The sequence below is a fragment of the Chiroxiphia lanceolata genome, chromosome 2 (assembly GCF_009829145.1).
Source record: "Chiroxiphia lanceolata isolate bChiLan1 chromosome 2, bChiLan1.pri, whole genome shotgun sequence".
In the NCBI taxonomy this organism is placed as follows: domain Eukaryota; kingdom Metazoa; phylum Chordata; class Aves; order Passeriformes; family Pipridae; genus Chiroxiphia; species Chiroxiphia lanceolata.
Window position 1 is genome coordinate 65,388,188 of NC_045638.1, and position 72,089 is coordinate 65,460,276.

The window sequence follows — 72,089 nt, forward strand, 5'->3', positions numbered from 1 at the left end:
CTGAAAACTTCTCTTCCGTGTTGAGGTAAACTGTGGGGGGAGCTTGGAGATTGGATTTTCGGGGTCAAACCCCCACATCTGGATATTGGATTCCTTGCCAGGAACTCAGAATATTATTGTGATAGCTCCTCACTTGCATGTAATAGATATCCTTTCTTAATCTAGTTTGCTTGCAATGGACCTCATACTTACAGGAGCAAATAAAAAACATGACTCCATTAGGCCCACTAAAACCTGAAGAGAAAATTTTGGTTCCAGTAAAGGCTACCTTCTCATATGGATGACAAAAAAAAATCAAGTCAATAAAAATAAAAGTAAATGAAAGCAAATTCCATCACTGTATTTACAAGTACTTTTCAAATCACAATTCAATATTTAAACTAACAAAATTTGTTGCAGCAGCATCTGACACTACACAATTGCTAAGTCCTATGACATTTATTTCCCTCTAATAATTAGATTGAAAGATCACATTGTCTTGAAGTAGTAGAAAGAGCCCTTCTTATAGTAGAAATATTTTAGTGGTTTTTTTTTCCTACCAAAGATTCACTGAAGATCACAACTGGTATTTGTGACACTCTTCCACCTTCCTTTAAAATCATTCATTTCAATGACTTGGATTCATTTTCCTTGTTTACTCTTTGTCTTTATTGTGATCAATGATTCTTACTTTGTCTTTAAGATAAACAGTATAGGAAATTATGTTAGGATGTATATTTCCCATTCTATCTACTTTGATAGCACATATTTTCTGCTAATGATGTCAAATAGGACAATGTGGATGACGGTCTGACTGCACTGAATTGCTGAATTTAGTGTAGGCAGCATAGAATACTACCAGAATAAATCTATGACCATTAGTCCAATTGCTCTGTAGTGATAACATTTCAGGCAAGGAACTGGATGGGTCTGCAATCTGAATTAGATGAACTCCACAGTCTATAGAACACAAGGCAGTACAAGTGAGTATACTTTAAATATGAGATTTTGCTGATATGTCCACACTTACATATGAAGACTGGAAATAACATTTGAAGTTTTTTTGCTTGTTTTTTTTCCTCCCAGTCACTATATTGTCATGTCATTTTCCATATTATTTCAATTCCTGCAGACAGATTCTTAATGAGAATAGGAACCGAACAAAGGAGGAAAGGTTGTGTATGCTAATTGATGAAAAAAGTGAACAAGCTAAAGACTTACATCTGTATTGGAAGCATAAAGGCTTGCAAAGTCTGTGTGTATGTATATGTGTGTATATATATGTATATATATACAGTTTTTATATTATATATACACAGTTTTTATATTATATATACATGTCTAATACTCCTTTTTGTGTAACTGAATTGAAAAAAAAGAATTTAGCTCCGGTAATATATTGTGAAATATTTGACCTCCTAAATGGGTTCAAGTGTAACTTACTGTTTCCCATCACAAGGTCACTGCTGTATCTGAGAGCCTTGAGAAAAAAGATAATTGATTGAGCTGATCTATGTGCCTTGCTCATCTCACTAGGCCTATTTCTCATCTGCCCTGGGTTAATCACCAAGTCCACAGCCTGCTGATGTCCTCCATTACATCATAATTAGAATAAGCGGGCAGAGATGGGGAAAGCTGGTGAAATTATTCATATTTTCTTCTGAGGAGCCAGATGTTGCTGGATAGATTTCATTTAATTCTATGACAGTTACAATAATAGTCTCCATGTGCAGAGAGCTGATAGTGACATCGATAACAGGGTAAGGAAAGTGAAGTGAGGCGTGCTTCTTAGTCAGTTAATTATGATTATTCATTTTTGTGGATCATCTCATCTTATTTGACAATTATAGTAGATTGGGGAAGGATTTAACACATGCAAATAAAAACTACTTAAAATATAATTCCACAAAAGTTGCACTATATTCTCTGATGTAAAGGCTCTGCCGTGTGCTTCTTACGGATAGTTAACAGATTTGATTATTTTTAGGACATAAAGTCTCCTCTGATGAATATGAAGATATCAAGAGGAAAATCACATTTTCAAAAATGCATTTGCATTTCACATAAACAAAAGTCAGTAGTTAACTTTCAGGAATAATGACATAAATATAAGAAAACATGTAATGACTAAAAAAAAATTTATTTCTGGGAGTGGTGAAGCAGACAAAAAATCTATCTTGAATTTGAATCTAGTTCTGATATTGTTGTTAATTTGAAACATATATTTTAAAATATTTTTGATGATTTAATTCTAACAAAATGTTTCCATAATATTCATATCTTGCAAAAAGTGTTACTTTAAAACTGAAATACTAACAGTAAAATAAAAAGAAACATCCAATAAAATATCCTTTTCCTGTAAAAATTAATACATCTTATCAAATATTTAATTCAGAGGTTTTGGAAATATGAGTAGCTGTCTTGAATTGTTATATATTTTATCATTTATGCCTTAGAAACTAACTACATGTGCATATATAAATATATATACACACACATACACATATTCACATATATAAAATGTGATGGCACAAACATTCATACAGGTTGAAAGGCAAACATTTGTGAAATATTTTCTCTCTAAAATTATTGGAAGTTACCAAAAAATTTTAGTTGATAACACTGATCACACTGGGTTTGTCTGTATAAATCAGATTATAATTATTCCTGAGTTCAGCCTCAAAACATATTTTGTTCTGATTGCACTCTATCTATGCAATAGATACAATAGAAAAAGAAAATTGAATACCACAGTCATATAAAAGACTAAAAATACACAAAAATAAGCGGTTTTTTAAAATTGAAGGGGGGGGTATTAACATATTTTTTGTTGTTATTTTGCTGTTATTGTTGTTTTGTTATTATTTTCATGGGTTTTTTTCCTTACCACTGGTTAAAGAAGAAGCCTATGCTGACTTTGTGGTCAATGGCTCTATGTCCAGGTGAAGGCCAGTGATGAGCAGTGTACCTCAGGGCTCTGTGGTGGGACTGGTGCTCTTCAATATCTTCATCAATGACACAGACAGTGGGATTGAGTGCACCCTCAGCAAGTTTGCAGACAACACAAGTTGACACAACAGAAGGATGGGATGCCATCCAGGGAGAACTGGACAAACTTGGGCTGGAAAACTGGGGATTGGAACTTGATGGTCTTTAACGTCCCTTCCAACCCAAGGTGTTCTATGATTCTACTGAAGATTTCTGACATTTCTCTCTTCCCAGTTGTTTACTGTAGTTAATACTAATTTCAAGTGCACACGCCACTAATAAAATTGCTGAATTATTTATTATATGACAACATTAAGAATAGGCATAGTTACCATTGAATAAACTTTCTAATGGTAGTGACAAAGAAAGACAGAAAACTGGTGATAAATGTGATCATTTGAGTGCAGAAACTTACAAACAAACAAACTTGTTTTGAAAGGACCATATTGTCACAAGGATTTTTACCTTAACTTTGCTCCAGAATTATCTTTATTTCCCTATCTTGAAAACTGCAGTGTTGTGACAGATTTTTCTCACTTTATCATGAGATAAAATCTAATTCAAATGAATCCCAGAAACAGAGCATTCTATAATCAACCTGATCTAAAGTAATACAGATAGATACTTCATCTTAAGTTTCATACTTCATATGTGCAGCCATTCTATGATGATGGGAAGCTGCCAATTAATGACTATCGAATTTTTGTTTTGTGAAACTACAAAACTGAATGGGACAAACATATCCTAGCTTTGATCCATCTCATTAAATATAGTAAATAAATATCTCATTTTTCAATTATTCATATGGTAAAACTATCAAATTATGTAGGCTTTTGTGCATGTAGACCTATGGAGATATAGTCTGGTTTTCTTAAAAACTTAGCAGTACATCTAATGTGTTAAATACTACATTCACCTTATATATCTTAACACAGATGAAAATATAGCTTTATTTTGTCTACTACTTATAGTTTGACATATTTCTGTATACACTTTGTCATGTACTGTTTGACACACATGCCAAGAAGAAGAAAGGTAAACAAATCTAGCCTGTCAGATATCTGGGTCACCATATTGTTACAGATAAACAAGCTGTTGCAGCTACCATATCTCTTTATGAACTTTTGAAAGTTAATTTCATAATGACATAATTTGTGTAGGGCACAGATGTTCACCTCTAATCACTCTTAACAAGAACATAAATATAAAATATTTGTTGGAAAACTCTACAACAGTCTGTATATAAATCAAATCCAGACACTAAATACAAAATTAACTGCAGGGAGAACTCTTCAGCAGGCTATGATAAATTTGGGGTTGAAATATGCTCTTGACTATGTAGGTTGTAGTTCCACTGACCTTAAAGGCCATTTCCCAATCATCATTCTGCTTTATTGACTTTCATCAAGAGACTTCTTGATCCCTACCTGAAAAAATTTTTCATAAGGCTTATTCACATGAAGCACCTCTTATTTATCAATGTCTTACAGAGCAGATATTATTTTTATAATCTGTAGATAGTTTTTATTTTTATATCATAAAATATATGTCAAAATGTTTCTTAGGGCTAGAACTTTGGATTAGTCAGTAGATAATAAAATAGTGGTGCAGAAGGAGACTTACATATCCAGAAATACAAAGTTAAGGCTGTATTTAAAAAAGATACAAAAGTAACCAGATAGAGGAACGAACAGGTCAAGCACATTAGAAAAACCTTATCTAATTAGAGAAAAGTTATCTGAAGGCATCTGTTTATGGGTTAAATACAGGACAATAGAGTAAACACATGATAAATACAAGTTATAGTAAAAAGAATCTGCTTTCTCTCTATGCTGACCAGTTACAGAACCTGAGGGAATGGCCTGAAGCTGTGTCAGGGGAGGTTTAATTTGGATATTAGAGAGAGCTTCTCTACTTAGAGGGTGGTTGGGTACTGAAACAGGCTCCCAAGGGAAATGATCACAGCACCAGGTCTGACAGAGTTCAAGAGGTGTTTGGATGACACTCTCAAGCACATAGCGTGACTCTTGGGGATGGTCCTGTGCGGGGCCAGGAGCAGGACTTTGATGATCCTTGCAGGCCCCTTCCAAATTGGCATATTCTGTGATTCTGCGAAGTCACTGGCCAAATTTTTTGGGGAGTCTGTCATTTTACTACAAGGTGTATTTGTGGGAAAAGTACACTCTGACCAACACTTTATTTTGAGACTGACTGACTGATTTTAAAAGTCTTGTTAATTCATTAACGGATTTATTTTTACATACTCAAAAATAATTTACACGTTGAAAGAGAAGGTTTATCATTTGTAGAAATAAATGCTAGCTATGAGATGAGACAAAGACAGAGAGGGTATTATACATTAAAAATGTAATTTGCTGAAAAATGAAAATCATGTTTAATTATGGATTATAGCCAGTGAATCCATTTATATCAATTACATAAATGATCTAAAAAAATGATCTAATGATCCTACTTTTATGCATTTTATCCATTTGTTCCAAATTCATCAATATATTAATTGTATAATTGCTAATAAAGAGGATATTATCATAATTCCTAGAGAAACTTTCCACAGAAAGTATAGCATTACATCAGTTTATAAAGTTTTACAGATTTTATTTTAAAAAGACTGAAGACCTATCCTGAGACTAAAAAGTGTTTCAAGCAGGGAATTTCAATCAATTTAATTAATTTTCCATTAGCAAACTTTTGGTTTCCAATTCTGAAAAAAAAAAAAGAATCAAATAAACAAATATGTAGGAAAAACACCTTTCCTCTCTACTTCCTTGTGTCCAGTTCCCCAGCCCATGTTATATCTGATCCTTTTGGTAAGGTGAGAGGCAGTGCAGGAGTTGAGTTCTGTGCACTGCAGGTTCTAATCTATTGCTGTAATGTGGGTTCCTCCATCAGCTGCAGTCCCTTTGCAGTTGTGTTTCCTCCTCAGCCTCCTAACTGTCTGTTCTGGGGTGGCTGCTTTCCTTCCTGCCTTGCTCTGAGTAGCTATTTTGCTTTTCTTCAGTGTTTTTTCTTCTCTGGTGTCCCTCCTGCCCTGACATCTCTCTTGTATCTCTGCCTGCGTGTCTCCTTCTGCATAATTGTGCCTTTGTTTCTTGAAGAATCAAATCTGAATAAATATTATCTTATTTGGTAAATGATTTTTAAATTATAAATGAGAATGGAGCCTCATAGAACACCTGTGCATCTGTCCAAACATACATAACTTTAACTGCATATGGAAATTATCCCAAACCAAGGGAATTCCATGTCCTAAACCATTTGAAAGGTTATTGTGGCCAAGTGTCATGAATTGGCACAGGAATAAGGAGAAGAGCATGGACAGCCTCCAAGCAGGAATGCTGATGAGGGAAGAGAATAGAAATCAGCCTGGAGGACAAATGTCATGACATTTATGAAAAGAACATTGTACCACAATGATGTGCCTAAAATTGTATGTTTTATGAATATGAAAGAAGAACACAAGGTTAAGAAGTGTAAATAAGAAAACAGTAAGCTGATTATAAATAAATCTTCTTTAAAACAGTTAGTCAGGATGCAAGCATTTTCTTTATATTTACCTTATCTATCTATTTGCCTTACCTTTTCAGCTCTGAATAGTGACTTTCAAAGTTCTGGTTTCAGTGGCCCCAAAGTAAGATGCCAGAGAGATGGTCAGATGCAAAGAGTAATATTCACTGACTAGTGAATACTGCTTTGAAATCTGAGACTGCTCAAAGTGTCTTGAATAGAAGTTTCTTTCTGTTTTAATTTAACATACCTACCTTCTTGTAATTAGGAATGCTAAGCATACCTTTATTTTCATATTCTGTTTGAGAATGGAAATATTGAGACTTTAAAGTTAGTAATAGGTCAATTATTTTGCCTCTTGCTGTAGTCTGTATTGTCGCTACTATTGCAATCCTATGCTTTAAATGAAGCAGATCTCACAGAAAACTAAAAAAGAATGACTTTTAATTGAAGATTTAAGAAAAAATAAGTACTTAATTCAAAAATTACCAGAAGTTTTAAACAGAATTTTTTAGGACTTTTTTGCCCTCCAAAATTGCTTTTTCAGCCTCCTTTTTAAATTGAATTCTCTGCAATCTTCTAGGAGACTGTAGGTCATGTCAGAAAGACATTTTCCAGTTGTTTAACATCCAGTAACATCCAGTCATAAAGTTCGCTTTCTTCAAGAAGAGTTAAATAGAAAAGCTGACCAATTACTATTTTTCTAAATTCAAGTTGCTAAAAATAACAGATTTTCCTGAAGTTTTGCCACATGTCTAATTGCACTAATACAAGTGATTTATATGTGGATGCACACGGAAAGAGTTTTTTCACTGGGTTTAACAGCCTATTGGCTCAAAATAGCAAGAAAAAACTCCATCATTAATTTAATGGATTGAAATTTTTCCTGAAATAACAGACGTCATGAAATTTTGTCTTTTAATTTTATTTTGACAAAGTAGATGAAGACAAACAAGTTGCTCCTAGCTCAAGATTTGCAGTAACAGCCCAGAAAAATGTTGTATGTAGTTAAACTGATATTTTTCTCAACATAAATATGTTTACACATACATTTAATTTGAGTTTTGTTTTGTCACAGCATGTGTAGAAAATACTTTTTGCACAGATTAAAGATACAACATATACAGTCCTATCGAGCCATGAGTACAGGAGAGAACTTCCTAGCAGCAATTGCCTCAAGTGAAGTGCTGTCACAAACTCCAAGGCTTTGATGTGCTCAGAAAGGGTGGAAAGCATAAGGCAAAAAGTGAGGGGTGGGAATGGAAACGAGCAACTCAATCCCATACTTGTTTCTATGTTAGCCAGAAGATCAGAGTATGACAGGGTATTAGGGGAATGCATTCTATAACCTTTCAAATGGAGTCATAGCAATTGTTTTCACATATGTTCTTCAGCTTCCCTGAGGATTTATTCATTGCCTTGATGTGGAATGCTTACTATTATCTCCCAGCATAGGCACTACTCGTTAAAGCCAGGCTAGACTTCAGAGGAAAGAGAGCAGGAAAAGAAGAATAGTACTCCTTTCTAAAGTGTCTTCTTTGTTGTAGGCACTCCAAGTCTTTCTCCATAACTACCAGTAACATGCTTAGAGCATAACATAGATCTTACACAGAGTCCCTGATGTAATTGATAGGTTTAATCTGTAAAAAGCTGCTTTTTTTCCTGCTGTGCTTGAAGTTCTCAGACTACATAAACTGCTTCAACCTACCTCACATGAGAATAAAAGATTCCCTGTAAGTCATTCAGTCACAGATGGGTGGATAGGCTAAGAAGCAACATGACACACCATGTGATACAGAAAGTTCAGATTAAAATTGAGATCTTATTCAAATATTTCCTACTGACACTAGCAGGACCTGTTTTAATATGATGTGCATGCCCTTCCACTTCTTTTAGTATTATATTTCCTTTAGAGTTATGTCTTACTAGCCACTGCTGGAGTATCATTCCAATCACCTTGAAGAACAGGAGAAGAGTCACAGAGAAATAAGGTGTACATCTCTGGAAACTGTCCATGCCAGAGTTTTCTTGATTCAAAATTAGTTCAAAACATGTGATTCTACCAATATTTAGTAGTGTGATCCATAATGCATAGAAAGTGTGGGGGTTCCTGGAGGTTGCTACCTTGGGATAATATTCTGGCACTCAGAAAAAGCAGTTTTGTCCAGAAGCAAATACAGGTCACACCTAAGCTTTTAGTACCTGCCAAGGTATGTGCCTGATTGTTATAACTTGAAAGTGTGTAAGTTAATCATGTGCCTCATGTGAACTATATGGCTTCTTCATGGAAGACACACTGGCTCTCAAGCTGTCTAGACGCATGACCTTTTCATGTTGCAGCATTTAGATGTTTGGTATTTGGGGAATCCTATTTTCTGTGTCTACTGACATAACACCTGGTGTCTCTCAGCTGTCTCTGATTCAAGTCATTGTTAGATGTAAAACTGTAAAACCGTAAAATTGCAGTGTGACCTTCGTTTAGGTTACTGAGAAAATTGCTGAATGGCTGATCAAGTACCAGGTTGGTTTCATAATTGCTGTTAGACAACAGTTTGGAATAGCTTAAGATATTAAGGCCTGGGCTATGATTATTTGTGTAACTTCCCAGATATTTATTTACATCAAATGAACTTGCACTATTTGAGTTTTCTGGAAAAAATAACACAAAAAGAGAATGTTCCTTCATTTCTCAGAGGTTCTTTTCCTCATTTGATTTTTAGTTTGTGAAGAAAAGGTTCACTGTTTTAGAAGAATATTAATAAGATCCTATCTATTTCTGTCATCTGAGAAATTATTAAAATTATTACAGGTGTTCGTCGTACTAGGTCTGCTCTAAAAGAAATCATGGATTACTTACAAATAGAAATGATCCTTTTGACAGGAAAATAATAAAAAAAAGTATTTTATAGAAAATTCAGGAAGGTGTCCAATATTTTTAGTCATGTGTACAATCTTATTTGAAGTCTGAGCTAGAGTGACATATAAATTGCCTGTGACTTAGGTTTTTTTAAGACCTGAAGTAGGATGCTTTCTAGAAAAGAAAGTGTCTGGTCATTACCCTATACATAGTTATTAATCAAAGTTCCATCTCACCTTTGCGCATACAGGGTAGTTATTCTTAAAAAAAATAAATCTTCAAACTTGTGCTAACAAAAGGTTTTAGACATCAAGCATTTTCATAAGTCGAATGTCATGAGTGCATTCAGATTTCTCTAAAACTTTCACTGGCCACTTGGAATTTGCATTTAGGTTGAATTATGGTATTCTGTAACCTTGAATTTTTGAACATTTACTCATCTGCTTAGAGGATATTTAGAGTTTCCAAACATCCAGAAATCCTGGACATACAAAGGTCAGCTCCACTGAGCATATGGAAAGAGTCTGATGCAGATGCAGTGTAATAAGTTTACTGTGAAAACGCCCTATACATGTCCAGTAAATAAGATACAAATATTTATTTGTTAAGTTTATTGTTTATGTGCAAGCATTTTAAGTATTGGGATATACAGGAGATATACAGGAGATACACAAATCTGTACAAATCCTGGAACACAGTGAGTTTGCTATCCATGAGTTCTATGGGATATTTTATTTCAGAACTGACAGAAATGTATTCTCTGTGAATAGAGCTTAAAAAGTGATTCTGAAGGCCATGAAAATGTTGTGTGTTATTATGTTTAAAACATTGAAATGCCCCAATCTTTTGCTAGTGAAATTTGCAAAAACAAACAACTTCTCTCTTCCCACTGAAAAAAAACCCTCTAAAAACTGTGCAGGCTCTTACAGATGAAAAACAAACCACAGTTCATATTAAATAAAAGAACGTTGAGAAGAAAATCCATATCGTCCAGATTCCACAGGTTGCAAACGCAAATATTTTATTTTTATGAATTCTATCATGTATCTCACATTTTTACAGTTATTCTTCCTAAACTTGTATATTTCTCTGAATTTTGCAAGTTAATCACTTTTGTGTTGCCACCCTTCTTCAACCACTTGCTGATGAAAATCAAGTTACTTTTTTTTTTTTTGAGTGAGTAGTTATAACAAAGTAGAGCCATAAAAAATAGGTTTTATGCTTGGAATAAGAACTTTTTATTGTATTACTTTAATGTGCGTGGCAAAAAAAAAAAGGATTTTACTTCTTGATTATGATGGCTCAGGGGAGTAAGCGAACCTTGATTTGCTTGAAATCCAATATGTTTAAGCTGTAAAAATTTGTAATTAAAAATGTATGCATACAAACTTTTTAAAATTTGCTTTGTGTCTCTGGGAAATTATCTACAATGCAAACCAGTCCATTACATATTTTATCCCATTTACACTCCAGTTACTTATAGGTGTTTGGGGTATCTATGATGGGCACCATGGGGAAAGAATCTGAATAAAAGTCTGTGTTCCCTGAAGCAAATTTCTGGTGTAGATGAACCATTTCTCAGCAAGTTAATGCTACAGATATACTCTATTAGTTCCCTTACTCCTCTGGGCAAAGTTATACTGAGTATTCGCACCAATGGGGAAAAAAACAGGAACATCTGTTTGAGTCTTAAGACACTTGTTGATGGAGCTAGTAAGACAAAAGTATTTAGTTTGTCTCAATACAGAAAAGTTGTAGCAATAGAGGCTAGAAATTACATCTGCAATGCATTTTTTCTACCCCACTTATACCATTGGGTTTGAAATCTTTTTTTATAGTTTATAGGTTTATAGTAAAATTTTATTTAGACTTTTTGTGTGCATTGTGGGCATAACCACTTCCTCTACATTCTTTTAAATTGAATGCAATTTATCTTCTTTTTTATCTTTATAAGCTTACTTTTTTTCCATATTACACGCTCTCCGTCAAAGTAAACTTCAACTTCCTCATGATTTAGGCACTTTTAAATGCTCCTTCACCATGAAATCCATTATTATTCCTCTATTCTCATAAACAGTGTTGTTATTCAGTATGTAAAAGCACAAAGACGTGAAAATTAAGTTTATTTATTTTTCACATGTAGCTCAATAATTTATATTTACAGAAGCTTTCCGTATTAAGCTGTACTTATATCAGAAAAGTAAAGAAGAGATAATTTTAAAGACATCTAGCTGTTTTCTGTCAGAGTATATGTAAAATCAAATGGAACAAAGAGGTACCAATGGGTACCAAATAAATCTACTTCTTGACTTATGTGATTGATGAAAGAAATACCGGTTTCTTGAACAAAATTTACTCTAACGAAGACAGTTTGTATATATATATGCTTGAAAACAAATTCTTGTGTCATAAAGAAAGTTTGCTTCCAAATAGCAACAACCTTCTACTATATTTATGGTTAATGGGATTTTATCTCTAATACTTTGAAAAATATTAAACAGTAATGTGGCTCCCTTTTTTTCCCTTTCTTATTTAAATACAAATGGTACATTGATGGCAGCAAAAAGATTCCAAATAATTTTTCAAAAACTCTTTGTAAATAATTACAGTTGTGTTCTTATATTGAATTCTAATTCTTCATGTAGGAAATTAAATTAAACATTATATGTACCTTTACAGCATCTTTGTTTTGTTCTACATTTTTGGCACTTAACAAGTGTTCAGAATATACAGCCAAAATATATTTTATTGGGCAGGAGAGAAGAAACATCAATCACATATATATATGATATACGTATACAATATTTATCTCGTATTTCTCTGTGTTCATGTACAAAAAGTTTATATGTCCTGCATGAGGGTCAGAGCAATCCAAAACACAAATATTATGTGGGCAGAAAATGGACTGAGAGCAGCTTTGAGGTGAAAGACTTGGGTGTGCTGGTGAAAAAACAGCTCAACGTAAGCTGCAGCCCATAAAACCAACCACATCCTGGCTACATCAAAAGTCTGGTCAAGGGAGGTGATTTTCCACCTGTACTCTGCCCTCACAGATCCTATCTGGGGTACTGTCTCCAGGTCTGAGACTGGGTATAAGAAGGACACAAACTTCTTGGAGCAAGTCCAGAGGAGGGCCACAACGAGGATCAGAAGGCTGAAGATCTTCTATAAAGACAGGTTGACATGTTGTTCAGCCTAGAGGAAAAAAGTCTCCAGGGAGACTTTATAGCAGTCTTGTAGTACCTAAAGCGGGCTTTGAGTAATGTGGTCCAGTGGAAGGAATCCCTGCTCAAGGCAGGGAATTTGGAACAAGACAATATTTAAGGTCCTTTCCAACACAAACCTTTCTATGATTTTTTGAATCTATGAAACACAAAGAAATATGAATGAAACACATTTTGGACAATAGTATAAGTTAGATGAGTCTCCATGATGCAATCCTCTTTAGCCTTTGCTCTCCAGTGTGAAGACAGTAGTAGGATAAATGAATCAAATGATGCATTTTTACCACCCTTCACACTGAGGAAAAACACATTAATCAGTAACATTTTAAAGTAGCAGTCATTCAGATCAAGAAGTCTACTATGCTTCTGGTGACTGAAAATTTTTTTGCAATCTGTTAAAAATGTCCACTAATCAATCAGTTAGATTTATCTGTAAAACTTCCTTTACACGGTGCCAACCTAAGTTGAATCCTGTTCTATAATCATCGATTCTGCATTCCTGGTCCACCGACGTTTCACACCAGACTCTTGTTATGGATTCCCATTATATAGATGTCCCTTCTCTGTGGAACAGAAATTTTAGTTTCTAAAATAGGGTTTCTATTGAGCATAAAGTGTATTTCCAAACTGAAACTAGCAATTCACATATATTAGACTTTGAGACTGTTCAGGGATGGTTTTTCTACTCTCTTACAGGGAAGATGAAACTCAAATCTTCCAATACTTTAATTGGACTGTCTTAAAACGTGTTTCTACTTCTTGTTTTCTTGTTTGTTTGCTTGTTTGTTCATTTCTCCAATGCTCCATAAAGAGTAAATGAATACACAAGAGGAAACCTCAATTAGAAGACAAAAGGATTCCTGAATGCTTGGCAACAAATGTGAAAAAACCTACTTGAAATATAAAGTAAGAGTAATAATTCTGAATGACATTTGATGATTGAATGCTTTTATAGTACTGTCAAAACACTCTCATTTAGAATGCAAGATTCCTATTGATGCCGTTTGAAAGAAAATCTGCCATTGACAAATTCTTGCAAATAATAAGTATAATAGAGACAGGATTGGTGTGAGTTTGGCTACAGAACAGGAGAAAAATGCATCAAGGTTTTGGATAACATGAAATAAATTATTTAACTGGAGTAAAAATTAAGCTATAGCATGTGGGACTGACCCAATATAGTTGTAGAAGTAGAAGTGTTCTATAAAACATGAATTTATTTACACTGAAGTACTATATTGCTGTACTCATGACATTGGAAAACAGAATTCAAGTTTAAAGTTTAAAGAGTTTTAAAAAGTGTACAGTAAAAGAAGTTTGTTACAGAAGAAGGAAAGATTTTTCTCATATTATATTTTCTCCCTACAGGATACTCATATTGCTTACACAGACTAATCTGCAGCATCTGTAATTTAATGACTGATCCTAAGTTTCCTGACTTCTATTTTTCTATCTCAATTTCCTAATAGTTTGGTCAACTCTATGTCTGAAGAAAAAGCATTGCAGTACATACTGCAATAGGACCATCTCCAAAGACTGATATCAGACTGTTGCTTAGGGACTGAGACACACATTTTTTATATGTTTAGCACAATTCGTGAGACCTAATCTGCATGTTTTCTTACAAATATTTATTCTACAAAAGAGTGAGATTGTTGTGAGAAAAGCTGCCCGCAGTAATTTTTATGTGAAATCTTAAATTACATGTTAGTAGAATAAGACATAAGAGGAGGAGTTCATATTTCAATCCTTTAAATCCTAATATATGAGTGTGATGAATCATACAACAGAACAGGAGAGAAGCAAAATTACAGATACACAAAAAATGTACTGACTTTGTCAATCTTCCTATTTGCATCTTTAAATGTAAAAGACTTGCTGTTTTTCAAGACGGTAAGGAAAAATAAAATAACAGAGCTAAATTGTGTCAATGATAAGATCTACAGTAATTCTTTGAATATAAATCAGTATCTCATTGTGTCCATATATTTGTTTCATTAGTTCTGTCAACATTTTTAGCCTTTGAATCTCAAAACATATTTTAGAATAATCACAGTACTACGTATTGTGTTATATTTTGTGTTAAATTCACAAATTCAAAAATTAACTCACAAGAGGTTATGAATTTGAGTTTACCTGTCAGTTAAGACTTTTCAATGGATTAAGTATGGAGTTGGCCACTGCATAAGAATAAGCATCAGATAAATACTGAGATGTTTAGTTCAGTCTGAAATGGTGACAGAGCAAAATCACTGTCAAAGCCTCTGCTCTTCAAAACCATGCACTTCAGAAGAAAAGTATGGATTTTTGGATCACCTTCTTAGGTGTTTATGTATGCAAACATTAATGTGTGAATACATTCAAAAAAACATTTTAAGTGTGCAATTTTTGTCCCTGAAGGCCTATGCATGAACTAAGCCCTGGACTGCTGTGCCTGTTTTGGTTGTGACCTTAAAGAGAGTAGCCCAGATTATCACACATCATTTGTGTCAGTACAAAACATAAATGACTCTCTTAAAGCCTATACAGGAATTAAAAAAAAAAAAATAAAAAGAAATTAAAATATCACGTGGAACATTTTCCATATAATGTATAAAGAGTGTTGTATAACTCCGTCATACTCAAAGTTAATTGTTCGATACTATGTACATGCCAAAAAGTGTCAGTCAGCATCAGGTGCCACACTTCGATGTAAAAGTATGGTTTTGAAGTCAAGATAAAAGGAGATTCATAGCACCACCATGTTTAACATTTTTCTTTCTTAAGAATGTTTGCAGTCTGCAAAGTCAATATTAGCTGCAGTAGCAAAAGCAAGATCTTTGAAAGCATTTATATTTAATGCAGAGATAACATTTAGTGTCATCTCAGTTTCACTGTTGGTTTGCTTTCTTTGTTTTGAAAGCAATTCAGTGAGAATATTCGGTATTCTACAGCATTTTCCCTACCTCAGTTTAATTGCATTAAAATGAGTGCAGGATCTCAACTGTGGAATAGGCGCTGTGAATATTGGGTTTCATTATACTAGAAATCTTAATTTAAGCTCAGTTTCATTGTTGGTTTACCTTATCAAAATGCTCTCCAGCAAGCTGAGCTGACGAGATAATGCGGAACAGGATATTAGTTATCACCCACCAAGTACATAAACACAGAACAAAAGTAAATAACTGTCATCCCAAAATTATATGCTCTTCCCTAAAGAACTGCTGTTCATAAACATTGAATTAATTCAATAAAGGTATGACTGGGTATATTCAGTAGAGGAGACTGCTTGGTTATTTTGTCCTCTTATGGAGAAAGATGTGAAGGGGAAGCAATTGCAGTGGTAGAACTTCTGAAAATTATTTAAATTAGTGCCTTGAAATTATTAGAATTTTAGATTTTATATATTTAATTTTTTTAATATATAAAACCTAAATCTATTAATACAGTTTCCACTCGATGTGTGTTTTCTCAGTATTTCAGTATGTTACATTTTACATGTTATTAACATGATGAATAAGGCAACTGTTAAACTGGTAATGGTATGTCATTCTTTTAAATCTCTACATAATTTTGCATCTTTATCTTCCTTGACTAGCCCAAGGAGTCATTCAAGTGATTGCTTATTTAGCCAGGGCACAGCATCTTTTCATGCGCATTTTGTGCACAATCCATTCTTTCAGACCTTTCTAGAAATAGGTCATAGTGCTTCAAGGTTCTTGGATGGTGTTTGTTCCTCCCCTGCAGTTTATACCCACTTCTCAGCCTCATTCCTGCACTTGCACTGTACTGTGTCATGCTTACCTCCAGTAATTAAAACAAAGATATTTGTCCAGGAAAAGTGCTGCCCTACCTCCGCCTGGTCCTCATTTCCATTCACATCTTGTTCTTTCTCACAGTGCATTATTACCAACAATCCTGGGTTGGCTCCACAGCCATTGTGCATGTTTGAGCCATACGCATTAGCACCTTATCTTCTGGGACTTTACAGCTACCGCTGCCTCTGATGGATTCTTTTGGGCAGTGGTGGATCTGACTTAGAGCTGGCTGAAACTGGTTCTATCACACATAGGAGAGGCTTCTACCATCTTCTCACAGAAGACACTCATGATATCCCACTACCAAAACCTTGTAAAAAAACCCCAATACATTTGCTCATTAACAGAATTGATTAAGAAGTATCTGATGGAAATTTGTTTTCTTTTTCTGAACAGAAAATACATCTCCAAATAATAAATGTTTTGTACTGAAGTAAACTGAGAGCTTGTTAATAACATATTTGGTTTGATTTTGTATTAATCCAAAATTGTTTTTAAATAAGACATTGTCTGGTCACAATAAATCCTGATTTTTAATTATGTGTCAATTTAATATCAATACCAATACTATGTCAGCTGAAAGGTATGCATTCACATATTTATTGTACCTATTCTAAATAATCTTACTGGTCAGGATACATCTTCTATTATAATTTTTTCATATGCATCTTTCAAATCAGGTAGCCATGACACATTACATGAAAAGCCATCCATTTTGGAATCCAAATTTGAAAATAGGAAGTGATGACAAGCAAACAATTCCCATAAGCTGTTCCAAAAGAAGAATACTAATGCCGTAAAGGACTGATTATTTTTGAAATTATGTTATTGTCAGATCCTCTTGAAAAATATAGTCTTGAAAAGGTGATATTTTGACTTTTCATCCAATGAAAATAAATACTGAAGCTTTCTATGTGAAACTGTACAGAAACACAGTGTGTTGTACTTGTTATCAAGTTTCTGAATTTCTACATCTGGAAAGAGTGATCTTGGTTTGAGAACAAATGGGCAATATTGTAGTTTGTTTTCATGTTTATATAAATTGCACAGAACTTGTTTCTCTAAGTATCCGGTATCCGGTAATTAAGATAATTATATAGGTAATTTACTTAAATTTGTTGCTCAGATGAGATATTATGAATAGCATCCTTCCTTTACAAAAAAAAAAATTTAGTAAAGCAATTAATTTTAACAAGGTGGAAGAACTGAGAAACAGAAGGACATCATGGTAAGTGGTAAACAGCAGCTGCTGCTACAGTGTGTATACTCTTGCTTTGCATTGACTTCCTCTTTACACTAAATGAAATAAAACCTTTGCAACTTTGAGAATATGAATATGCAAGTATTTTTTATTTCAAAATAAAAATATAAAACCTAAAAATAATATAGTAGGGGAGGCTTATTGTAAATTATTTCTTTCTTCACTGTTTGTGAGAAATGTGATATTTTAGGGCAAAATTCTCCTAGTGAATGATAGTGGGGATAGGAGATGAGAAAGTCAACTAGAATGGAGGGAAATTACTGTTGATAGGAAGAAATGAGGGAGTGTAATTAAATATTCTACAACTTTTACAGTGATCCGATTTGGGTTTTTTCTGCAAACCTGAAAAAATTTAATTAAAGCTGATTTGCTTACTGTGTTTAACTCTCATTCTTTCTCACTATGCCCAACTTGTACTCTGATTGAAATATGGAACATACAAGGTACTAAAATGATTCAACTCCTTAGGAAGGTTTCTTCATCTAACAGTACACAGGCATGGTTAGCCTACAAAGAGTATTAACTGGAATATAGATAACACCAATTACAGGTATGCCTAAATGTGCATTTATATATAAAAATGACCCTTAAAATTACCATAACTTCCTAAAGCATGTTTAGATTATTGCTTTTAACTGTTTGCTATTTTTTTCAATGAGGTGACACACACAACTTCACTGTAGGGAATCTTTATAATATCTTTCAAGTTTTATATTAGTCAGAGGTTCTTATTTTCTGCTTCATGGTGTGTGGTAAGAACTACAATAACAATAATCTGGTGGTAATTACTGTCTCTAAATTACTTCAGTTGAGCTTTCTCTGCAACTTTACACACTAATTTCTCAAAAGGCAGTGCACAGGATCTCCCCTTTTTCCAAGGGGAAAAACAGCTTTTGAGAAATTGAAATTTTATTTGTTTCTCTCAAATGAAATCAATAGGTTAGATGTGTGAAAAAGTTAAGTATTTTCTGTGTGTGAAACACATATCGAACTTTTTTGTGTGCACCAAAAAAAAGACAATTCTGTATAAGTCCTGTGATGTTCTGTTTGCTTGGGTAATGATACTGTTTTATCTGTTCACAGTTGTGACAAATGCATCTGCAGAGCTTTATAAGTGAGTGCTAACAAAGCTGTTTACACATCTGTTTGTGTTTTCAATTATGTACTAACATATAAACAACTAGGAAGAAATATCTCTGGTAGAGCAAGAGTATATAGAGTACACACGAATTAGAGATGTGTCTACGTAGTATATAGAATACACACGAATTAGAGATGTGTCTACGTAGTGATAGGAAGCTAGTATTTCCATAATGAGCAGGTGTTAGTTAGGAGTCCATTCCTTTTATGGCTAAGCAAGAAGCTTTTGAGAAATAGTGAAGAAACCATTTGTACTTCTCAGTCCATATAATGAGTGCATCATTAGGAATAGTGCACTTGCCTTGGCAATAGAGTTCACTCCTTTGAGACTAGGTGGATTACAGCCTTTAATGAGGGGATTTCAGTCTATGTAGAGCTATGGAAGTCCCTACATATAGAAAAAAATACAGTAATTTCTTGCCAGTAGAGCTTTTGGTCAGGATGCAGGTTTACCATGATTGCCTCAAAACCTGTCTTAGCACTGGCCTAACGCTATTTCTCCACATTTTTCTGTGAAGAAGTCTGACTGTAATCATCCTAAAACATGGAAGAAGCAAAAAACACTCCCCTAAAGTTTTCTCTGCATAGTTCCTGATGGGTTAATAACGCAAAAACCTTATTCAACCATTTCCTTTGTATTCCATTAGTCTGTATGTATTAAAGAAAAGTATTCTGCTCAGTTTCACTTAGTACAACAAACAGCATTGCTGAGGCCCACCCCCGTACAAGTTACAACTGGAGAATATATATCCTTCTTTTCAGTAATCTGTCCAGAATTGAGTGTCCCTTTGTCAAAAATTACACACAGTAAAAGCATAGGAAGACCCTGATTTGCCATAGCCATACCTCACTGATAGAGTTTACAGTTGTCTCCCTAGACATCTGGCATCAGCTTGAAGAATACCGATATGTTTTCTTATGGACAAACTTGTCCTTAAGATGGATGGATAATAAGATGAAAAGGGCTACTTCAAGAACCTATAAATCAAGGTCGTGAGTTGTTCTCATCACATGCACCAATGACCAAGTACAATTTAGTGTTCTTATAACTCCACTGAAAAGTTCAGAATTATTTTTATTTCAGAATTTATTTTTACTTTTTTAATATTTTTGCTGTCAACCAACTACAGAATTCTAAATATTGATGTTTTCTGAGGGAAAAAAAAACCCCACAAATCTTCAGTAACCCTAGTAAAAATATTTACTAAAACAGTACTAGAATCTACTAAAAGAAAAATGTTAATGACAAATCAGAGTTGTAAATAAAATATTACAAAAGTAAGGAAAATTCTTTAGGGACGCACCAGTCGTTACACTATATATTTATATTCTTTCTTTCCACCACCTATTCAAATGAAAAATCAATGTCACGGTTCCTGTTTCCACAAAATGTTACAATATTTTCATTAAAAATTATAACTAAAAATATATTGTAATATATTTTATTACAGCATAGTCATCTTTCTCCTGAGAATAATCGGCAATTTTCATATTTAACATAAATGTATATTTTGGGTTTCCAGTTCTACAGAGCTGAAGTTGTAATGTCTAATATGTTTCTGAACCAAATACATAAAGGCAGGGGAATGGGCAAAAATAAAAGATAATGTGCAGGTACAAAATATCAGTTATATTTAGCTGACAGTAATTTTTAATGCAGTAGCTGATATCTGACCATGGGGAAATCATAATGTTTTGAAGAGTTTACTTTTTGGGGGAAAAGGGTATAAAGCATTTTGTAACTGAGAGTATTTCCTTATGAAAGGTAAAGATTGGATCCATATAAGAAGAAAAAATTGTAAAGTTACTATTATATACCAAGAGTAAGAGTTTCCTTTACTCTTTTTAATGTTTTTAGGGGTTTTCTTATTCTTCAAAACAGCTTTTATTTCCCAGATTTTTTTTTAATTGCTACTATTTTTCTGGCAAAATATTAAAATTGTTAAACCTTACAAGTACTAGGCCTTTGGGAAGCCCAGAGCAGAATGTAAGCCAGACATTTGCATATGTCAGCTTCACTCTACAAAAAAAAAAAAAAAAAAACAAGCCACAAAATAAGGAAATAACTCCATGAATAAAATTTACTTGCAAGATTGTCAAGGAAATTTGCTTAGATTCTTTTCTCTTTTAGGTATATAGCTACCATGTGGCATCTTACTGGCTAATACAAGCCTAAAGCAATGGAAAAAGAGGGGAGAAGTCAATGTGAGTATTATTCCAAAGTATGATAAATTATACCAGGAAATATTGAATATCTGTAGTTACTACCAGAGCAAAGGAGTACTATGAAATTTCTTGCTTTATTTTATTACGCACCAAACTGTTCAAAACAACTATTACTTCTAGATGTCATCTATAAATCAACACAGGCCAGTGGCAGCAGAGTGATGGATATTCACCCATCTAAGAGATTTGATCATAAGACACAAGCTAAAATAGTGACAAGGCAGAGATAAATGTTTGTGTTCAGATTAACATCCCAAGGTCAGAGTGCTTAGGCATATCAATGAGGAATTTCAACTAACACTCTAAGAATATTAATCTGGAAATGTGTAACAGCAAACTGAAGAAGAAATTGAATTTTAATGAAGTTGTCTATTTTGATTGTCCAAGAAAATATTTATGGTAAATTAATCACACAGAGATTGGAATTTGTTCTTGCACGGGTCCTGTTTCCTGAAAATATCAGTCTTGTCCTGGGTTTTAATGACAATTTTATTTTTCATTTGTTTATTTTGCAAGGATGATAATAAAATCTTTATTTCTTGAATGGAAAAGCAGAACAAAATAATGTCATGACAGTCATGAACTACTAACTGTAGGATGATTGTATGTTTATACAAAGTCGTGTTAAGGTTTTACAAGATTATTTAACATTTTCATTTGTAGAAGTAATTAACGGAAGATAGCAGGAGAGATATTTAAAGAACATAGCAATTAATGTCAAAAAAACATATCAGCTTCCTAAAGCAGACAGCAGACAACGTTTTTCATCATTAAAAACATCTGAAAACTAAGGTGTACTTCTGTTATTAGATTTTCAATGTGTATAAGTGTAGTAGCTGTTTTAACAAAATGCTCAGCAGTGCAGGCTTGTCTGAGTTCAGGGTCAAGCCTGTAGGGTACATCTTTGTTCTGGTGTGTGTTCATTCTTTCTCACTCTCTCTCCCTTTTTCTTTCTCTCTCCCCACCCCCCCCCCCCCCCCCCCGCCCTGGCTTTTTTCTTTCTCTCTCCCTTTCTTTTTCTCTTTCCTTTTTTTTTCTCCAATGTAGTGCTCTTTCACTTTGTTTCTGTACATTCTGTGAACTACAGTATCCAGAAAAAAATCTGAAATCATAAGTAATTCATTCAGTCTAAAATAACTCTAAGGAAAATCAATTTTGTGAAGTTCACTGTACTAGATCATTTAAAATCTGTATACTTATAACCCTGGACCCTGATGCTTCAGTAAGTACAAGCGGGAAAGAAGTACTAGCTTTTAAACTTAGGGGGAAAAAAAAGAATGCCAAGACCCTTAAACTTACTATTTCTGTAATAGATGGCAGAGTTATTTTGAAATGTTAGTGCTTATATGTATACATGTATATATTTATATACATAAACACATACATCTCCCCTTCACAGGTGAATCATCCATTAAACTATTACAAATAGAACAATTTTAAACTACTAAAGTCTTTTCTGCTTTTACAAAATTTAGATGAAGACAAATAAGTGATTTATTTATTAATGTCAACCTGTCACTCCTACTCCTTTTATACTCAGGCATAGTTTTATTCCCAGTTTTAAGAGTTTGGGATGAGCTAAGGTGTATGTGTGATGTATTTATATGCATACACAAAAAATCCCTATACAATATACTAAGCTCTTACACCTATTGCAGATGACTAAACAAACTAAAGTGAAAGACAGGTGTACTTTGCAATAGACAAACAGGAGAGGTTTTTAACTTATTTAAATGATTTCTAATTAAGTAAGCAGGTATTCTCTCTTACTGTCACTATTTTGCAGGGATATTGTAAGGGAAAGAAAGGGTTGCTACTGTAGAAACCAGTCCAATATTAAGAGATTACTCTCAGATCTTACTTAAATTTACTGAGATTTATATTTAAGTTTAAGAAAAAAATACTCTTAAATAGTAAATTTATTCAGGATAATTGACTCATATGAATATTTTAAATTTAGAAAAATATGTAAATAATATAGAAATCATATAATATAGAAAAATAAATAGTAATATTTTAAATTTAGAGAACAAAAAACCTGAACAGCTCCTACAAAAAATCGTAAGGACACGTGGTTAAGGCAAATTGGTCTTAAAATATTTGAATCCATTTTTTAAGAATTTTCTTCTTTTACTTCATTTTCAGTGTGCAAAAGGAAAAAAAAATAAAGAGAGACTTTCATCTGCAGGTTGAGTAGTTAATTTGGCTCCACAGCCTTAGAGAACTGAACTTGTTGTAGCAAAAATCTTTGGAACCCTCTGCAGGCCAATTTTGATGCATTAAAACAGTGCAAGAAGAATCAGAAAATAATAATTAATCATTAACTGTGAAAAATGCAGTGAAAAATGTTAACATGATTGCTGTCTTCATGTCTTCAATTTCATTGTTATTCTGAAAGTATTTTGGAACTTTTGGGAACTGCAAAAGGACATGATTTTCAAAGTTATAAGGAGGAGAAATTGGGTAGGAAACTTGTTTCTATAAAAAGGATTGGCATGACTGTCTGCAGGGACATCAATGAAATAATGCACTGTATTTAAATGCTTCATCCAAGAAAAAAAGAATAATATTAATTATAGCCTTTAGCTCTTTTCATGGTACTCCTTTGGTAATTATAGTTCAATACAAAGAACAGAAGTAATTTAAGATGTACTGCTTCATAAGATACCCAATTTTATTTTTTTCTTAGAAAAGAATGCATTTCAAAGGAGAACTTTGTTTTAACTTAGATATGCACTGTTTGCACAGAAGTAATGAAATAAACTGTAAAGATATTTCTGTAGTGTATGCTATTTTTGTAGCTGCATCCATGGTGGCAAATTTGGTAGTAAGTTAAATGGCATCAACTTTGATGATACCTGCTGAAGACCTTATAATTATTGTTGGTGAATTTTAATGTGAATTTTTATGAGGGTTGGTTCTTTGTTTGTTTGGGGTTTTTTGTTTGGGGTTTTTTTGTTGGTTTTTTTTTGTTTGGTTTTGTTGTTGGATAGAGCCTTCCTAAATCTTCGTTTGGGAAGCCTAGCCATGATGATGATTTGTTGTTGTTGTTGTTGTTGTTTTCCTTTTGTATGCGGAGTGCTATCTTACAATACCAGGTTAAACAATTATGTAGAAACTTAAGACTCTTTCAGGAAATATACAGTGACATGGTAAGGAGACAAGAAAGTCTTAAAGGCCAAACTCAAGACAGAAGAAGATTTTAGTTACGAAATGTATCTAAATTAATGGGAGCTTGAAATTTTCTTTATTGTGTCTCATCACACAGACATGTAGATGCATTTCTTTAAATAAATAATTGATACATCAGACTGCTAAACACCATCAGGTATCTTCCTTACATTAAAAAAAAAAAAAAAAGCGCCTCTTTGAATGTCATTTAAGACCTGAGATATCTAGCTCACCAAATTCACTAGTTAGTTATTAAATAAGAATCTTGTAATGGAGGATAAAACAGCTGGATGCTCTGGTAATCTTCTATTTTTAGAGAGTTGTTTAGAACTATGAACAATGCCTCTATTAGAAATTTGAGCAGCACTACATGGGGTAGAATGAAGCCACATTTTGCAGTTTAACCCTAGCAGACAGCTCTGCCCCACACAGCCTCTTGCTCGTTTGCCTTCCAGCAGAACAGGGGAGGGACTCACGGGTTGAGATAAAGACACTTTCATGGGTAAAGCAAAGCTGTGCACACAAGCAAGACAAAATTAGGGATTTATTCACTACTTCCCTTTGGAAGGTGGACATTTAGGCATTTCTGAGGAAAACAGGGATTCATTCAGGTGTAATGGTTACATAAGAACACAAAGGTCTTAACTCTGAATGGTCCCCCCTTTCTCCTCCTTCTGTGGTTTTACTGCTGAGCATGACATATGTATGGGATATCGCTTTGGTCAACTAGGGTCAGCTGTCGTGGCTGTGTCCCCTCAACCTCTGGTACCCCCCAGCCTCCTCACTGGAGGGTCAGTGTAAGAAGCAGAAAATGCCTTGATGCTGCGCAACCACTGCTCAACAATAGCTAAAACATCCCTGTGTTATCCAGACTGTTGTGGTCAAAAATCCAAAATGCAGCACTTTATGGGCCGCTTTGAATAAAATTAACTCCCAGTCAAAACCAATATACTACCAAAATCAGCCTACTACAGTAAGTAAATGAGACACAAAGCAGTCAGTAGTAGATGGTCTCCTGGCAGGCATTTGTTACAGTAGTTAGAAGTGAAAATTTCAACTTTTCATATGTTCTTACGAAGAGCGCAAATGGGACATAGCATTACATGAAGTTTTTCAGATATAATTAACTGTCTAACCTAAGTCAGTAATCTGAGCTAAGTCAGTAATCTGAGCTTTCACAACCAACTCTGAGAAATACATGCTTTTGAAAGACTACTTTTGCTGCTGTCTCTAAAGACTACTAACCATTTTGCTGTTTTCCCACTCCTTTTTACTCCTGGAGACTCATATTTGCTCTTGAACTAAAGATCTGCTTTCAAAAAAAAAAAAAAAAAAGAAAGGTGAATATCCTTCCACACCATTCGCTCAAAGCTGGTTCTTACCTTATTATATCAACCTGGACTGAAAGAATTCTCCTGGCTTCCAAAGTCTGCATTTTTTCAGGCCAGGACTTAAACATACCATCTACTAGGGATGAACTCTAACCAGTAGATTATTAGAACTATGCAGAATATTTATTTAAGATATGCACTCCATATGTTTGCATATTTATGTTAGATGTGCTAGGAGGATTAGATGGCATGCAAATTTGCATGCATCTTGGTTTGCTTCACCCTCGGTTTGCTGCACAAAACATACATGCTTGAATTGAATTTAGATCATTTAGATTTATCCTGTGATACCATCACAAGGACTTTTTTCACCTGGACTAAATTTCTTGCATTTAGTTTTATGCTTTTTATTTTAAGTAAAAATATTCTAACATGTCTTATTGCCATCTAAAAGTTATTTTTATGTGAGATTTAACTACTATTTGTGTAACTTTTGTAAATTTCAAAGGCTATGTGTAAGCATTTAAGGAGCACAGTTGCCTGTCTCAAACACTGTTAAGGCCATAGAAGGACTTTGCCATGAGATAAGCAGAGAAGGGAATGACAGGATGATGTTAGCTCCAGGCCTAGCAGAGGCAAGATCTGGTTAGCTTATCCCAGTTAACGCGTCTTTTATGATCCAGTTATTAAAATTATTAGAAATGCCACTGCCTGAATTAAGGTGCAAATGAGACTATATGTCAAAGTCAATAGTATGGATTTTATTTAACAGAAAATATGAGGCAGAGAAAGAGAGATAGAAAGAAATAGGAAAAAGGAGGGAGGGGAAGAAAGAGAGTGACAGAGAGAGATTAAAATAGAAAATGTATCACCATTGGGGAACCTGCAGCATTCTGTGGGTCTTGTTCTTCTGGTCTTCTTGGTGGTGAGGGTCCCTCAAACCATAGAGTCCAGTGGATTAATATACATTCAGGAGATGCCCAGATACCTCCCCAGGGTGAGAGCTTTGCAGTCTCTTGCTCTGGATTTGTTGCCTCACTTGGATCACATGCAGTCCTCTGGTGGTGGAAGGCCTCAGGAGCGAGTCTTGGAAGGTGCTGTGGGGGTCTTTGATGGTTTATGACCTCTTCTCAGCTGCCTCTCACATGAATGTCCTGTGTGTACGTGGTCTTCCTGGGGGAAGGGGGTTACTCCTTTGGTTTGTGTGTAGAGATTTTTCCCATCACACACCCAAACCCTTCTCCTCCACCACCTGCTGAGCCTTGTTTACCTCTCCTCAGACCTCATTTAGTTAGACAATAGTTTTATCTCAAGTTCCCAGTCATAGTCCAAATTCCAGTTAGGAGGCATTTTTGGGAGGTGGGAGGTTGGTGCTTCAGTGGTCCCAGACAGGCAGTTGCTTCTTTGCAGTTTGACAAAAATGTATTTCTATGAATTTGACAATGTTTAAGATATTAACAACATTTCAGTCCCTCACAGCATCCAGACAAATATTCCCACTGTGGCAAACTGTGTAAAGAAGCAACTATGCATACACATAACACAGGTCAAAAAAAGATTGCCCCAAGTTATTGGACAGATGGCATTTGTAACAACCAATGACTGCTGAAGCCCACCATGGATGTACCTCTGTGGATACCTGGAACTTGGACTGTAAAATAAACCACCACAGTGGGAATTTGAGATAAGATAAAGGTTGTACTATTGTCCAGGTGTAATCTCAGACCTAGGAGGAGGTTAACAAAGCTGGGGGAGAAGAATATACCACTGATAGTGAACACAAAGAATGCAGAATTTATGGCCCACAAGGGAAGGCGACTCAGCAACTGTGCTGAAATCAGCTCGGGCTGAGTAAAAGGCAATTCCAGCAGGGGGAAATCACAACCCACTGATTTTCAACCCACCGACCCAAGAAATCCACCAACGCAAAAGAAAACAAAGACTAAGCATGTGGACTAATTAGCCTTAGAAGCAAGGCAATAATTTAACCAATAGAATAAGAGAACTGTGCATCCAATGATCATTAATTCCTTTGTTTGCTAAAATGTATGAATAGTGAAAAATTTTGAATTACCTTGGGACCCCCAACACGGAGAAGCCCAGGGTGAAGAAGGACCAGTGGGACACCACTGGGTCCATGGGTGGTGAGTATCTTCTGCTTGATGTGCCTCTCTCTCACTATTTCCCTCCCCTTTCTTCTGTTTCTTTCTGTCTCTCTACCTCACATTTTATTGTTAAATAAAATCTGTATTATTGACTTTGGCACATGGTCTCTTTTGCACCTTAATTCAGGCAGAGGCATCTCTCTCTGATTGGATCTTAACACTATGACACACTTCTGAATGTATATTTCCACTTAGATAGCAAACCCAAAAAAATTCATTTTCAGTGGTGTATAAAAAATATTTTTTCCTCACTGTTTCTGAGGATTCTAAATGTTTTCCTTAGTGATCCTGTGCCAAAGTGAAAAAGGAAAACATGAAAATTTTCAAAATCTGATGATATTTTAAATAAAAAAAATTGAGCTGAATATTTTTTAATTTTTTTTTATTATTTTATCTTGATGAAAACGTGTTTTCATATTTTTACCTTCAAGGAAAATGAATTTTAAAACTCTTTGTGAACAGAAACACATTACTATTAGTTTAAGAAAAATACACATTTTCTCTATAAAATTATAAAACTCAGTTTTCCTATTTTTATGGAGTTTGGATGTGCAGAAAACAAGCAGGATGCAGAATTGACCCCAAATAGCACTTTTCTGGTAGTTCCCACATGTTGCTGTAACATTTTGTTTCATGCAGGTACGTTTTTCAGACAAACACATTTCAAAAGTACTTTGAGCACTTAAGGTATTCTAAAAATGTTATTTTGTAATGAAATCATAGTAAAGAATAGTTTTTTGAGACAGAAGAGGTTTTTTCCAGCTTTCATAATACCACAGGGTATGACATGAAAGTATATCCCTAAGTGAACGATTTTGTTTCACCTTAACCCGTGAGATGTTCAGGGGCTTCCTTACAGAGAATTTTTTCCTTTCCCCCTAGAATTGTAGTCAATCCATTTTTCAGTAGGTTTATTTATACTGTTAATGGTTCAAGGAGCATTTTGAATCATAGGTAGTGAATGATAAGCATAAAAGCCTTGGAGTTTTTCTGTTCAGATAGGCATTGATGGAACTTTATGATGCTATTTTTATACTTGCAACCAAGCTCTGAAACCAGTGAGCCTGAAACATGGCCTCCCACCCAAGGTATTCAGGAAGATATTGCTGCAGTGCCTGAAGTGTCTAATGCAAACCATGAACTATTGTAAATTGAGGCTGTAGTAGGAATGTGTGAGATATCTGCAGTCTTTTTATCCACCACCATTAACATGGTATTGATTTGTGTTGCAGGCTCTTTATAATGGAAAATATCTCTCACTGCTTCATTCCCTGTGCTCAGAGAAGCTCTCTAACAGAAGCTGCAGAAAAGCAAAAACAAAAGGAGGGTAGGGGAAAGGTAAAGATGTAGTTTCTACTACCATCTTTTCTTTTTTTTAATTTTTAATAAGGTGACATACGTCTTCTTTGAATCTGTCCTTAGGTTTTTCTTAATCAGTGATTATGACTAGTAAGTTTGAGTAATAGTTCCTTATTTTGTTTCTGCTTGCCACAAATAGTCTTTATTTTCAGACACATAAAACTACCCATAAAACTACCTCTATTTCCTTCAAGATAAAGGTGTACTTTTACCCCAACACTTATATCTGAGCTAGTCACCCTGCTCCTCTATTTAGGTAATGGTCATAAACTGGCATGTCTAGACCATGACATCATCTCTTCTGAGTAGATGCCTCTATCTGGTCAGACTAACCGTGATGTAGTAACCATATTTCTTTCTATTATTTACATTTGCAGTGTAAAAAAAGGCTGACAATGACAGGATGAACAAGAACAGATGATAAACAGAAAAGAAAAAATTAAGAGTGAGGCAGATACTTATTTTAATTCACTGGTATATGACTATTATTTAAATGTTTACAAAGCATCAACTAAGGTAGAAGAAACTGTCAAAAATTGTTTTACCAATCTTTGCATTTTTCATAGCTGTATTTGAAAGTATTAGTTTGGGTATAAACTGACAATAAAAAAAAATGTGAAAAGCAGAAAATAAGTTTAAGACTGATTGAGGAAACATATAATGTTCTTTTTTTTTTCCTAAGTGGAACAATATGTTAAACACTTCTTTTCTCACTAAGAGTATGCTCCAACTCACATTAAAATACTATGTAGAGCGAGCTAACGGTAATGTTTTATAAACAATATCAATAACTTTAATTTTCATTATTTAGTGATTGTTTGGTATTTGGAAAGACTGTGTGCAAACAAGTTTATCTCAGTAAAACAAACAAGAAAATAAACCCCTGGTTTTTGTTGAAAATGTCATCATACAGGAACAAGCATAATGAGTTTACATTAATTTCTTTATTGTTGTTGTCTCCAAGATGTTATCTGTTGTTTCCAAGCAGTTCCTGGAACATTACAGATAGCAGTAATATGCATTTAAACTTTTGCCAAATTCCAGAGCCATGGCTCAATACACTGTAAGAGAGTACTTTTGAAAGTCTGATGGTTTTGAGTACTGTTTTTCTAGTAAAGCAAAATCTTCCTGTGTATATAGCACACCATAGTGTAAACTATCATAAGCTATCAGTTTAAAAATGCAATGTCTTTATAAAGGACTAGTCTGGCTCCTTAATATCAAAGTGGTAGCTTCTGTGATGGAAGATATGCCTATTCTTGATGATCTAGTCCCCCCATTTTATTTTTAGCAAAGAGCTGAGTTGCTTGCATCGACAGTTTTCTAAACAGGAAGAAATATGTTATTGAATATTTAAGATTTTTCTCTGTGACTACTATTTTCTCTGTAAGGATAACTCATTGGTACTAATAATTCTGCACTGTACATGTATAAGATATGTAGGTGAAATCTTAAAACAGAAATATACTTTTCTATCTTGTTTGTTCTGTGTTAACTCAGAAACCTGTATTTAACTGCCAACACAGCCATTGCTTCCAGTTATGAACAATAAATCAGCAATACAAGATGAACAACAAAGGAATACTCATATGCCAGAGGTGGACAGGAGAAACTGGCAACTTTTGATTTTCATTTCAATAGAACTTCAATAATTTATTCAATACTAAGGCTAAAGCCAACCTGAAAACTAAGACAAGTGAGATATCAAGAGTATTTGTCCAGGTCTAGCAAACTAGATTAATACTAGTTGAATGAGCTAGAAAAATAAGAAAACAAACATGAACCTTGCTATATAATGATTGCTAGCTGCAAAATTTTATAACAGATTTGAGTTTGGAGACCAGAAGGTGATAGAAACCCTGGCGATGAATGCTAATTGGTCTTCAGCGCAGAGAAATCAAAGGGACGTGGCCTAGGGCTATATTCCTAATGAGATCACTGGTTGTTTATGCTAAAAATCCAGAAAGGAATAAATAGTGAAGGCAGGACCCCCTTTGGTGTAAGACAGGCACCCATGTTCCTGAACATCTGACACTGCAGAGGACTAAGTCTAGGTTGGAACTGTTACACATGGGAGCTGGGAGCCCAAACAGGATGCAGTCAGAGTACATCTCTGATTCCTCTGGGTTCCTGATATAAGTGGACCAGAGGGCAGGACTAGAGTAGGTCTGAAATTTGTCTCTGTTGTAGAGAAAGACATTAGACTAGAAATTGCTATAAACCCAGCTAGAACCGTTCTATTTAGTAAATGGATTGTACAATATATGTCAGTGAATAATGCAATTTTCTTCTTGTGGCCACCCAACTTGTAACTGCTTGTGACAAGGTTTTTCATGGTATCTTCTCTTCTTTATGAAAACAACTGTGTATAGGTATATATGTGCCACAGCTCAGTGGGTTGAAGGATAGGGATAGGGCACTGCAAAAAGGACTAGGGCACAGTTGAGGGTGAGGAAGCAATGCCAATTTATTAAGGGAAAACACGGACTTATATAGGGTAGTCTGAGGGGTTGGACTCAAGTGAGGGGAGGAGGGAAGGATTGACAGGTAAGGAGGGATTGGGATTGGATACTATAATGAGGAGGGATGGAGACTTCGGGTATCTAGGGGAAAAGGACCAATGGGAGCTACCTCTGCACTGCGGCAAACTGTAACCAATCACAGGCAGAGGAGCGGGAAAGCAGGGGAGAACAACAGGTTCTGGCGGGAAAACTGTGAGGGGAGGAAGAAGACAACATGGAGGATTTGATTTAAAAACAACAACCAGGGGTACAAACATACAGATAACTCTATAACAATAAACCGGGGGAAACTGTGAGCAACCGGGGATAACATGTGGTAACTGTCCAGTCCAGAGGTGGCCTTTTTAGGCTGTAAATGTCCATTATAAGTGTGAAAAGTCCTTTCATGATTCGTAAACTCTCCTCCACGCCTGGAATCTCTCCCATTCCTCTCGCAGGTGGTTTTCTTCGTCCCCAACATATATGTATGTATATGTATATGTGTATATATATGTATATATTTATGCACATCACCCATCCAGATTTCGAAGGTTTGGAATGTTGGTTTTTGCAGTTTCTTTTGCCTCCAAACTCCTGGAAGCAGGAAGTTTTCACTGAATGCCTGACTATCAAGGATATCCAGAGGCCAGTGATGAATGCCCACTGGACTCATCTCCCATGTGGTTCTGCTTACACAGCTTAGAGTCAGTGAATTCTAGCACTCCAGCAGTTTCAGGAAGGACATGGACCTTTTGGAGCAAGTCCAGATGAGGGCCCTGAGGATGATCAGATGGCTGAAACACCTCCCCTATAAACACAGTCTGAGAGAGTTGAAGTTGTTGAGCTTGGAGAAGAGAAGGGTCAAGGGAGAGGTCATTGAGGCCTTTCAGTACTTAAAAGGGCTTATAAAAAAATGGAGAGTAGGTAGATACATAGGCAGATAGTGATAGAACAAGGGTGAATGGTTTTAAACTAAAAGAAGAAAGATTTAGATTAGATGTTAGGAAGAAATTCTTTACTCACAGGGTGGTGAAGCACTGGAACAGGCTTCTCAGAGTTGTGGATGCCCCATCCTTGGAGGTATTCAAGGCCAGGTTGGATGGCGCTCTGAGCAACCTGATCTAGTGGAAGGTGACCCTTGTCATGGCTGGGGGGTTGGAACTAGATGATCTTTAATGTTCTTTTCAACCCAGGCCATTTTACAATTCTATGGTGGTTTTGACAGAACAGTGTGCAGCCATTGGACCATGTAAGGAGCTTACAGATGCATGCCCAACCTGGGGGCAGGAGAAAAGGGTTAAACAGGGCTACAACTGCAAACACTGCCAAGGGCTTGAGGTTTCAAAAATACTTTTGCTATAATCTTTGTGCCCAAAACGACAAATAAGGAGACAGAGAAGCAAGAAAAAAACATAACTGTGAAGAGGGAACACACACCTATTAATCTTTCTTATTTAATAAGCAGAAGGGACAACTAGGAGTGAGAGCATAAGCTCTGTGGTGTCTGTGCCAGCAACAGTGGCAGGTTCAGCAGCAACAGTAAGATTGGTACTGGGATTGTGATGCTGCAGTGGAAATGGTGGTGATGATCTTCATGGATTTCTGGCTCAAACAGGAAGAAAGAGCCAGACATAGGACCTCTTTTCTTTCAGAAGGCACAATTAACTTACAAAGTAGCAAGAACTGGGCAGGGGCAGCCATTATTCCTGTGCTGCATAATCTTGGGGAATAGAGTCTAGGTAGTTGTTTTATCTCAAATCAAAACAGTTGAACTTGCTCCACTCCTGTCCTGTCCTCTCCTCTCATCTCACCTCCTCTTCTCTCCTATCCTTGAGCAATTTTATTTATGTTTAACTGTGCAGAATGATCAGCTATATCTTTTCATGTTTATAATTCCCTCTTCAAAAACTCTCTTGCATTCTTTCCCTGAGTGTATTCAGAACCACATTTTAGCACACTTTGCAGCCTGTGTGCTGAAGCTTGTCAACGCAGTTGTTATATACTTTCATAGTTAGGTTACTGACATCTCTTATCTAGAGTTGTTACCTTTGACTTAATTTCTTCTCTGACTTGAATTTATCTTACAGAACACAATTTCAATATTGTTTTAAAGATGTGAAGAATATTTAGTTGTTTTTGGTCTTCACAGATAAAATTACAAGGTAGTTTACAACTGAGCATAATTTCGATATTCAGTAGCTGTCTTTTTTTTCCCCACCAAGTATCCCAAGAGATGAAAGCAGACCTTAAAAGACACAAGTGAATTTAGAAATATAATGAAAGTGGTTTTAATATCTTAGCTTTTGCCAAGATATTAAGCTTTGCTATATAACCATGCAAATTGACTGCTTCTGCATGTTGCAACTGTATTGTGCATTTTTCCCTCTTGGATAATGTGCTTTCTACTACTTCAAAGAATTCTAAAATAATTGGACTTGTGTTATATGTAGAAAACCAGGGTGAAATTAATTGAAATTGATGTTAATTGTATTATTTTCTTAATTGCTGCAAATGTGGGTCAACACTGCCATGGACTTCATATAGATTTTAATAGAACTGTGAATTATAAGATATTTTTGGATTTGCTTCAAGCATTAAGTTCTAAAAAACTTTAATGATTGAATCTCATATGTAATGCCATCCCAGTGAGAGCAGATTTTGAGTAGCACTTCATGACTGGATATTCACTTTGGAAGTGTACACGACATGCATGGCTTGTTGTTCTAATGAAGGAACTCAAAATACGTTTTCTAGCAGACTTACTTAGCTTCAGATGGAGAATCTTGTTATAGATAAAGAAACAGAGGGCATGGTTCAGTTGTTAGCATAAAGGTGTGACATTTCCTTAGGGTACTCTGTGTAGTATCCAGTTGCTGGTGTAGACAATCAGATATGGTCGTAAAGACCTGTGTCACACTTCTCAACTCTGTATGAAAGCTTCCATTGCCTTAGGGCATCTGAAATGACATTATCCATCTGTGTCTAATGGAGATGAGAAGCTGTAAAAAAGATTTAAATTACTCCAAGTAATGTGGGTAAATGTTCATGCAAGATACAAACAATAAATTTGCTGTCATCAATACACTGCTTCTTGGAAAAATTAATCTGAGTATCACAAGAAGAGAATACCGTTTTTCCTATCTGTGCACAGGACTGAGATACAACGCCATTAAAAAAGACTATATGTAATGCTGACCATAGAAATACCATGGTATACTCATGGTTTACTCAGATGTAATATTCTCATAGGAGAAAAACAGTACATGTGAGACCCTCAACAATATAGTATAGGGTAATAGAAAAAGCTACAGAAGAATGGTGTCATTATTTTAAAGGAAAATGTGAAAAAAGTGGCTAAAAGAGTAAAAAATTTGCATGTGGCATGAAGGTTTTTCAAGGATATCTTGTAAAATTTTCAGAAAAAATAAATTAAATAGTTATTCATTTTAACATTGCTTTTAAATGAATCAAAAAGGAACTTGAAGTAGATTAATAAAAAAACTAATAGAGTAAATCTTGAAAAAAGTATCAAAAGTTAATTATCAGAAAAGGTGGCTATCAAAAAAAAAAAAGATATATTTCAAAATGGAAAAGGTGTATTCAAATGAAAAGAGCATGAACTCTAGATCTGTAAACATGTATTTTTAACAATGTATGCACTATTACCTCATTTACATTTCATATAGGCACCTCAGTAAAGCAGATATTAAAAGATTTAGAGAAATATCTTGTCTGAACTACCAATAATCTGTATGAGAAAGAAGAAAATTCTCAAAGATTCCATACTGTCTAAAAATGACCAAGGTGCAAAAGCTTATCTTATTGTAAGTTAAAAGAATTCACATATGAATTTGTGGATGTACTAATTAATAAGAAAATTATCACTTCATTTGGCTTAAGTAGAATAAGTAGAAGAAAGCAGTAAATTTGTTTGCATTTCTAAAGGATTACAGGCATGATGTAAGGTACATGATGTAACTCTAACTAACAGATTTTTTAATAAAAAAATATGATTTGTACATATTCTTTTTCTGTACTCGTGCTTTAGCTGTAAAAAAGGGTACATGTCTCAAAATTTTTGGAGCTTCTTCTAGCATATAAGAGGATGCATAAGAGAAAAACAGCAAAAGCTAATTACTGGAACTACATGACCATCAGTGTTACTTCAATCCCTGGGAAGGTAGTTCTAAAAAACATTTCCAAACATGTCAAGGACAAGAAAGTGACTGGTACTGGTGAGATGTCTCTTGAGTGCTGGGTCCAGATCTGGGCTCCCTGCTGCAAAGGAGACATGCACATACTGGACCAAGTCCACAGAAGGGCCCTGGAGACAATTTAGTGTGTGAAACATCCCTCATACATGGAGAGTCTGAAAGATCTTGGACTGTTGAGTCTTGAGAAGAGAAAGCTCGGGGAGATTAATATTGTTTAATACCTGATGGGAAGGTGTAAAGAACACAGAACCAGACTCTTCTTAGAGGTAGCAGGATGAGAAACAATGGGCAGAACCTGAAATATGGGAAATTCTGTGTCAATACAAGAAAATATTGTCTTTCCACCAGGGTGATCAAACACTGGAATGTAGGTAGGAATTTATTGTTAGTCTGTAATTCTTAAGGGTCTAATCAGAATGCCACATTTATTTTTTCAGTCCCATTGCAGTTCTATAAGCTTTTTCAGTCCAAATTTATAATGGAAAAGCTCCTTAATAATTCCCTAAAATTACTGTGCTTTAAAAGTTAATAATATCTACACCCTCTTTTTGATGCTTTTCTGGCTTGCTCATGTTTTTCTAGGCCCGAAGACTGGTCACATCTCTCTGAAGCAGGGATGTGGTGGAGTGTCACAGTGAGTTGTCAATACTCCAGGTTTTCTGTAGGAGGAGTTTGGTGTCCAGGGGGAGTCTGATGCTCAGTTAAAGTCTAAATGCTGAACTGCAGTTTCCACCATCCATTACAAAGCAGTCACTTTATCACTGGGTTTCTCATGCCTGTACTGTATGTGGTATTCGCAGATTTTCAGCTATAGCACAGTTGAGGCAATGGTTACTAGACCACTAGGGAACGTCTAAAATTAGGTGAGACCAAGACAAACCCTAACAAGCCCTTAGATCCATCACTGCCTTGTAAGTACAAAATCTGTGGTCCTTTATTATTATTGTCATAATCATATTTAGAGTTGCTTACTTCACCCTGTTTCTTACTCTCTTTTCCTAAACATTCATTGCTGCCATAGATGGAACTTACATCTTAGGGTCTTAGCATGCTTGACCTGTTGAGGTGAGAAAAGTCTTGTACAAGGTGACAGTCTGCTAAGGGTTCATGCAATTTATCCCTCAGGACTGCCTCCACAAAATAGAGTTTTCGAAGGATCTCCAAAACTACTTACTTAAGAGGCACAAAGGTCACACAAAGCTTGAAGCAAATCAACAGACACCTTATGAATAACAAATTGATCTATTTTAGGAACTGTATTGTGTGCCTGAGATTTGAAAGGGTCTGCCCTCCCCCTTGCTCTGGTTATTCCTTCTATTCTCCCTGTCCTTTGAAGTTCAGAGTCTGCTACACACTGTATCTTGATACCTAATTTATAAACTACAAACTGTTACATCTGAAGGAACAAGGCTTGTGATCTGAATCTGGGAGGCAATGTTTCTATACATCTTAACATAGGAAAGTTGAGTAGAAAAGGTTAGTTCCCACTGTCGGCCTTGGCATTATGATGTTTTTAAGGGATGCTTGTTCTTAGTGTTTAACACTGATGGCTTAAAAACAAAGAGGGAACTTTTTTTTTTTTAGAACTTAATTGTACTGAGTTTTATTTAAAATATTTCAGAGACAAAATTGGTCATAAAGAGTGCGTTCTTTGACAGAGGTCAGGATACTGTAGTATAAGCAGCCTCCAGAAAGTAAAACTAGGTTTCCCTGCAACGAAATAGGTTAAAATGGTTCTCTTGAAGCTTTTAAGTAACTAAAAAAATGACTTCATATTTAGATTTTAAAAAATGCTTTGGCTTATTATCTTCTTGGCTTTTTTTTTTTCTTTTCCTCATTGTTTTTTTCCTGTCTGTTTTGTTTCATATTTCTTGCTAAGTAGTGGTTTCATATGTCTAGGCACTCCTTTTGCTGAAATGGATCTGAAAGGTATTATGAAGTTGAGCACAAGTCATTATAATACTGTTGTGGGGAAAAAAAAATAATATTTTTTTCTATCTGAAAGAACTATGGCTTCTAAGAGGAGTAAAATAATTTTTTTTTTTTTGTTCTTCTTTTTACTCTTTAGACATCAGACAAACCAGGTCTCGACACTGTATATCTGGAAAGATGGGGCTAATTCAAGAAATTCCCTGAGTATTGCTACAGGAAAGGGGTGATCAGAGGAGAGGGTCCCACAGAGGCTGGGCACACACCAGCATCTTACCTTACCTCTGCACGCACCAGCATCAGCAAGAGCCTAACAACCTTCAGATTCTTACAGAGTGCTATCATATTCCTGAAAGAACAAATTTACCATATACCAATACAAATAAAACATAATCAGCAAAGGTAGTGGTCAGAATTCATTCTCACCCTGATGAAAATGCAAGGCCCCCTGAAATGAGTTCCAGTCTGGTCACCTGACTCAGAACTGCATTCCCAGATGGTAACAGAATTTACCAGTTCTTTATGTTGATAAATCTGAAATATTATTGACCTTTGCCAGTCTAGCTGATGCTTGTCTAGTAGTGTATACAGCATTGTGTTTAATTATAATTATGAATTTCAATGATAGTATTAAAAGGTTCGTTCTCTCTCTCTTAAAAAAAACAAAATAGAATAAGAAAAGAAAAAATGGGCAGCTAAAATACACATGGATCTAAAATATAAGAAATCCAAGATAAAGAGAAATTTTCCAGCTTAAGGACTACTGTGAGCCTGACCTCATATTAGTTTTACCTTGTTAAACACATAAGGAGAGCACTTAATTCAGAAAAAATACATAAAATTAATGAAGTGCAGTAATCATTAATACTATTAGAAAGTGGTTTAGTAAGGACTTTAAGATCTTGTGTTTCTTTTAAATCCTTAGCAAACTTCAGCATTAATTTCTATATAATATAAAGTCCCAGAATTTGTCCATGGACATATCATGTGTCTGTACATCTGCCTCATTATCAAAAGTAATTGAGAGTTCTCATCAATTTGGAGCATTTGTACCTACAGCACATAAATACAGAACACAAACTTCATAAAAGTTTCAGTACTTTTTTAGTTGTTATTTTAATTTATTAGTAGTAGTAATTTATTATTATAATTTTTTAAAAGTTGGGTATATTGTCTCTAGCTGAGACGATTTTCCCCTTAGCAGACCCCAAAGTTCGGTGTTTTGTATTGGTAGCTAGAAAGGTGTTTAGAACACCACTTCCGAGCAGCACTAGCACAGTATCAGGGCTCTCTCTAACATTCTGCCCTCCCACCAGTAGGCTGGGGGTGGGCAAGATCTCAGGAAGGAACATAACGAGAACAGCTGATCCAAATTAACTGAAGGGGTATTCCATATCATATGATATCTGGGACAAACTGGTTATTTGTTACTTACAATATTTGCCCTCTGGAGCAACCACTACATCTTCTGAAGCCCTGTTTCCTGGGAAGTGGCCAGACATTGCTTGCTGATGGGAAGCAGAGAATAAAATCTTTTGGGTTTATTTTCTTTTGACTGTGTGCTCATGACCTTCACTTCTGGGTAAGTAAACTATCTTTATCTTGACACATAAGGTTTTTTTTTTCATCTTATTTTCTCCCCGTGTCCTGCTGAGGAAGGGAGAGATAGAGCAGCTTGGTGCGTGCCAGGCATCCAATCAAGGTCAAACAGCCACACTGGGTAAAGGTAAAATGGTATTTTTTGAATATGCAGCATGTAGAGTTAGGGACTGATAATATTTCTCGCAGTATTGCAGATTTTCAGGTAAGTCATTGTGCAAGCATCTGTCATTTTTATCAAATGTACGTAAGGCATAAATTTTCTGACTCAATTCTATGTTAGAGTTTAATTTATTCCTGTTGAGCTTTATATATTGGCAAGGCAGGCACGCAAGCAGAGTTAGTAGAAAGAGGTCAAATAATTGAGGCTATTCTAGAGTCAGTCTTGTGCAGAAAAGAGAAATACTAAAATTAAGAGAGATAAAGAATAGTGTTAAACCTTTGAACATGGATCCAGGGCCTATAGAGTCCCTGTAAAAGTTGGTATAAGTCTGACATTTAGTTTACAATTTTTAGGGAGGGTTACAACATTTTTGCTTTTACAACTTTTTTAGTTTTTAAAACTTCAGAAGTTTACAAAGACACTAAAAGGGTGAATGGTGTATTTTCTGGAAATGGTCAAGGTCAGGTTGGATGGGGCTTTGAGCAACCTGGTCTAGTGAAATGTATCCCTGCCTACGACACGGTGGTTGGAACTAGTTGATCTTTAAGGTCCCTTCCAAACTAACTCATTTTATGATTCTGTGATTTTTCCACTATTCAATAAACTCTAATGTAGCTAATGTAATTATTTTCCAAAGAATAAAGAAGATACAATCATTGACAATGATTTTTCTGATCCTACTAATGAAAGAGAAATAATGCAAAACATAATGATACTGGCATTTCAGTCTGACTTTTCAGATAATTATAAGTGCAAAACTGCAAAAGCAGCATTTGATATATGAAACCACTTACACTTTTATCACAGCTATGTATCTGCCTTTACCATTCTATCGATATTTTTATTCTATATGTAAACCCTAAAAAATGGGTATTTCTTATGATCACAGTGATGATAAATATTTTATACATATGCCCTTTAATTTACTCAAAATCCCCAATTGAAAGAGCTATGTTAAACAAAGCAAAATACAAGGTAGAGTACAAACTTTGATACAAGTATGCTTCTCGGTTACATAATTTTAAGAACTTTTGCTTAGTAAACCTAGCTTCAAACTTTCACTTTCTACTACAGGAAGCAGCAGAAACTGAATAGTGTTGTGATACATTTGAGAAAACATTTCCTAGTATTTTACCATCAAAAAAGCTAACAGCTAATTCAGGTTAGGATTCATTTTGAAGCTATGTTTAAAGCTCTAAAAGTTAACCTTCAGAACCTGAACAAGGATCAATTTGTAGTCAATGAAAGGAAAATAAACACCTACAGAAGAAATTTCAGGTTGTTATAAGACAAACAGCTACCATAAATCAGGCATAGAAATATTTATTCCTCTCCTTTGGCCATAATGAGGCGTAGGATAAACTTAGATGGCAGCTGGTAGAGATCTAAATTTAGATGAAATTGCTGTGTGCCTTTTTACATGCCAGTAACTTTCAAAGGCTCTTTTCCATTAAACTCAACTAACTTTAAAGCCCATTTCAAGGAATAAAATGCATCTACTCTTTTGTACTTAATCATACTTGTCAGGGCTAATAAATTAAACACATCCAGGACCATTATCTGACACCAAAGCCAGGTGCCACAGAAAGGTTTGTGCCCATACTATTGAAATCTGTTGCTCCCTTAAATAAGTGTACTTACGAGTCCCTTACACAACAAGGACTGGACTCTTGCCCTTAAGGTAGGGCAGAGTCAGACTGTGCCTGGGATTGTCTCCACTAGTTAACCAGGTAAATAGTCTGTCCCAGCACCTGGGAACACTCTATGGCACTGGCTTGTTTTGTGAAGTGATTAACTTGGTGCTTCTCAATGCACTTTACTGAGGGTGTATAAAATACAAAATTACTGATATATGAACAGACTTCAACACCGGTAGGCATTATTTTGGTATTTACCCAAGAAATGATTATGTTCAATTTAAGTGAAATGGATAATGTGAAATGAATACGAGCTAGGAAGAATAGCAATAAACAGGTGGTTTCTTAGTACATGTCATTGTTTTTCAGGTGTTTAAAAGGACTGCTGAAGCACCATGCAGTTATATTCATTCAGTACTTCAGAGCTCTATAAGGTGGTAAAGCCGTAATCCTTTTAATATTCTAGTCTGGGATTTTAGATCATTGTGCTGGTTTTGCATAGTTTTCTTCACACTGGCTAGTATGCAGAAATGTTTTGGATTTGTGCTGAACAGAGGGTTGATAATGTAGAGATGATCTGGTTATTGCTGAGCAGTACTTACTCAGAGCCAAGGCCTTTTCTGCTCTTTGTACTGTCATGCTGGCGAGGAAGTTGTGGGTACATGGGAGGCTGGGACGAGACACAGCTGTGACAGGTGACCCAAACTGACCAAAGGGTTATGCCATACCATATGGCATCATTCTCAGTATATGAGGTGGGTGGAAGAAGGAAGAAGAGGAGGATGTGTGGAGTGGTGATGTTTGTCTTCCTAGATAACCGTTATGCGTGATTGTGAGAGTCTGGAAAAAAGTTATTACTGGCTCGAAACAACTCTGCGTGTGGGGAAGGCAGATCAGCTTCTGCCAAGCTGGGATTATGCTCTGCCCCTCCCAGTACTCTGCCTCCTTACAAGCCACCGGTGCAGCTGTCAGTCACTGGCACACCGGGAGCACTGCCCCACACCACACTCCCTGAAGCCCCTAACCCAGCCCTAGAGCGGGACATTGGGAGTCCCTCCTGGGGGAGTTGGCGGTGACCACAGGCGTCCAGAGCAAATAAAACCAACCTCCTCATGGTCACAGCCTTATTGTCCTTGGATTTGTGGTAGCTAGATCTACCCTGGATAGCTAAAATTGTCTCTTTATCTCTCTCTCTCTTTATTCTTCTTCTAATGTCTATTACTTGATATTTGGGTAACTTAAATCTGGATAGGTTGTAATTTGCTGAGTTAATGCTTCATGAAATGCTTTGCATTGATTGAATGTTTGCCTTCAACTTTTGCCAAGTTCCCTTACTGTCTAAAGTTTTCCAGTAAAAGTGTTCTTTTGAGGTCCAAAAAGCATTGTAGTGTTTTTCCTGTGTGCATCCTTCAGATATAAGAGAACTGAAGACCCTTTTAATAAATCCGTCAAGTGGGTTTTGGGACCTTGTATCTTTTTGCTGTAAAACCCCTTTGATGAGCTTGTGAGGCGAGGCTGGGGTCTTACGGTGATGGGGCCCTGCTCTCCTGGAGATGGGTGAACTGACCATGGGAAGCAGTGAATTAATTTCTTGCTTTACTTTGCTTACATGTGTTACAACCTGGTTTAGAAGCTCCACGCTTTACTGGGTGTTACACTTCTATTTCAGGCTTGAAGAGATTTTGCCTACACAAACTCTTGCAAAGCCTTTTGATTCTTTGGAACCTCGAGTTCACGTTCAGAGAAAAATTACTCATTTTTCTCTCAAGAGATTGCTTTTAATTTGGTGAGAAAATAGGGGTTTTGGCAAAAAGGGCTTAGCAGAAATAACATGCAACTTCACAAAAGCATTACAAGAGGTTACTGAAACTAGCAAGCATTGCTAAGGGAACCTTTGCTACACCCAACAAACACAAACTTAAGTGAAATACTCATAACTTAAGTACAGACAAGTTGCCCACAGGAGTAAAGGAAGAGGGATTAACAGAAGGAAGAATAAAGAGAGGAAGAGAGGAAAGAGACATATTTACCGCTCTGGAGGTCACACGTTGACAGGTCAAGAGGGCAGAGGCCAAAGGGGAAATACAGACCCTGTTCATGTCTGTTTACAGGCTCTGGCTATTGTGGCAACTCCTTCTAGGCGGGACCTTTGGATCACTGCCACTCGCTGTCCCCTTTGCCAAAGTGAAGGGTGGCACAGCCAATTAGAGGCTCCAGGGGGTGGAGGGCCACCAGGCAGACCTTATTGAGAGCCCAGCCACATGGCTTTCCCTGCCATGTGCTCTGCATGGATGTGGCCTTGCTGACTGCAAGCCTAGGCCTGGCTTTCCCCCCTCCCCCCCCAACACAGACAACATGGTTTATTTGACCCATCAATCAAGCAATCCGGTGAGATATGAATCTGGTCTCTGACATTGCTTTCCATATTAAACTGTTTTTATCTCAACCCTTGAGTTTTCCAGTTTTACACTTCTGATTTTCTCCCTGATCCTGCTGGTGGGGCAGTGAGTGAGCAGCAGCATGGTACTTGGTTGCTGGCTGGGGTTTAATATGGCAATGCTAAAGAAAACAAAATTTCAAAATGGATTTTTTTTTCATGCACTATATATGAATTGTACATGTTAGTGTGACCTTAAATTAGCACTTTAAAATCCTGTTTAAGTACCAGGCAGGGATAATTTTATGGGTAGCAAACGGGAAAAATGCTAGTTTCTGGCCAAGGAGAAAGACCTCCTGGGTACAACAGACAAAATGAAAATGGGAAGTGAAAGTGACCAATATCACACTCTGCTTACAGATACCATGAATTGTTGTGTGCACTACTTGGAAGCAACCACCTGGTGGTTACACAATAAAAGAAACCCATCATTTTGCAACTTTGCTTTTGAATATCATTACATCCCAATGGTAAAGATGGTAAATGAACTCCTGAACATTCAACTAGCAAGCAAAATTTAGGAAAATTTGTTTTCTAGTGAAACAATGGTATGCTCAAATGAAAATAATATTTTTTTTCCTTTAATTTGAACCAAAGACATATTTCTCACTAAAGTGATTTTTGATATTTCAGTGGAAAATTATATTTGAGCAGCTTTTCTTTATCGCATTATATTGTCTTAGGAAAGAGCCCCAAAGAGCATTGAATAAAAAGCAAGAGACAATGAACAAGCCATCACTGAGATGTGTGTCAGAACCACTCTATGCTGCAGCACTTTGGGCCAAACTTTGGCAAGGGGAATAATAGCCAGTTTGTCAGAGACAAGGCAGAGGTGTTTAATGCATGCTTTGCCTCTGTCTCCAACATGGATTATGGACCAAGATCTCAGTACCCTGAGACAATGACTGCCAGAATGATCAACTCCCAGTCAATCCTGAAATTGTATGGGATCTGCTGGTCCAGCTGGATCCCTACAAATCTATGGGTCCTGATGGAATTCATCCCAGAATCCCCAAAGAGCTCAGTGATGTCATCACAAAACCTCTCACAGTGATTTTTGAGTGGTCTTGGGAATCTGGAGAGGTCCCAGCTGACTGGAAGCTGGTGAATGTTGTCCTGATTTTCAAGAAGGGCAAGAAGGAGGACCCTGGAAACCATAGACCTGTCAGTCTCACTTCAGTGCCTGGTAAAGTTGTGGAGATTATTCTGGGAGGCATTTAAAACCACCTGAAAAAACAATGCAGTCATTGGTCACAGCTAGCATGGCTTCATGAGAGGAAAGTCCTGCTTATCAAACCTGATTTCCTTCTATGACAAGGTAATCCACCTACTTGATCAAGAGAAGCCAACTGATGTAATCTTTTTGAATTTTGATAAAGCTTTCAATACCTCTCACTGTATACTTCTGGACAAAATGTCCAGCACACAGCTGGATAAACACATCCTGTGATGGGTGAGCAATTGGCTCACCAGTCAAGCACAGAGGGTAATAGTGAATAGGGTAACATCAGACTGGTGACCTGTCACTAGTGGGGTTCCACAGGGCTTCATCTTGGGCCCTGTGCTCTTCAACATCTTCATAAATGACTTGGACGCAGGACTGGAAGGAATACTAAGCAAGTTTGCAAATGATACAAAACTGGGAGGAGCTATTGACTCCATCGAAGGCAGGGAGGCCCTGCAGAGAGACCTTGACAAGTTAGAGGACTGGGCAATCACCAACCATATGAAGTTCAACAATGGGTAGTGGCAGATTCTGCACCTGGGATGGGGCAACCCTGAATGTACATACAGGCGGGGAGTGAGATGCTGGAAAGCAGTGCCACAGAAAGGGACCTAGGGGTCCCAGTAGATGGCAAGTTGAATATGAGTCAGTAGTGTCCTGGCAACCAGGAGGGCCAACCATGTCCTGGCAGGCATCAAGCAAAGCATCGCCAACCGGTCAAGGGAAGGGATTGTCCTGCTCTGCTCTGCACTGGTGTGGCCTCACCTTGAATATTGTGTGCAGTTTTAGGCTCTGCAATATAGGAAAGATATTAAGCTATTAGAGAGCGGCCAAAGGAGGACAATGAAGATGGTGAAGGGCCTTGAGGGGAAGCTGTATGAGGTGTGGCTGAGGTCACTTGGTCTGTTCAGCCTGGAGAAGAGAAGACTGAAGGGAGACCTTCTCGTAGTCTACAACTTCCTTGTGAGAGGAAGAGGAGGGGCAGGCACTGATCTCTTCTCTGTGGTCACCAGTGATCGGACCTGAGGGAATGGCCTGAAGTTGTGTCAGGGGAGGTTTAGGTTGGATATTAGAAAAAAATTCTTCACCTAGAGGGTAGTTTGCTGCTGGAATAGTTTCCCTTGGGAAGTGATCACAGTACCAAGCCTGACTCAGTTCCAGAAGCATTTGGTCAATACTCTCAGGCACATGGTGTGACTCTTGGTGATGGTCCTATGCAGGTCCAGGAGCTCAAGTCGATGATCTTTATGGGTCCCTTCCAACTCAGCATATTGTGCGATTCTGTGATTCAAATATAACTGTCAGAGGATTTGCTTCTGAAAATCAATTACAAACATCAGAACTGACTTTTTAATATTGTCATAATTAAAGGGAAATGGTTTATATATTAAATATCTTCAGTAAACACTTTTGTTCATAAACTCTTTGCTCTATACTTTAGTAATTAGACATAAGGCAAAATTATTCTCCAAATGCTGAAGTTGATGGCATTACAGAATGTAGGTCAAAGCTAATTCATAAAGGATACACATGTTGAGAAGGAAACAGAATTTGTTATCAGCTACTTTACGTCCTTTATAAAACTAAGTCTGTGGACTAAGTGCTACAGAATTTATTGAACAACAGACTTTTATGGTTTAATCTGTGCTATTTGTTTAATCTTCATTCCATGCTCTCCTTTGTCATCATACCTTTAATTTTTTTTCCCTATCTAAAAATGAATTTCCTTTGTCTCATTTAAGCTCATGAGATGTTCAGAAAGTAGAAATATTTGCGTTTGGGTGCTCAAATATTGATTAATACTGACTAATGTCATAAGAAAAAAGGTAAAGGTAACCCCCTCAAACTAGTAGGAGTTGAGAAAAAACAAAAAGAGTTTAAGAATTCTACTCTTTTCTATAAGACTGAAGTTAAACTGTAACAGCTGGAATGTAATAATTTTATGTATATAAGAATAGATATATAGATATATTTAGGTTGGAAAAATTACAAAAATTAGGATATATCACCTTTTTGCAGCTTCTTTCTTTCTTTCAGGATAACACTAAGACAGACAGGGCCACACTCTTGACAGTAAATTTGTGTTAACCTACACTGAAGTAACATTTCAGAAAGCAACATCAGTAAAACATAATTGTAAATTTCAGCAAGGCTGATACCCAGTTAATAGCAAAACCTGCATGAACATTGGCAACAAGAAGATTTCATTTTGTGAACAAGAATCAATTATTAAAAGAGAATTCTATGTAAGAAATATTATAAAAAGTTCTTCCTGTACTCTTTTCATCAGACTTCAAAGGGACTTTTCTCAAACACATTAAGAATATACTATAATTCAAAGGTTGCATTTATGTTGCGATATTAGCTGTAAGAAGCGAGAGAACTGAAATATGCACACTGTGAGAAGAGTAGTCTTTGTTTCTTCTGAAGAGAAATAATTATTTCAGCAGCAGAAGTTTTTCATGGGCTTTTAAATTTCAAAAGAAAAAGAAACCTATCCTATATTTTCTGGAATCTGAAGTAAAACAAAGAAATCATTTCAATCTGAATGAAATAAAAGTGACTAAGCCACTTTTAAGTGATTTTTGTTAAGACTAAAGATTGGATAAAGACAGTAGTATACTGAGCAATGAGAATGGGTGTATTACTTCCACCCACTATGCATGGGTGGAAGTAATAATAGAATGACATGACCAATTCTAGTATCTGCAGTCCAAAAAGAAAATGATTGAAACATAACATATTCAATCATTTTAATTTAATCAAAAAGTTACAGAATAATTTGATATTCATACATATAGAATCTATATATTTGAATGTATAATATATATTGAAAGTGAACAAGTGATAACAGAAAATAGCTTAAAGTAGAAGAAAAGAGCAAAATTGCACCTACTGAATTGATCAATCAACAGCGGAAATAATCATGTGGACTTGCAACTACTGACAGACAAGCTTAGATATTTTTTCTAAAAATACATCTAATTGTATTACAAATGAGTAAAGAGAAGCCTTACTTTTTTATTTTATTGAATATTTCTTTTGCTGGGCTTTTTGGTAGTAAACTATACGGTGCTCACAATTCTAAACAAGCCAGTAGTCATTAGAAAATTTGAAAATTCTCGTTATCTTTTTCCTTTTTTTATTCTCTTTTACCTTTTTTTTATCTTCTGAAGGTTGCATGTGAAAAGTCAGTGAACTATAACATATCGTTTATTTATCTTTAAACCAGCTGAGATAGGCAGTACAATAAATAGCAATATCACAGTCTTTCTTTGGAACCTGGTCCTGTGGTATAATCTTTCACAGATTTTTGGATTTCCTTTTACACATATGAATATCCCATCCCAAAGTTGACAGTAGATTGGCAATATTTCTTTTGAAGTGTCTCTGAAGCATCCCCACCATCTAACTTAACAGCTTTGGGTGGGTTTTTCTTTTTGTTGGTTTCTTCGTGGTTTTTAGCTAGAGACAAGTCTAAACACTGGCTGTTTTCTATCTCATACCATATGCATTCTCACTCTATACACTTAAATCTATAATGCAGCAGAATTTGTAATATTTCCCAGAAATTGCAATGTATTTTTAACACTTATTTGCCTATCATCATGTAGAATGTCTATTTGTGGATACACAAAGCAGTTTCTGGAGATGGAGAAAGTATTAAAGTACCGACCTTATTTACTTTATATGTGAAAATACCCTGGAGGCATAACTGTGAACAATGACCAACAAATCAAAGGAGGGACAGAGGGAGGGAGGAAAGAAGGAAAGACAGAAGGAAGGAAGGAAGAGGAAGGAAGGAAGGAAGGAAGGAAGGAAGGGATGTGACAAGTATTTCAAAGGTTGATTTCATGAAAAAGCTACTTAGACTTAAAATAGAAGTTACCATATTCTCTACTTCATAGTGAAAAAAACAGTTGGGTCAGATTTGTGCAGTGTGTGGGGGCGAGAAAGGAGACAACAACAACAAAGAAAGAGCAGATGTCAAGAAACATTTAGTTGTTCAAAGACTTATGAACATGTGGAATTGCCTATGAAGCATAATTGTTGAGTCGAAAAGCATTGAAACAGTTGCAACAATTAAATGAGACATTCAGCTCTAAAAAGGACTTTGATGGGTTGAGTAATCTTTAGTCATTTTGCCACCAATATCTTTATATTTTACTTTTAAGGTTTTTTTCTTTAGCTGAGTAGGGCAATATTTTTCCTTCCGTTATAAGTTTTTTAGGGTATTGCACAATAAATTAGGGATTTGTAAGTTCATCTAGAAAGTTTAATGAGAAGGATTTTTATCCTTTTTTTATTTATTTATTTTTAGGGAGGGAAAAAGATGAGAAAAAGACCATAAGCAAACCAGAATTTCTGAAAGTTATTTTAAACAGACAATTATATTTTGTATACTGGGAAAATATTGTATTCTATCCTTCTCCACAGGAAAATAAAATGAAGTGATTTGGAAAAGTAATGGGATTTTATTTCAATACACCCATCAGTACTAATCTCTATGTTGATACAGATATATCTGTGAAAAAAAGGAACCACCTTAATTGTCTAACTCATTTATGCCAGTCCTAGAGAAGATAATGAGATGATTAATGTAATTAACATCAGTAGAGTTTGGCTTATGTGTTAGAAATATAAATGGTGGGTGCTTGGAATGCATAATAAGCACTCAATTATAATTAGTACTTCATAATCCTTACTCCTCTGTTGGTGTAAATCCTTAATGCTTTGCTAAAAATATTAGTACTATGTTCTCCTTTCATGCAAAAATTAATTTTATGAAAATGTTGCAGAAAGTTGAAAGCCTAAAATATATTTTATTAAATATATGTTGTTATGGACATAAAATAGCAATATTTGCCTTTTAAATTGTAGAAAAATTACAGGAATTTAATTCTATTTCATTTTATTTCATGAGCTATATCATCTACTGTGTAGTTTTTCTTTCAATTATAAACCTATAATTAATAAAGGAAAAGTTGTCTTTATAGTCAGTGAACGTTAACCATGTATTGTTTAACTGTTCTTTCATTCTGCATAGAAGAATTTAAATAAATTCTTAATAAATACAGAAACATTTCTTAGTTGGTTTTCAGTTTTTGTAGTTATTGGTAAATTACTTTCAGTTTTCACTCATAAACATAGTTGCAGTATTTACTCCTAATGACCCTAATGACTTAAAATAATTTTGCTGCTTTCTTTGTGTTGACAGCCACATTCCTACAACAGGTGACTTTTACCTAAGCTGTAGTACAGTGCTGTACATTTGAAGATTAATTTTTAGATTAAAAGGGAAATCAATGAACTGCAGCTAAGATGTACATCAAGTAATTTTTCTTTTCCACGACTGTATTCTATTTTTAAAATTCAAGAGACAAGCAATATGCAGAGTAATTTTAATTTTTTTCAGGGCAACTCAGACAACTCCTCACTTTTTTCAAAGAAACACATAAAAAATTTGTCCTGGTGGAAAAAAACCACGTATTTCAAAATTTGCAGTGGTATCTCTCTCCTTAATCAACACAACAAATCTAGAAAGAAAGAAAAAAACCCTCAGCAACAAAAGCTATTTTACAGAATCAAAACTGTTGATGTTCCTTTGGAAATTCAGTAGAACATCTAAAAAAGCTGGGCCTAAGCTATGGAATGGCATGAGAAAGGGACTTCACTGACAGTAGAGGAGTAAAGAAAGAGGTTTTGAGGAGAACAGTATTGCTCCTTTTGGTGACACTAAACCATTCAGTGGTCTTGGTTACACCATCAAATATTAGTCTCAGGATCTGAGCAGGAAAAAGAGCACTAGTGAATTAGGCTAGGCACTGGATGTAGATTTTCCACACTGATCAATTGCTTCAAGACATCAGTTTTTCCGAGAAAATAATTGGGCATAGCTTGGAGCTAGTTCCCTTCAGTTACAGCTTTCAAAAGGCAACAGGATGGCACTTCAACAGGACTGGCCTCTTCACCTCTACATGATCCTCTAACAGTAATGCCAGAATGCTTTACACTTTCATATACTCTCATAAGCTCTGAAGTCATGCCCTAAGAAACGCAACATATGCCATCATCTTTAGAAACACCGCTTAATGCATACAACGGAATTATCGCATTTCAGATATTTCGGCCTGAAGAACTTAAAAAGTAACGGTTATTACCTCTGGTCTGAACAGTAATGGAGTCTGACAACCTGTTAAAAAAAAAAGCTTTTAGAGGCAGTAAGAAAGATGAGCAACATCATGCCCATACAAAAACTCACCCAATCACTGATAACAAATACAGGATCATAAATGATGTTATGGCTCTTCCAGAGTGGCAAGGACACTTTGTATCCTGGTAATCTGTCAGCAAAAAGCCAAATGTGCAAATGCTTTTTGAATACACATAGGAGTTGCACACCTTCTTGACTCCACCAGAGTGATTTGAGAGTATCATACCTTACATTGATAATGTGGATGGCATCCTGCCCATGCTGCTGCTATTGGAAAAGGATCAGGGTGTCAAGAGGCAGGGGGTAGGCAATTTGTCTAGGACAATGATGTTGGTCAAGGGACAAGATATCAGAAGCCAGGGTGTCAGTACCGCATGAACTGAGATGAAACCTGGATTAATGTAAATGTGTTATGGATGCCTCCAATTAGTTAAAAGGGTTGAGTTCTGCCTAGACTAAACTTGAGTTTATCCATGCACTTATATCTGGAGCTACAGATTAATGCCTACCTTTGTTTTATTTAGCAATATAAAATACAGGCATAGCAGATCACAGCCATAGCCTCATGTTCAAGCTTTGTCTCAGTAGTCAAAGTAGAAACTTCAACCTCAGTCTACATAACTCAGGTATTGTCAAACTCATCAGGCTACAGCTATGGGCTACATCTATCTTAATTTCTTCTTCTAGAGATTTTCTATTTTTACTAATAATCAAATAGTAATTGCCTGTAAGAAAAAAACTGCTTCATATACACAAAAAAAGAATTGTAACTGCTACGGATAGAATTCTGAAAAATTACTCTTTTTTGTGGGCATGACAACCATCGCGTCTTCTTGCACAGGACTGTTTCATTTAATGTGAGTGGGAATTAAACTTCTAAATCATAAAGGTAGCTTGTGAAAAAGTGTAACATCAAACAAGCTGCCTGAGTGCAATACAATGATTAACCTTGTGGTAGCTACTTGTATGCTTGAAAGTTATATTGAAAACAACATCAGGGAAAAAAAATGACAAACAGCTCCATTACAAGCTGAAGAGAATCTTTTATTCTTATCTGAACATTGCTGACAGCATGAGCTATAAAGAAAATAAGAACTTTGTTGTAGAAAGCATTTTTTATTCTATTTTCATTTTTCATTGAATAGTTTAAAATAAGTTTCCATCTCACGTAGTTTGACCAAAAAAAAATAAATCACCTGGATTTGAGAATCACTTCTTTCTTGTTAAGTTAAACCAGCTGTTCTGAAAATCCATCACAGTATATCAGTTATACCATCGGCACAAATATAACTAGTGATTTTCAAAACATTTTTCTTACAGTGAGAGTGAAACACATCTAAAGAACAATGACAGTGAATTAATTAGGAATCTGTAGAATAGGAGAGAAGTCTAGATTGGGAAAAGTAGTACATATTAGCACAGATCTAGGTTTTGACAACTACATAAATAGTAGAAATCAGTCCAACTGCCTCTTAGTAGATTCTCACTGTGTAAAATTAGGGTGCAGATCTCCTTGTCACAAGGCATTATGGTTATTACAAATGTATGGGGGAAATAATTCCCTTGATGGCCATTAGAAGTTGGACTAATGGACCTCTGGGCTGACATACTGTGTAGCTTAGTCATTAATATGATTGTTTACGATTGCCTTTTTTTTTTTTTTTAATAGTTGAGCTGTCCACAAAAACAAGAAGTTTTCTGACAATGTATGTCTATGGATTCGGAAGATATTAGGGTAGAATAATGCTACACTTTATTGTCAACTAAAGGATAACAAGTCCTTCCTCTGGAAGATTTTTCAAGTTGCCAGCCTAGTCTTCTGCTTGGAAAACTTCTTTTACAATATGTTACTTACATATATTGGTTTACAGAGGCTTTGTAAGTTTTAATCTGAGAAAGGCAAATATATTGTTGCTGAAATCAGTGATACCATTCTATGTTCAGCAGCAACAGTATGTGTCAGTGTGACAACAGGCTGAGGGTGGCCTTTGTTTTAGGGTACATCAATTGTTGTTGTAAATATTTCTCCCTCAGTTCAAAAGATTATTAATGTCTCCCCTACTTAGCCAGACCAACACGCAGGGAGTGAATATCTATCTATCTATCTATCTATCTATCTATCTATCTATCTATCTATCTATCTATCTATCTATCTATCTCAGCCCAACACAGAGTATAAAAACTACACAATTAGCAAAAGAATTTTGATGAGAGTAAGGGACTTGAGCTGATTTCAACCCAGATGTTCCCTCCTGATGACTGAGGATGCCCAACACTGTGAGAGTGAGCCTATCAGGAAGACCAGTAAGAGGTATCTTACTGGTCTTAATTACCATTGTTATGGTAATTAAATTGTGTATTGCAATTGCTGTATCTTGATAAGTATAACACATATTTTATTGTGTCATGCAGTAAATTTTGTATCACTCTGCTAAATCAGAAGTACTGTGTAACATTAACTATCTCAAAAATAATGAATTTGATATTAAGTAGTACACCGTCCATGTGTGAAGTACTTAAAATAACTTGGTCAGAGCTTTGGATTCTGACACTGATGCTGAGGTCTACTATTATTTTTTGCAATGAACGTCATTCCTAGAAAATTAATTTTCTAGAGTATGGCAGTAAGTGATAAAATAAAAAATCACATGTATCTGTACATATATCATCGTACATATATAAGCACATATGTATGGACAGCAGGAGTTCAGAAACAACGCAGACGATCAATATGATCGGCAATGTTCAATTTATTGTTTAAATGAGTTAACTTTTATACAGTTTAGTTTGTTCCGGGTACATGCTTACAGGAAGGTGATTGGATAGCTCGGTCTGTGCACGTGTCCCATGCTTTCAGTTTATTGGATCTGAAGCTCTGTCCATGAGGCCTGAGATAATTTTTGACACTCAAAGTCCCTTCTATTGATCCACCTTTAGGGTTTTTCCGAGATTCTGCAGATGTCTCATTACCTCCAGTTTCCCAAGGCTTTCTACTATAAACATACTATTTTCTCATACCTTATAACTATAAACACACAGCTAACAAGTATAAACATTGCATAGTTTCACACAGCTTGCAACTTCTAAAGTCATGTCAAGCAAGGCCTACAAAATGCAGGAGAAATTACTCAGAGAAATCTCTCTGCTCCGGCCACACATATGTACACATACACATATGTATATGTACCCAATTTTGTGTACTATGTGTAGGATAGAGAGGAAAACTAATTCTAACAGATGTGTAAGGAGAATTTGGGTTTCTGATTTCCTCAGGGTCTCTGGGCAAAAAAAAAGTCACCATCTACACTTGGAGTCTTGTTTACTGTCATTTCTGTTCATAACACTTCCTTATCTAATCTTGGTGTGGCAAAGAAAAGCCGATGAGTCATTATGAGATAAATGAGATACTGCAAGAGCATCATAAAAGTAATGACATTAATATTAACTTTTAATTTGGCATATTGACATTAAGAGACCAAGTCTACTTTGCAAGATTGTATGAAAGCTTAAGGGGTAAAATCAGCATTCCCCTGTTACTAAAACAAGATGATTGTAAACACAGCATATTTCCCACACTTTGTCACTTGCAGAATATTTGAGTTTGGTTTTATTCCTTTTCAGAATAACAGCATAAAATCTTTTTCAGATCACTATGCTCAGTGATTGCTTCATTTAATAAAAATTGCCCAGTGTTAGTATCTTGCCAAACTAGTTATTTATTTATTTGTTTACACTGAAGTGCATTTACCCTCTGTTGTCCCAATTACATAAACAACCTGAAAGCTTTTGAATCTAGTGGAACAGTTGCTACTGTTTGCTACAGCTTCAAATTTGATGCTTATTTGAATTCCATTTTCAATACCATGTTCCAAGATCTCTAGGGGTCATTCTCTTTAAAGCTACATCCCCTGTTAAGATTTTTTTGTGTTACCACAGGGTTGCAAAGCAGCCTTGAAACTAAAGAAAAGGCTTCTAGGAATATAGAGTCATAGGACAGTTTTACTTTGAAGAGACATATGGACATCTGCTAGTCCAACCCCTGCTCAGACCAAGGTCTGCTAGAGCAGCCTGCTCAGAGCTCTATATGGTTGGATTTTGAATATCACCAAGGACATATAGGAGAAGTTTCAGTCGCCTTTCTCTTCCATTTCTTTATTTTATCAAATTTTGCCAAAATGGCTTCTGTTTGTGAGGGGAAAAAAAGACAAATAAAGGAGTAGAATATGCACAACAAAATTACACAAAGGCATTTTTAGTCCTGGGACTGAAAGATAAAATGGATCACAAGCCATCTGCCAGGATTTGAAGAATTGTATTATCTTTTGTTAGTAGATGAACTCTTTGATGAACTGCATCCTCAAGCATAATTTTGTAATGGTCTTCACAATACTGCAGTTACTATGATGGTTTATAATGGATATTCAAAAATGGGCAGAATCAGATGGAAATCAAATAAAATATTTCTACAATACATTTTTTTTTTGCAACAGATGCAGCAATTACAAAGTGACTTTAGGGATTTGACATATAAGCCAGTATATTTCAGTAGTCCAAATGCTGTGTTTTGTATGTTGCTGGTGCCCATCATAAGGTTCCAGAAAACCAGAAACCCAGTAAATTAATGCAAAGGTGATACAGTTAAGTAAAAAAAAAATCTTATCCTTACCATAAAATTACAGAAATCATCAATTACAGTGTATATTTGTTTGCTGGTGTATGACAAAGGCTTTTGAACTCAGTTTAACTATCAATTACAACTAATTTTTTTTTATAAATCACAATTTTTGTGAATCATTACAACGCTCATTTTTTATAGATGATTATAACTGATTATTTTATTTGTTGGAATAAAATAATGTGCTAACTAACTTGGTTGAATGAGTTAAGCTCAGACTTGTAGTTTTACTTGTATCTTATAATCCTTTTAAAGATACTCTATTATGCAAAGAGTATCTTTGCATAGACTTGGTAAATCCAAGGTGTAGCCAACGGAAAAAGGTAAGTAGCTGTCAGGATTTCCCATAAAGAGACTCACCAATATTTAGAGCAAAATCTAGATAAGTAGAAATTCTCTGATTATGTTGAGGCATTCTATACCCAGTGATTCACCAAAAGTGGAATTTAGCCTCGGAATAAAAGATATAACCTTAAGGGTATACAAACTTTCTGTACATATGTAGGTGAAATGCTAAGACTAGGGCTACTCACAGTTATAAATTATATAAATATTAACAGTTCAGCAGGATAACTATGTCGTTCATATTCATTATGACACTATAACTGTAAGTTTGTGCTTAAACAAGTAGTAGAGACAGGACATAGTAAAGTGTCTTATTCAGCCTGTCAATACAAACCTAGTTGACACAGTCTTGATTCCTTCAGTAGGAAAAAAAGTATTTTTGCAAGAAGAACAAGTTGAAGGAAACCATGTGAATATACCTTGAAGTGTTTATCATTTGAAAATAAGTAAACCAAACTTTAAACCTTTGCAACTAACAATTCAGCTTTCCTTTTTTTTTTTTTCATTTTTTTTTTACTCTTCCCCCTTATTACAAGGCATGAAACATAAGACATACTACCAGAAAATTATCCTAATTGGTTATAATAAAGAGAAAAAGAGTGCAACAAAATACACAACTCTTCCTAAATGTAGACTCCATAATTTTTTTATTGGAACATATAAATGCATATTTCATCTCTCTACATCAGCATTCTGCCTTCTGTAGGAATCTGTTAAGAAGTGCACAAAAAGGTTCAAATACCTCATATTGCAGAGGATGTTTTAAGTGTTGAAAATCTGGGAATCGTCCTGTGATTTCCTTTTACTTGTGCAGATATTAAATCTTTCTGTCTATTCTTCCAGTGAATAGAAAGAGTCAAGATGATCTTGTCCTCTCTGAACTAAATATCCTATTTCTTTTCTATATACATAACACTCCAGTTGTAATGACAATGGAAGTACTCTAGGTAATAAGGCCTTTCTTTTCTAAAATGCTGTTTATAAGTTATGCTTATTCAGTTCTGTATTTGAAAACAATTTAACAATTTTCTGAGTGGAGAAAAGTGTGGTTATTCACAGGATGAATTCAGATGTAGATTCAATTTTTCTACAGAGACAGAGCCTCTCTACAAACAAGATAGGTAAATCCAATTTCAATAAGTTTTGTGAATCATCTTCTGCAGTAAATTCAGAGTTCCTTGTATCTATTAACATCTTGATTGCTTTAGCTGATGGAAACTAAATAAATGGAATAATATCTAAATATTTCTTTGGAATAAAATATAAATATTTGTTTATTAGTTTGAGTCTCTTGCCATTCATTCTTTGGTATACTCATGGTTAATATGCAGAAAGTACCTCTTCTGAGATCTATTTCTGTGTATACTACAGCTTTTAAAATGAGTATGACTATGTTGGAGATGTGACTATAATCTTCAAATCTACTTCTGTTGCCTTAGGAAACAAAAATTGCAAAACAGAATTCTGTTTGTATATTATGCAGGCAAGACACATGGATCCTTAGTCACTAAGGTTCTGTCACTAAAACATCTTAAAAGGGGATTTTTATTGAGTCAGCTGTCTAAATCAGCTTTTCCATCAATTTTGCAGCCATTTGTAGTCAAAAGTAATGAGTGTCTCAGCTCATAGGTTTCAAAGTAATGTATTAGAAAATCAAAGTAAGAGTGCACTGAATGGAAACTGCATTGAACTTCAGAAAGCAATATTGATAGTTTTTTTCCTGCTGAGGCAATTATAGTGAACAGCAAAAACTGTTTTTGATGCTATTAGCTGTTGACAATTTAATTATTCCAAGGATTTTCTTAAGAAGTTCCTTCAAAGTATTAATGTGTTGCCCAACACAAAGTTAAGTTGATTTTTTTTTTTAAACAAGGAATTATAAATTGCTACTAGATTGCATTTAAAACATAATATGTATGAAAGCTTTAAAACTAGAAATATGTTTTCTCTGGAGGGAGTTGAATTAATAAAGGCAATGCAAGAGATCCAATTTTTAAGTATATGTTATATTCAGTAAATTAAGAAAGAGTAGAAACGATTGAGGGGATTCCAGCTTTGTTAGAGCTGTCAGAAAATCCTAAGTGTCCCTTTGGATGATGATGTCGATGAATCCTTCATGGTCTATCAAAAAGGATCTGTATTTAATTAATTTTTTTTAAAAAAAGATTAATTTAAAACATTGACCTTGCAATAATACAGCAATGATTTTTTTTGTGTGTGTTTTGGTTTTCTTCTTCTAGTTATTTCACTTTTTAATTTCTCCTACAGACTCACAAAATCAGCTAGGTTAGAAAAGACTTCTGAGATCATCGAGTCCAGCCTTTGATCTAACACTACCTTGTCAACTAGACCATAGCACTAAGTGCCACATCCAGTCTCTTCTTAAATACCTCCCCCGGGACAGTGACTCCACTACCTCCCTGGGCAGCCCATTCCAATGCCTCCAATGCACAATCACTCTCTCTGTAAAGAGATTTTTCCTAATATCCAGCTTAAACTCTACTTGGTGCATCTTAAGATTGTGCTCTCTTCCCTTATTGTTGGTTACCTGGGAGAAGAGACAAATATCCACCTGTTACATACAACCTCCTTTCAGGTAGTTGTAGAGACTGAAAAGGTCAGCTCTCAGAAGCAGAAATGCTGCATAAATCATTGCCTAGAAAATGAACCTAAACTTCCATAGAAATTCATCAATTAAATGAAACATAAGGAGCTGAAAAGATCCCAGGAAAGTTACATGTTGTGAAATTTTTGTTCACTTCAGATCTGAAATATGGAAAAGTTGGAAGAATGTCCAGGTAGGTGTTTATTGATTGCATATACTATACATGGAGATTATACTGCAAAAAGTTTTCCTCAGAAGCCAGGAATGACCTAAGAAGCTTATAAAATTGTTTAGTGTCCCATTTAACAGTGAAATACAATTGAGGAATTATCTCTGAGGGACTCAATTGCAAACTGATAACCTCTATTAGTCATGCCACCCAGAAGCAAAACGGTTTAAAAATTGTGTCTTATCAAATTTTGTCTCCTGTGATGCTTCCTTCTTGATTTCAAATCATACAAATTTGTACTGTATTTTTTTTAAAATGTCTGTTTTTTTGTCTAAACATCTTTATGTGGAAGAGCTTGCTGCCCAGCCTAACCATTTGTTGATAGGATTCCTGCTTTCTAGACATGCAGGTCTTCAATGATGATCTAAGATTAGCTAAGCAAACTAGTAAATAATGGGAGGTTATACTTTTCTGTGCAAAGATATGATAACACAATTCTTTTTGAAATGAGTAGTGTCTTCCATCATCATAAAACAGGAATTCAGCATTGTCACTGATAGGAAAACAGGCTCGAAAAAATACTGCAACATTGCTGTATAACAGCAATCTGTGTTCCAGGCATTGCATGATGAAAGAGTTTCATGAAACATCCATAAATACTAGACCAATAAAAGGTACTCTGCTAGGGGCTCTCTTAGTTGAACATCTGTTGCTTCTGTGTACCAGCTATTGTAAAAGAAAGAGATCTGAGACCTTGAGTCAGCTGTTATCTAAGTAAAGAAATACAGAAATCCAAAAGCACTTTATATATGAATTTTGTTCCTGATTCACAAGCCTTAGAAAAGAAATTTCCTCTCTTCCCAGAGCACTGGAAAAAGCCTCATAGGATTTCAGGACCTAGAGAAAATAATGCTTTAGTCACTAAGGGAAAAACACTTAAAAATCTGATTTCTTCTCTGATAATTTTTTGGTTTATTTATTCAGTAGTTATTAAAGGAAAGAGAATTTGTTTTCATAACAGTTGTTTTCAGATTGTCTCTTTAATTTGCCAAATTGTTTCAATAAATATAAATAACAATGTATATGTATTTGTTAAACCATAAGTTATAAAAAGTTTTAAATCTGAGTTCTTTTAGCTGGGGGGTTGGTTCGTAGTAACTGAATTTTTTTCTAACTTAAAAACATCACTGCAATAAATATAGACTTTTACCAGAGGTGAAGAAAATGTGCTAATTAACCTTTCCTTACAATAAAATCTAGATTTATGAAGGCATTAGTGTCGCTATGTTATGCAGATCCACCAGGGAGAGCAAGAGCTAAAAAAATTGAAAGCTGAAGTTGAACTCAGCATTCATTTCAGGTCATACTTGCAACTGTGTTAGTAGTGGTAAAGAAACTTTAAATTACATTGGTAATCTGCTTTAACATTCAGGTTTGTTTGGGCATTAAGTTTTTAAAAAATTCAGCTAAATGTACCTTCTTTAAGTTGAACAGTCTCAGCTCTCTCAGACTTTCCTCGCTGAAGGAAAGGCTCTGGTCCCTTCATCATCTTCGTGGCCCTTTGCTGGACTCTCTCCACTATGACCATGTCTCTCTTGTACTGGAGAGCCCAGAACTACACACAATACTCCAGGTGTGGCTTCACTAGTGCTGAATAGAGGGGAACGATTATCCCTTGACCTGCCCTGTCTAATGCAGCCCAGGATGCCATTTGCCTTCTTTGCAGCAAGGTATTTCATGTTCAACTTGGTGACCACCTAGAAACCCAAGTCCTTATCTGCCAAGCAGCATTCCATCTGGGTGGCCCACACCATGTAGTGGTGCCTGGCATTGTCCGTCTCTGGGTGCAAAACTTTGAACTTCCCCTTGATGAACTTTATTAGGTTCCTGTCAGTCCATTTCTCCAACCCAAGAACACTCTGGATGGCATCACAACCCTCTGGCATTTCAATCACTTCTCCAAGTTTGGGGTCATCAGCAAGTTTGCTGAGGGTGCACTCTGTTCCATCATGCAAATAATTAACAAAAATGTTGAATGAGATGGAACCCATTATTGATCCCTGGCTAGTTGCTGGCCTCCAGCTAGATTTTGTGCCACTGATCACTGATCCTCTGGGCCCAACCTCTCAGCCAGTTTTAAATCCAGATCACTCCTCATCTGTCCTGTACATCAACGTACTGTCTATGAGAATCTTGTGGGAGATGATGTCAAAAGCTTTACTGATGTTAAGGTAGACAATATCCACTGCTTTCCCCTTCAACTACCAACTCAGACATTTCATCACATAAAGATATCAGGCGTGACTTTGCTTTGGTGAATTTATGCTGAATATTCCTGTTGCCTGTCTCCTTCTTGTGCATGGAAATATTTTCTAGGATTTGTTGTTCAATTGCCTTTCTGAGGATCAAGGTAAGACTGAACAAACCTGTAGTTCCTTGGGCTTCTTTCTTACTATTTCTGAGAAGAGAAGTGGTATTTGATTTCCTTCAATCTTCAGGCACTTCTCCTCATTGCCACAATTGTTCAGAGATTATCAGGAGTGACCTCACAATAACATCAGTCAGCTCCATCAGTGTTTGTGGGTGTATTCCATCAGGGACTGTGAACTGCATAGCCACTTCCCACAAATATTCTGTAACCTGATCCTTTTCTACCAAAGTATGTCTTCCAGACTTTCCCCTTGGTGTCAGGTACCTGGAACTCCTGAAGACTGGTGTTGTTAGTAAAGACTGAGGCAAAGGCAGAATTCAGTATCTCAGCCTTTTCCATGTCGTGTGTCACTTTTGCCATTCAGCAGCAGGCCCATATTTCCCCTAGAGTGTTCGTTGTGTCACCTATGTATTTATAGAAGCATTTCTTGTTACCTTTGACATCGCTGGCCAGATTCAATTACAGGTCTGTCGTTAAGAAAGCATGCTCTGACAATGACTCTATTTTTCCCATATTACTTGTCCCTGCTTCCACTTCCTGTAAAATTCCTTTTTGTATTTGACTTTTTTCAAGGACCTCCTTGCCCACCGCAGAGGTCTCTTAGCTTTTTTATCTAATTTTCTGCTCTTTTGGGTGGAATACGATTGACTTTGGAAGAGGTGATTCTTGAATATCAATGGCTTTTCTTAGGCCCCTTTCTATTCCAGGTTCTTATCCCATGAGACTCTTTCAAGAAGATCTCTGAAGAGGAAGTCTTGTCTTCTGAGGTCCAGGGTTATGATCTTGCTGTTTGCCCTGCTTTGACCTCAAAGGATCCAGAACTCATTGTTGCTGAAGCCAGCTTTGACCTTCATGTCACCAGTGAATCTTTCCTTGATTGTTAGAGGTACAAATGTTTCTAAATATTAATCATGAAGTTGTCCTCTCTCTAAATTAATGTATTTTTTAAAAAAAAATATTGTGATTACCTTAGAGAAAGGAAGGAAGTATTGCAATGTCTTCTTTATAGACATTATCTTAATTATTAATGCAAACTCTAAAGTAAGCATTAACTTCTCCTGTTTGGCACAAGGAAACCTGCAGTTCCAACAGACTAGAGCTGGGGAACACAGGCGAATTTTGCCTCATATATTTATTAAGAATATATCAAGGTGTACCACTGCCACTTCATTAGTGGTTACTCTTTCAAGGACAGAGTCCAAAAAGTATGTTATTCTAATAACTATCTGTGACTGCATCAACTCTATGTCATGTTATTTCAGTAGTGTTGAGGGTGAGCTTGAAGGGTTTTTTGGGGGAGAAGATAATGACGTAGCTGCATGTGAACTGGTAAAGTATAAGGATGGAAAGTTTGGGTGTGTAAGGACTTAAAGAGCACAGTTGCCCATCTCAAACACTGTTAAGGCCACAGAAGGACTTTGCTGTGAGATAAAAACAGAAGGGAGTGACAGGATGTGCTAACTCCAGGCCCAGCTGAGGTGAGATCTGATGAGCACATCCTAGTTAACACATCTGGAATAAAAATCCCTACTGTGGCACACTGTAAAGAAGTAACTGCTAATATGCATATCACCAGTCAAACAAAGATCACCCCAAGTTATGAGACAAACAGCATTTGAAACCACCAACAACCAGTGAAGCCTACCCTGAATACGCCTCTGTGAATACCTGGAACTTGGGCTGTAAGACAAACCACTGTAGAAGGAATTTGAGATAAGGTAAAGGCGGTACTATTGTCCAGGTGGTACCTCAGACCCAGGGGGAGGTTAACAAAGCTGAGGGAGAAGAACGTATCACGTAAAGATAGTGGACACAAAGAATGCAGAATTTGTGGGCCACAAGGAAAGCCAACTCAGCAACTGTGCTGAAATCAGCTCTGTCTGAGTAAAAAGCAATTCCAGCAGGGGGAGATCACAACCCACAGACTTATGGTCCACCGACCAAAGAAATCCACCAACTCTAATGAAGAGAAAGGCTGAGCATGTGCACTGATTAGTAGTAGGAGTGAGGAGATAATTTAACTAATGCAATAAGAGAACTGTGTAGCTAATGAGCATTAATTCGTTTGCTAAAATTTGTAAATAATGAAAAATTTTGAATTATCTTGGGACCACCACCACCAAGAAACCCAGGGTGAAAAAGTTTAAACAAGATGCTGCTGAATCTACAGGTGGCAATTATCTTCTGCTTGATCTCTCTCTCTCTCCTCTCTTTTCTATTTGTTTTTATGTCTTTACCTCACATTCATTGTTAAATAAAATCCGTATTATTGACTTTGGCATATGGTGTCATTTTCATCTTAATTTGGGCAGAGGCATCTCTCAATAGTCAGATCTTAACAGGCTATCATTGGAATATTTCTCCTTGAAGAATATCACAGTGAGATGTCATATGCTAGTGAAAATGTGAATTAGAAATATCTGCATATTATCTCATATGAGATAGGTTGGATGTATCATTGCCTTCTCTGCTGACAGGAATACTTTCCTAAATTGTGTCCTTTGTAATGAACCACTAAAACTGCTTCTGCAGGTATCATAGCACTAGACAAAAGAGAATTCTGAGAGATACATTTTGGATTTGGGTTCAAAAGCATTTGATTTGAAAGTTCTGTAAAAGAAAAATCATTTTCATCCCAATCATCTGTGTTCATTTATTTACAGGTTTACTAATCTTCTAAAAAGATTGGTATAACTGAGTTATAGTATAACTGAGTATTTGAAAGCAGACTAGACTTAGACTAGAAGCAAAGACTTAAATACTTATATCCACAATTCTTATATTCAAAATGTTTTCAAAGGCTATAATTTTCTCTAAAAAGGAACATCTTAAGTCATAGAATAAAAATGAAAAAAGCTTTCAAAGCTTCCTTTTGGACTCTCAGTTTCAAACAATATAATTCATAATGTGAGGGTTTTTTATTCTCCAATATGTGACTAAAAAGAGGAGAAACAAGAGTGTATAACTTTCACTTTGCCTTTTAGCGATTTTTTTTTTTATTTTTTAGATAATATCTAGCAGGTTTTTGTCCTGCAGTGCGCATTTCTTTGTTGTATATTCTTCAGTCTTTAGTAAGATAGACAGAAGATTCAAAACAGAGGACTCTTCAGGCCTTCAACAGGAGTAAGTTTTTGGAATTGATACTGCTATGTAGTGGGCAAAATCTCTCATTCAAAATCTTCTGTGGACTTCTGTATGTCTAGTGTAGAAGTCACTACAGTGACTTCTGTATGTCACTCAAACTTCACCTAAATGTAAAGAAATAGTATAAAAGTGAGTTAAGAATGGGTAGAAATTAGAGAAGACTCCATTGTAACTTCTGGGATCAGTTGAAGAGCTGAACCTGTTCTCTTCTGTAAGGATGCCGATTGGGTAAGAACTTTATGCACGTTAAGTGATTATCTTGAGTTAGTTTTCATTGGTGATTAGAGCTTGTTATTTATTACTATTGCTTCAAGCTTATTTTTGCAGTCAGTTACTATCACCAGCAATCTTCAAACCTTAATCTATCCCAATTTTCTATTATCAGTGTGTTTGTTAATAAAGTGTGTTACTCCATAAACTGTTTAGCTTCAGTCCTTCAAGGGTATTAGCAGTTGCTAGCAGTGGATAACTCACTCAACAAAACTGGGGAGATTGAGGAGGAAGTCTCCCTTTCTAAAATGTAGCAGAGGATTTCATTGTGATGCTCTTGGACATGTTCCTGAACAAGTTAGTCAAATCACCTTCCTATAAATGGATGGTTCAGTGGAGTCCCCCTAATGGGAAGCTGACAGACTGGTCAGACACAATGTTCTCAGCTTTCCTTGGATGTTGGCAGACTGATCAAACATTAAGGGTTCAAGGAACTCCTTCACTTTTACATGACACTCTTCTGTGTTTCATATCATGTTCCTAATTCATGCAGCAAATAATTTAAATTAAACTATCAAGAAGACACTCTATAGAAGCTGCTTGCTTTACACAACAATTTCTTTAAACTACTGCTGCTTAAGTGAAGCTATGGTGAACATGCATTTTTTATTTTTTATGTTTACACTTGGGATTGTGGGCATGTATATAAGTCTGTTTACTTAAAGTCTACCTGTCAAATGTGCCTCATTGTGAAGGATGTCCCTTATTTTAAACTCAAACCTGATGTTATGCTAAATTTAGTCTTTTAAATTACTTATATCAGAAATGCTGAATCAGTATATTGAAGTGATTCAAAATGTTATGCTGAGTCTGCTTTCCCAGTAGGGACCGTGACAGTGGGCCTCACTACTGGGATCACATTCACTGTCAATACTCTTTCTTATTTAGCTGACAACACAAGAACTTTCCCACAGAAGACATGTGCAGGCAATAATGAGGTTTTTTCAGCGCCAAGTAAGGCGAATGGGAAGTTAACTCCATTGTCTTGAATACTGTGTTTGATACTTGAATGAATCTTGTATTTCACTGCCCCTCCTCTCCCATCTGCCTATGTGATAAAACTACATGGGAGAAATTCCAAATGCTCCTCCTACATAAATTTGCATATAATTTTATTATTGTTTTCTTCTTTGAGAAATTAATGCAAGGCTGACCATCAACACCAGTATTCTGATATTATGTGTTGTATTTTTAATATCACAATTTTCCTTTAAAAATAATTTAAATAACAGCAAATTTAAGATGCCAAATTCAGTCCCTTGCCATTGCATTTCTCCAAATAACCTTGGTATACTGTAGATGACTTTGTACAAGGTCTTAGTTCTTTTCCATTGTCTATCATCTTTTCAATGCTCAGAAACTGAAAAGACAGTACTAATGAAAATACTTTATACAAAGCCTACAACTTATAAAGCACAGTATATTGAGGATTTATTAAATACTTTATTGTGTGGGAGTTTTTGTTTTGTTTAAGATTCAAGTCTAACATCTTTGCAGTATCTGATACCTGTAGCAGCTTGACCATTTTTTATAGCAGCAGGAAGATTAATGTGGTTGTATAATAGCCTAATTAAGTATAAATTTGGTTTCCCGGGTGTCTGAAAAGTCCTTGAGGTTTCTGAAATAAAAAGATTAGAGACAAGATTATTCTTTCTGGAACAAGAACTGGAAAATAATATTTTCACAAAGCAGAATTTTTTTTTTTTTTTACTTCTAAGAAAGAATCAAAAATACGAACAAAATGTCTTTAACAGAAAACATTTTCTTCATTTTTTAATGCAGAGTATTTAAAATGTCGCTGCGATTCATAGATATCGTTCTTTGGAAATTCTTCCATCCTATATTTTAGAAGTCAGCAATAGAATATATAAGGGTTAATATTTTTAATATGCAACAGTCATCAATTTGTGTTTCTAGTAATTTTTCTTGCAAAGCTCTCATTCTCTGTGACAGAGCATGATTTATTGCCCAGAAAACTCAGAAGCATCTCTAAATTTAGGCAAAACAAGTAGCAAATCATGTACTGAAGTGCAATTATTGGTAAGATTCTTTTTGTTCTCCAGAGGAAGAGATATTTGCTATCGAGAAACATTAACGTTAATTTTACCATATGATTGGTTTGAGCATTCTCAGCACTGAAGAAAGAATCTTTTTCTCCCTTTCAGCTTCTCTCTAAGCAGCCATCAGACTCACTTCAGCGTTCAGTCCTGCTCAGTAGCCACAAAAGCAGTTTTTAACCTGTCCATCACACAAGGCAATCTCTTATGCTCTGCTACGTGCCTGCACATTTTCATCTTCCTTTTGTCTTCTCTACCTTCAGAAAGTTTGTTTTCCTCTGCTTTGCTTTGTTTTGTTTTGTTCTGTTTTGGTTTTCTGTTTTGTTTTTTTTGTTGTTTTGGTTTGTTCTTCTAGCAAATCCACAAGTCTTTTGTGGCCTTTCTCTGCTGTGCAACAGAAACAACTGAAAATTTATGTTTGCTTCATCTTTTTCCTCACTTCAGTAAATTTTCCACTCTGATTTTGGATCCTTCCAATTTTTCCGTGTTATTTTTTATCATTACTACACCTGAGAAAGATTTTAGAAAACAGGAAGTCATGTCCTCAATACAGTACACTTTTCACCATTTTACACTAACTGGGGCGTGTTTCGTATCGATTACCTGCTCCATTTTCCCTGTGTCATTATTTGAATTAGCTTTTTGTCCATTAGGTGTGACTTCTTACCACAGAAACTCCTGAAAAATATTCGCAGTCTATCTGTCTTGTTGTACTACATTTTTACTCTTGTTTTGTACCCAGCATATGAACATATTCATTCTTCTTTCATTTCTCCTTCCAGTGCAAACTTAAAACACCATTTTAAATTTCATTTCACTTATCATGGCAGCAAATTACTGGAAAAGAAATGTAGCACAAATAAAAAGCATTTGGTACTCAGTTGCCTACAGAGAGCCATCTACTGCAATTTGAAATACTTAGAGCTCTTTAACCTACACTCTAGAAGCAAGCACTTAAAATTATCTTTCATCTACATGGAAGATTTTAAAGGTTGTCCTGAGAGAATTTTTTTCTATAAATTTTAGGAGTATGATTTTGATCTGAAACAGAAACAAAAGTCGTCCAGTTTATCTGCAATGTGAGATTATCTCTGGCCTCGTCCAGGTTATTAACAAAAATGCTCTTCAAAATGACACACTGTTGTCATGATACTTCATTATTTCAAGGAACATGAACAATCTTGTTAGCAAGTGTAATTGCATAGATTAGTTTTTCCTTTGCTTACCAAGTAATACGTAGAGAACTTTCCTTTTTTACTTGCAGAAGAGCCTGTCTCTCAAAAAACACAAAAAAACCCCAAAGATCAAACTGTTTTTTAAAAAATTGTTTAGCAAAATTATTAGAAATAGGAGACATGGAAGCAATCAAGAAGTCCACGAACAAATAACATGCATATTTCTTATGCCCTGTTTAGTTTCTACAATCCTGTTCTAATTTGCTGACAGCTGGTTTCTCAAACTCTGCAGCGACATTTTATTAACAAGCCAGTCCTGTGCTGTGATGAACAGGCACAACTTGATATCCTTTTGACTAAATCATATCTTATCCCAGTATTGCAAAACCTGTCATCTTCCCCTAAATCAATGGTTACTGAGTGGACAGTAGTTTCACTTGAAATTATCCTGATTGATTTTCTACAGAAGATATTGCATAAAATAATGTGTAGAATTTCTGTCCTAATAATAGTAACAGAAGGTGTTTGCAGTTGTTCAGACTTTCAGTTTAACTGTCCCTCAGAGAAATCAGCAGAAGTTGTACTGATGGGATCTAGATCGATAAAAAGGAGAGTCCTTCCCCAAAGCTACATGGCCTTTTTCTAACCACACAGTAGGAGCTGCATCTGGTTTCTAAAACTATAGTTTTGTAAATCAACAAAAGAGGTAAAAAATAAAAAAATATTGAGGTTTATTACTTTAGCTAGGTAATTCTTTCAACCAAATCATAGGAATTTAAATCCTGCTTTTTTAAATTGAAATGGTTTGTCTTTTGGTAGTTACAATGAAAACCTATGTGGTTTTCAACCAGGGAAATGCAGTCTGCAGCTTTTACAGGAGAAAAAAACCACAAACAAACTGAAACAAAACCAACAGTCTCATCATTGCAAGTCTTATCTTCCTGTTAAATGTCATCTAAAAGACTTCAAATGAGCATATAGTGTTCATGCAAAATAAACTTTTTTTACTCAAACTGGAAAAATGTTGCCATTTTATAAGACTATACGATTACCCTTTTTTCCATGTAAGATAGCCTTGACATGTTTATTTACAGGGATAATCATATCAGATCATATTTTATAAAATTTATGTATGTTTGAACTCTCTTATGTAAATATTGTGGTTTATATTTCTAGAATTTGTCCCAGCCACTGCCTCAGATATGGAAAACTGTCAAGATAAGTTTTGTGAAAACCCAAATTATCATGCGAAGCTGAATTTTTTTTTGTGTCTGAGTGGTTTTGGTTTTTATCATTTGGGGTGATTATGTTTGATTCAATTCATTAAGTTTTAAAAATGTATAATGACTGCACATAAAAATGTACCTATGTTCTCAAATATCTTAAATGTAGTAGTGGTTTCTGTATATTGTATTGAAAACAATAATATTTTACTCTGTATCTTTCATGAAAGGTCAGATAACATAAAATCATAAATGGTCAGCATAAATAGGTTTTAATTTTATGATCTTATAGTAGAGTATATTCTTCTATACCACATGCTCTGATAGCAGTTTCAAAAAATTTCTCACAGAGATGCAAGCACTGTGATGTGTATGTCTTTTATAACTCTCCCTTCATAAAGCTATCACTTTATTCTCAGGTGCCACCACGTCACTCAGCATCCATGTCATTACATTTTGCCATTACCCAGGAGATTTTACTGCTGCTGCAAAACTGTAAGTTGCATCTTTATCACTATACCTGATAAATGTGTATACTGACAAGCCATCTTGCCACACAGCAGTTATAATTCCATTTCACTCACTTCTGGTATAGACTATAACTTAAAATGTAGCTCAATCATATCAAACACCCATAATAGTGAATGTGGGTCAAAAGAGGAACATTACAGATACTGACTACGGGCCAAATATTTCAAAACACTGAGCAAGAATATGCTTATATTTAACCCTCACAGTATGTTAGGTGAAGATACAAAGCTTAAGTCTTCCATTTGAAAGCCTCACTCAGAAGATACAAAAAGGTTTTTTTAACAGACTGGATTTTCCTGGTAAGGTCAGTTATCCACATTCATTCTTCCAAACAATTGAGCAAAGCTTAGGTAGTTTTGTTTGCTTGTTTGGTTTTGGTTTTGTTTTTAATCCAGCTGTGAATCTATCTGCTTTTTCAACAACCGCCTTTCTGTTAAAGAAAAATTACTTACGAAAAGTGAGATAGACGTCCAGTTCCTTTTTGTGCATGAGTAGATTAAAAACCATATTTCAATTTTCCACTTAAGCGCCCTAACCATTGTGTAAGCTACTAAGACTATTAGGATGGTTCCACTTTGAGGAACATAATTCAAGAATTACTGAGTCATACAAAGAAAACATAAAAAGGAGCACAGCTTTGTGGTTTTAGTAGTTATAGACATTACAAAGCCTAAATCTAGTGCCAACTCATGGAACAGCTTCTGTATTTTACCTGGTGGAATTTGTCAGTAAAGCTCATGGTTTTTCTACCACTTTCATGTTAAATATTCTAATCCCAACATTTCTTCTTGCTTTTTCCTTTCTTTATGATTTTTTTTATTTTGCTGGGCCTTGTCCAGTAGCTGCAGTAGAATAATTGATGGTTACCTTAAGTATCTTCTTATAACATTCATGTCCATTGCAAGGGCAAAATCTCTTCAAATAGAAGAAAACAGAAATCATTATTTCCACCATTTTGCTGAATCTTATAACTTGTGATTTTTTTTTATAATTAGAATAGAGCAACTCCTTTTTATATGTATTTACACACACATATATACTTACAATAGTTGTTGTATTGGGTCTGGCTGAGCTGGAGTTCATTTCCTCATAGTAGCCCTCCCAGTGCTGTGCTTTGCATTGGCGACTAGAAGGGTGTTGATAACACACCAGTGTTTTGGCTATTGCTGAGGACAGCATCAGCACTGTAACATTCCTTCCTCAGCCAAGGGCAAGATCCTAGGAAGGGACACAAATAGGCCAGCTGACCCAAACTGACCAAAGGGGTATACCATACCACATGATGTCAGCTCAGATATAAAAGCTAAGGAAGGAGCAGGAAGGCAGGCATTCATTGTCTCCAATAGCTGTCTGCTGAGGAACCATTACGCGTGCCGAAACCCTGCTGCTCAGAGGTGGCCGACCATCGCTGCTCGTGGGAAGTAGAGAATAAACCGTGTTATCTTTCACTTCACTTTTGCATGCACAAGCTTTCACTTTGCTTTTGCTTTAAATAAACTACCTTATCCCAACCCATGAGTTGTTTTCCATCTTCCTCTCTCCCCCGTCTGGTTGGGAAGGGGAGTGATAGAGCGGCTGGGTGGGCATCTGGTGTCCAGCCAAGGTCAACCCACCACAGTTGTTTACAAAAGTTGCTCATACTAATATAAATTTTGTAGACCTCTGCCATGTCAACTTACTCACAGGATTGCTGAGCTCTTACCAGTTCAGAAAAGCTGTTACATGCAGAAGCACATCTTGAAGAAACTAAGGAAACTTCTATTAGTGTGTCACTCAAGTCAACTTTTTTTTATGCTTCATTGTTAAGTAGTAGTTGCTGGAGGACTATCAGGTTTGTAATTTTGAATATATGCACCTGTGTTCAGCAAAAAATCTAAATTTAGGTCTAAAAATTCCACTGCATCTGAAATCCCTGGGTTTTTTACAGTTTTGTATCAATCTGAGGCCATTACTAGTCTTGTTAATATATATATATAATATATAATATATATATTATATATATTTGAGATATCTATTTACTAATAGTCAATCATGCTTGCATATGTTGAAATGTTAAAATATAAAACATTTCAGAATGTGCCAAATGTGCAGACAAAGTAGATTTAATTAAGTTATTATGTAGGGGTGAAATTGAATGAATCAAAAGAAGCTTGCATCAAAAGACATATCTATAGAGTACACCTTTCACAGAAAATAGTTAACAGCTGATATTAAAAGTAAAAACAAAAGCATTTTCTATAATATGCAACACCACTACTAAATAATTACAATTCTTTGATATAATTTAAGTACAATTAAGACAACCAAACAATTAAAATATGTTTTGTACATCAAAAGATCATAGCTCATGCTGTTTCTATGAGTTGTTTATGTAACAGAGCAGAGGGATTCATGAGGCATATGCATTTTTAGACAAGAAAAGATCATCAAGGATTTATGAAAGCATATGTATTTGGTTTTGGCAGAAATTAAACACTGCAGAGTATCATGCTGAACAATCAACCCTGATTGAATAGAGAATT

At 35.6% G+C, this 72,089-nt stretch overlaps 1 long non-coding RNA gene across 1 annotated transcript; it reads right to left on the bottom strand.

The window, feature by feature from the left end:
* Window positions 1-23,242: 23,242 nt before the first annotated feature.
* On the bottom strand, window positions 23,243-43,296 carry LOC116782762. The gene is made up of 3 exons (XR_004355343.1): window positions 43,097-43,296; window positions 26,383-26,672; window positions 23,243-23,253 (listed from the first exon to the last, which is right to left on the bottom strand). It is a non-coding gene; the product is annotated as an uncharacterized LOC116782762 (long non-coding RNA).
* Window positions 43,297-72,089: the final 28,793 nt, after the last annotated feature.